The following is a 72,089-nucleotide window of genomic DNA, read 5'->3' as shown; positions in this document are numbered from 1 at the left end:
AAACTTTTAATGTCCCTTTCACCAAAAGCAAATGCCAAATATAGCAGTGTTCCTCTAAGGATCACAAAAATATTTTTGACCTTAAGTTGTATAAGGCTACAAAGCAATTATGATATCTAATAAAATAGATGACGTTGTTGACTACTGTGTTTTAATTTCTACTGTTCTCTATCTTATTCATTATAATAATTGTCAATAAGCTAATTAACACAGTTTTTTACTGTTCTATGTTTAGTTTCTGCTCTTGCTCTTTTTTCTTTCATTTTTCTACAAAATCTTTAATATAAGAAAAGATTAATAAAAACAACTTGAACCATATTTGACGTTATATCTTTCACATACCGACATAGTTGCCTAAATAAAATTTAATTTCACTTGTGAGGGTGTAATTTCTTATGGGGCAAGTTGTTAATGTTCAAACAACTTTCGCGGGATTCAAGAGTCTCACTTCTGTTCATACATGTTGGCTCTAAGGCATACAGTTGATGTCAACATTTTCAATGTGAATTGTAAACGATATTAGATGGGGTATGCTCAATTGTTTAAAACTTGATAATTAGTCCACTCTTCTGTCCCATCAGAGATAGAAATTTGATTTAAAAAATAGAAATCGATTGCAGCCTAGGGTCAAGTAATCTACCTAAAGATGTGTTAATAGAGTTTGGTGTGAAAGATTAAACCTTAAACCTTAAACATGTATATAATAGTTGAGTAAACATTGAGGCTACGATCGATCAATCTTGTGGGATATAACACAAGTAAAATAACATATAGGACAAGTAGCTGAGAAAGAACCATATTTGTGATTGAGTTATGTGTGGCTAACACTTCTGTTCAATGGATCCTCTGGTTTAGTCTGGAGCTCACATGGTTTGAGATGTGGAGATTTGTTAGATGGGTGTGTCACGCACGCATGTGTTACTGTTACCTCATTCGTGCATGGGAAAAATATTTCGAATATCTAATGTAATTCCAACATGTGCCTTTGGAATACTAGTTGTTATGGACTCATATACGAGGCCCACTGAGTGACAAGTCCAATAAGAAACAATTCAGAATGCTAATCAAATATATAACTAGAAAGATATTCATCAAAGATACCAATCTTAATACGACAGTATGACATTTGGGTTTGAGCCGTCATCAGAGGCACTAAAGACCCAAAATCCACTATCCACATGTAAACTCCATAAATAGGAGGTAAAACCTACAGGTACGTTACGCTTTCTCTCTTACTGTTATGCTCTTTCTGTGCACACACACACTCCCTTTGTCAAAGCCAATATAGTTCTTCTATGCACAGTGATCTGTTTGACTCAAGGGTATCTCATTTATAGATACTTTGGAGAAGACACTAGATCCAAGAGTAACATACTAGTCCATCTGTCTTTAAAACAGAGCACTAGTCTTATTCCAATTTGCAGTTTATTCTTTTTTTGGTTGTGTATGCTAATTGTGTGGTTAACAAAAATTAATACTTTTTATCAAATGCTTCAACTGTTTTACAAATTAAACAAAACATAATTTTTTCATGCGCTGATATCAGAACTAGTTGTGAATTTTAGCCAGTAACACTCCAAAATTTACTACCAAGTACTAATATGTGACACTGGATTTTTAAAACCCAAGAAGAAGAAAAAAATCTTGTTTATCATGAATAGCATAATGCAATACCATTTTGATTTTATTCTTTAGTAGTAGTAATACCCATTAACTTTTAACACTCCACAAGTAGTAATGACTCAGTAAGACCAAAAACAGAAGGTTTGATCTTCAATTGGAAACCGAAAACTGCAACAATTTTCAGGTGGTTCATCATAACAGCCATCTTCGTCCTTTGGTAAGGATGGCACGGTGAAGAGGTTTTCCCTTTGAATGTCTTGTTCATCTTGTGAGAAATCAGACTGGTCTTGTTCCGAATCATGCACATCACTTTTAGCTGAATTGGCATCTTCAAGTTTGCACATGACCATAACAGGAAGTGGCACTTTGAACCCATTTTCAGAAGCTGCATTTAAGATTAAATCCATATCCTCTTTATGCTTTGACTTGACAGCACCACAACAGGACTTAACATCTAAATTCTGTTCCTTTTTCTCTCTTGCAATCATTCTGTTCTTGAGAGAATTAACCTGCAGCAAGGAAGTTGTACCCTTTAACCCATTAATGGGACATTTAAGTACTTGATAACAAGTCAAGAACCTTAAAGATGTTAGATCAATGATTTTATTATATCTTTAACAATTATTACCTCTTCTTTTAACTTCTCCCTTTCTTGAAAAATATTGTCATAGTCACCTTTGAGTATGTCATAACTAGCTTTCAATGTGGCATAGTCTTTTTCTAGTTGTTTGGTTTTGAACCTTGCCCTCCGGTTTTGGAACCATATGGCCACTTGCCTAGGCTGCAAGCCAAGCTCCTTTGCAAGTTGGACCTTCCTTTCGGGTTCAAGCTTGTTTTCTACCTCAAAGTTTCTTTCAAGGAACTGAACTTGTTCGCTTGTTAGCCTCCTTTTCTTACCGGGTTGATGGAAGCATGCCTCGTAGTCCTCATCATCACCCTTCTCTTCTTTCTCAACCGCTTTGAAGAAGGACCTATCTGTGACTCTGCTCCCACTAACATTCACAACATTAACCAGGGATTCTGAACCTGAATCCAAGGCACCAAACATTAACTTAGTGTTAGAATTCAAACAAGCATGAGTTTCAATGAAAAAAATAATGACTTTTTTCCTTTGCTTCTTCATGGAAAAGCTTCATCATCAGAAGGAAACCAAAGTCCATAAGAAACCCACTTCTGATTTTGTTCAAAAGAACTTGTTGGCTCTTTCTTTTCTCTTTTCTCTTTTCTCTTTCTCTATTCTTAAAAAAATAAAAATAAAAATAAAAAATGAAAACGGAAACATCAAGTAGATCATGAAAGCATTAAAAAGAGTGACAAGAATCTAGAAGCTATAAACAAGATGGTAGCAAATCACCTTGAAAGAAAGGTTCAGAACTTTGAACCAAGAAAGACTCAACTAGCTCCGAGGAGCATGGATGCCTTTCGTTTTGGATTAGAACTGTCATGTTTGAACCCGCCATAGCCCTATGGAAACTTGGTGGTGTTTAGTGCTATATGTGATAAAAAAGTGTAGATTGCTGAAATAATTTAAACTAAAGGATCATATTCATACCCTATAAGAAGTAACAAAGGGTTGAGACTATTTGGTTTGGTCCAAAATTAATGGTGAAAGAAGCAGGTGGTGAGGAATAATGCAATGTGGAAATTGTGAGAGTGAGGAGTGATCACCACACCCATCATTGACAGAGGAATTAAGATTATGTCAGTCGTGAATAAATTGCACTGCAGAGGGTGGTGCATTCTTCCATGTTTGGAATGAGACAGAGGGTATGGTCAGAGAGAGTAAGAGTTTTCTTTCTTTTGTTGGGATAAACAAGAGAGGAGAGAGGTTGTTGAGAGTTTCTGTGAGTTGGAAAGATTGCTTGTTGATGGTGGTGGCCTGGTGGGGAACTTTGATGGGGCTATATAGAGAGTCTTGGTATGCTCAAGTGACAGCAGAAGTATACACTTATTAAGTTTCTTTTCACTATGTTTTTTGTTTTTGTCTTGTTTTTTGTTTTTTTTTTAAAAGCAATCTTATAAAAAAAGGGGATGCTTAGATAGAAAATGATATTTTCACATGAACTCTATATGGATTTTAAATCATTAAATTTGATGAAGAGAACAATGAAGAAAATATTGTGTGATAATTTTTTGTAAAATGAACAAATGTTGATTACAGTCAGAGAATTTCTCTTATGTAGACTCTGATATAAAGAGTGTCTAAAAGCAGACTAAATAATCCCAACAAGTTATGAAAAAATAACATTAACCAATTTTAGACTAAGGTTTGAAGGAATACAAATTTATGTGGCATTATACAATAACGCGTTTCAATTCTGCGTTAAATTTACAAATTCGTGTCCTCAGAAATTAAAATTTATTATCTTATATATTGAAAATTACAACCAGAGAATGAAAACGACAATTTCTTATTACAAAATTGCTCAAAAAGCCATAAAGTCGACTTTCCTAAAGATCACTTTTTTTTTTTTTGGTAAACTAAAGTCACTTTACCCGGATTACCTGGTTAAAGTTAATTCGATAAATTTTTTCAAATTAATATAGTCGTCACCGGTAATAATGGGATTGATGTCATGTAAACTCAGGTAAGCAGTTCTATTGTCATAAAATTTCGAAATATCATAATTTTTGATTTGGGTATTTAAATCAAGTGATTTTTTTTAATTTTACATAAACTTTCGAGATCTACACAATGACACCTCATTTTGCATATTTTATATCTCACAAACATAGTTTGAATTTGCTATTTCCGAGTTTAAGCCCAAAAACTACCGAGTTCTTTTCGAACCAACACCATGAGCTGCAGCCTATGTTGCACCGACACTGATACGGGACACGAGATACGACACGACACGACATACCAACACGTTAATTCTAAAAAATGTTCAATTTTGACATATTAGGACACATTTTGATATTAAATAATATTTTTAATATATATAATATAGTTTACATTTAATACATATAGCAGCTCATAATAAGTCATATAATCAATCAAATATTCAAATTCTATAACATAAATATAATGAAAAAATAAATTTTCAGGTAAATTTTCATAACAGAAAATATTTAATTTATAAATTACTTTTTCATTTTTAGTTAAAAAGATAAAAATAAATAAAATATGGATCTAAAAAAAATGTGTCGAAAAACGTTGACCGTATAATAACCCTAATTACATGACTTTTTTTTTTTTTTTATAACAATTACATGACTTTTTTAATTAGAGGGTTATGATGAGGACCTTATGGTCATAAATAGAATGAGGATGAAATTCTAAGAATTTTGACATTCATATTTAGGGTATTTTGCACAGATCAATTTTCATATGTTAATTTTGACTGTTGACGTATTAACAGTCAGTAGAATAGCTCCAAGTTAGTAAATTATAGTTAGAGAACTAATCTAATGATATAAACATCATGAATGAGGTTAGGATATGATTTGATGAAGTTTGATACCCATATTGGGGTATTTTGGAAAAGTCACTTCTGCCAGTTATTTTGCACTACTGTAAAAGCAGCCGGTAGAATCCCGGAACAGGAAAAAGATGAGAAAATAGAAATAAAGACCAATATATGCCTAACAAGTTATAATTAGACCAATAATGTTAAAGTTAAGAAGATTATGAAATCTAGATACAGTTAAGAACATCGGTAAAGACTACAGTGCAATTAAACAATTGTTAGTGGATCTGTGATCTACTAATGTTAAGTACTTAAAGTTAGAGTCTCAGGGGTTTTCGGGTAAAAATTTGACGACAGTTCAGATAAAAATTGCACCGAATCTGACTAAAGGATAAAGTGTCACTAAAGTGACATGGCACCCCTAATTAGGGCACCATCCCTTCCTTCTTCCTTCAGATTCCTGAGCCTCCAACCTCTCTCTCTCTCAAATTTGAAATTCAAACCTTGCTCTCGCTTCTCTCTAAGATTTCTCCTCTAAAATCTCTCCAAATCACTAAACCTCCTTCACAAAGATTGTTCCCCTCACTCTCCTCTTCACAACCATACCATTTTCATGGTGTGAATCAAATTTTCGTGGTCATTTCCTTCATGTACATCCATGGTTTTTGAAGCTCCAAGGGCCATGGAGTTGTGTTCTTGAGTTCTCTTGAAGAACGACACTTGTGTGTTTGGTTCTCTTGATTTTTAGTGTAAGTTTCCTAAACTTTTCTTGAAAAATCTCATCTTTTTGTCTTGTGTTCATGAGCTCTAACTCTTGAACATGTTCTTGAAGGTATGTTCTTGTTTAGAGGAGCATTCTTGGTGGTAAACGGTGGAGCTTGGAGCCAAATGTGTGAACTTGAAAATGTAAGCTTCACTTGGAAAAAGATGATCCAAAAGCCTTCCTTTCTCCTTTTGATGCCACGATTTTTGTCTTGTGGGTGGGGAAATATTGCTGAAAAATTTGTAAAGTAATGGTTTTGAAGATTGTTCTTGAGGGTGTGTGAGTTTTAAACCATGAAATGGGTGGTTTGATGAGTAAAGGTGCAACCTTTGGATCCTTGAGTGGATTTCATGGAAAAGAATGAACTTGAACCCTAAAGGAGGCACATGATGGTTCAGCCATCTCATGATGAACAAGGGTTTGATGACTAAAAAATATTAACAAGTGGTTAAGTGTGAAAATATTTCAAGAGAAACTAAGAAACACTAATTAAGTTGATTAGCTTTACGTGAAACCTATTAATTTTGATTAAGAATGGCTAAAAACTCTAATGAACATTAATAATCAAATTTTCCCTCTTTGATATAATGTGGATTAGTTGTGTTAAAAATAAGGAAATCATGAATTAGTAGATTAATTAAGTGTAGGTATTAATTAACTAAAGAAATGACTAAGAAATAAGCTTAAAAATACTTATTTAAACACTTATGCAATTGGGCCATGAAGGTTTAATTTAGGTTCACTATGTTAAAATTAATATTAATACCTAATTAGGGCATTAATCTAGTGGTTAAGTAAGGTGGACTATGCATAATACACTAATTAAATCTTAAACCCTAAAATTGGACTTAATTAGGGTTTAGGAGCACTAATCAAGCAATTAGTGAACTTGAGGTATCATGACATAATGTGACTAAGTGGGATTTCATAATGTCACCTAATAATAGAAAAATCCAAGAATTAAGCTGACTTAGAGTTGCTAACCAAAGGTAATTAAGGTTTGATAATTAAACACACTTAGGGTTAAATGACCAGTTTTTAGGCTAATTTGGGGAGAACATATCTCCCTCCACAGAGATCCTATAGGAATGTTCTTTATATCACTTTGAAGCTTGAGATGTTAGCTACATGGTGTCAAAATTTAGTACCATTTGAGGATGTACAGAATTCTGTAGATTCAATTGAGTAGAGACTGTCTTGGGAGGCCATGTGCAGGGGCTGTACATGGCTACAACTTCCACGAATTGTTTCTCCCTCATTTCCGACTCAAATTAGAATCATATATGTTGAATTAAAGCTAAAGGTGTCTAGTTGTCTGCATAAAAATTTGGGAAAAATTGGTTTAGTATATTTTCCAGAATCTCAGAAATGGTAAAGAATGTTTAGGGTTCAGTTCAGAGTTGGGAAGCAGCTTTGCTTGTCCAACTTCAAATGGTGATAACTGGAGCTAGAAAACTTCAAATGAGGCATATGATACCTTGTTGGAAAGTTAATTGAGTCTAAATTAACATACTAAAAGATGAAAATTTTATAGCAATTGAGTTGCGCACAGTGACTAGAAAACAGAAGCATGTACAGTTATGGGGAAACCGTAAAAATTATTTTTGGCTAAGTGAACTTATGAGAACCCTTAGTAACTTAGAATAAGTATATATATGGCTTGGATGAGTTGAAAATAAGCTAAATTACCTAAGTGAGCCTTCCATGTGATTCTAAGTTATATAAGTAATTGAAGATTGAGGTTTCTTGTAATAATGCACTAAAATACGTAATTATGTAATAATTGGTCTAGACTTGTAATGGGCATATTATTGGCATGTAAGAATGAAATATGGAATCATTAAGTGATTGAGTATTAATGATGTAAATGATTCCTGCTCAAGGTTTGCCTAGAGGATTTGACACTTGAGAGTTGATTGGAGCATACGTATTTTACTGTTGGAGTTAGGCTTAAGATAAGCGCAGTGAGGTAAGCTCCTAGTTCTGGTTGCACCCTCTCTCTTGTGGCCCCACCATGATGGTGGGCATTATGGTTGTATTGTATGAAAGTATGTGGTATGACGTATATATGCATTCATTCACATTCATATAGATGTTATATGATTCTTGATGTTATGATGATGCACTGATGATATATGTTATGAGAATCCTGGCCAATGATTATGGTATGTAGGTTGTCTATGGCTTAACTCTAGGAGCTATTTCATACAAAGGTTGTGTTGACTGTCTATGGCTTGACCCTGGAGTCACACATGTGTAATCGTCTATGGCTTTGACCCTAGGGTTACACAAGGATGATATGATGATGCTATGTTTATGTTGTATGCCTGTATTATATGTTTTTTATCTGACTTGTCATGCAGGAAGTGGGCTCAGGGGATTAGAGGACCATTTATAAACCTTGAGCTTACTAAAATGTTGTTATCTCACCCCGTTTGGGGACATCATTTAAGGTACCCAGAGTAGTGGTGATGCTTCTAGGGGCAAGGCCCCCCGCATTGGAGTAGTGGATGACGCAGCTAATTATTTTATATTCTCTTTAGACTTTGTGATGGCATGTATGATTATTAACATGCCTAATTATTCTATGTTGAGATTACGTTATGTATTTATTTAGGCTCATGATTGTATTCTTAGAGCCATGGATTATTTACTGATGCTTTTATATTTTAGAATTAATATAGACTTGACGTATGCATTCAGTTATTTTGGGCATGGAGCCTTATTGTTTGTATTGACCGAGAGGGGATTGCAGTCCGTGTGAGACTTGTGAGCTGTCTGTTTAAATTATTGTATCTATCATGTTATGGTATGTGTGGGACCCAAGTTTTCCCATTATCCAAAATACAGTTGTTATGTTGTTCGTGAGATTCTGGCAGGAATGACACTTGTTGTCATATCCGGTTAGTCAACGACTACTAATACTGGCTAATGAGATTAATTAGTAGTTGTATGTTTAGATTTACGCTTAGCAGTATTTCATGTGAACGTTTTTTAAAAATATTTTCAGAAATGTTTTGGAAAGCGTTTACTCGTACTTTTATAAGACACTTTATTATTCTTTTAAAACAAATTCTTCCGCTGTGTACTCTAAATATCATGTATGTTAACAACTGGAGTACTACGGGGTGTTACAGACCGCGTGTTGGAAACGTGTCGGAGCGTTGACCGAGTGTCAGAATGTGTCGATGTCCGACACATTTTTTTTTTTCTAAAGTGTATGTATGTGTGTCGCAGCCTGCAGCACGTGCCATCCATTTATTGGCTTAGTTTTCCCATGGTTAGCTCGCCTTTGATCAAGGATTTTTTCACAAACAAGATCAGTACTTTAGGATTTTCCATAAGAAGAAATTTTGTTATCCATTGTTGCATGTGCGTGTTGATGTAGAGGAAACCACTGTCGTTATTTGTTATTGTTGGATAGTTGAAAAATAAGAAAAGGAATTAAATAACATCATTCACATCGATAAACGTGTCAATCAATAGCATGTGCTACAATTTATGGTGTTGGTTTGGAAAGAATTCGGGAGCATTTGGATTTAAACATTCTTGTGGTACCATTGTTACAAAATATGACTATATTTATAGGAGATAAAATATGTTAAATGAAGTGTCATTGCATAGATATAGAAAAGTTATAGGAAATAAAAAAATCATTTGATTTAAATACCGAATAAAAAGTTATTATCTTCTGAAATTTTATGATAATGGGATTGCCTACGTGGCGTTGACATGACATCAGTCTCGTCATTACTAGTAACGGGACTAATCTTGTCAGTATCAATGACGTGTTTAATTGCATTAGTTTTAAAAAAATTATGCAATCAATTTTAACCTCACAATTCTTTTAGCCAAAGGTCTTATAATGTTGTTTTGCCAACGTTGGCAACTCTCACTTTGGGAATGTATATATCTAACTTTCATAGCACTTGGAAACTATATCAACAAAGGATGATGCCTTGATGAATATGTATTTTAGTGCAATTTACATATTTATAATTTTGGATTTTATTAATATCATACTAAAGGAAATAAGTTATTTCATATCATTGAGATAAATTTGTGGGCTACACCACCTGGAAAAAAAATGACACGGTTATCGAAAGATGTGTAGGAAGGAAAACTTATCTCATGTAGAATGAATAGTTTTTTCCTATAATCTATATATATATATATATATATATATATATATATATATATATACTAAAGAAAAACCATTCTTTGACAAATTTGCTGACGTGTCACTTTGTCATGCATTCTCCACTTTGTATTCACACTGCATTAACTTAAAAATTTTCAATTATAAAAACAATTTGAATTTGAATTATTATTAATTCATTGGTAGAAAAATAGTTCACCATTCATTGTAGTTCAAATTTGAATTTTGAATACAATAAAATCTCCCTATTTTCTGCATTGGAAAGTGTAACGTTTTTAATTTTGTTGTGTTCAATGAAAGTCATAATAAAAATACAATAAAATCCCACTACTTTCTGCATTGAAAATGGTTCAGCATTTAATGTTTTCCATTATTTTTCAAATTTAAATTTTTAATTTGATAGGTGGAAAAAGAGTTTAGCATCAATATTTCTCACTTTTTTTTTTGCTTAGGTAATTGTTAACTCTATTTATAAAAAAATTTATTTCATTAATAACAAAAAAATGAATTAAAAAAACAAAATCATTCTGTAAAAAAATGCAAATATTTTGTATATAAGTAAGGGGGAAAGATATTGTGACAACCAAGTTGTGTTACTACCAAGTGACTACCAATCAATCTTACCGTTAGATCGATTATATTGATCCAACGGTTATATTTATTTCCATCTTTGTATGGTCATGATTCCCCAAATTTAATACTTTATATTTATTTTCACTTTTGTATGGTTATGATTTCTCATATTTAATGCTTTCACTTTAAATATGGGGAATCATGACCATACAAAGATGGAAATAAATATAACCGTTGGATCAACATAATCGATCTAACTGTGAGATTGATTAGTAGTCACTTGGTAGTAACACAACTTGGTTGCCACAATATCCTTCCTCATAAATAAGATATGTGTTGGGTCTTTTTATTTGGTAATTAGCTTTTGAGTTAGTATGTTTAATATTCTAAGAAACACTTCATAGTTGAAATTAAATATGGTAATTCAGTTTACCAAAAAAAAAATGTGATAATTCAAAAGGCCATTAATTATCTTAATTGCATAAAATGCAGCGATATACTTTTACGATTTGCGTTAATTTTTACGAGACAGACAAATTGATTTCTTTTTTTCTCATGCATCGCACGGGTAATAAACTAATATATGGTAAAATCATTTCTACAGTCGCTTTATGTACAGCAACAACAGATGTATGGTTATGATTTTCCATATTTAATGTTTTCATCTTTTGTATGGTTATAATTCCCCACATTTAATGCTTTCAAGCATATATATGGCAAGTATTTAATTGCTGCACGTACAACAGCTGCAGAAATGTAAACAACTAATATATATATATATATATATATATATATATATACACATGGGGTAGGATCTTTTGACACCAATATCAAATTTGATATTTGACACCTCATCTGAGAGTTGTTAGATCAAAAAAGATCATTGATTATGATTGGTAAGCATGTGACACTATTGATCTTTTTTTATTTAACGACTTTCAGATAAAGGTATCAAACTTCAAATTTAACACTGTTATTAAAGGATTCTACATACACACACACATATATATATATAGGGGAAATATATTGTGACAACCAAGTTGTGTTACAACCAAGTGACTACCAATCAATCTCACCGTTAGATCGATTATGTTGATCCAACGGTTATATTTATTTCTATCTTTGTATGGTCATGATTCCCCATATTTAAAGTGAAAGCATTAAATATGGAAAATCATAACCATACAAAGGTGAAAATAAATATAAAGTATTAAATTTGAGGAATCATGACCATACAAAAATGGAAATAAATATAACCGTTGGATCAATATAATCGATCTAACGGTAAGATTGATTGGTAATCACTTGGTAGTAACACAACTTAGTTCACAATATATTTCCCTATATATATATATATATATATATATATATATATATAGTGCATCGCATAATGCACTAGTTTTATATAATATTTGAACTTATTCATGTGTTGCAAGTTGCAACTGCTGTTGAATATAAGTTATGCATGTTTTCTGTTTTCAGCTTTTCAATGCCACATCGCATTTCATGTAATGCAGCTAATAACATGAACTCGTGGACAAGCATTGCAAAGCACCCAACCATTTCACTGCTAAAATCATGCACCACACGCAGAGAGCTGAAGCAAATACATGCCCAGTTGCTTGTTAAGGGGATTCTCAACAACCCTCATTTCCATGGCCAATTCGTTGCCACTGTAGCCCTTCAAAACCCAGCAAATCTTGACTATGCCAACCATGTCCTTCTTCACCAATGTGACAACCCCAACCTCTTTACCCTCAACTCCTTCATCAGGGCCTACTCCAAAAGCTCCACCCCCAACAAAAGCTTCCATTTTTACACCAAGATTCTCCATTCTTCCAACAATCTCTCCCCTGATAACTACACATTCAACTTCCTCGTTCGCACGTGTGCGCAGCTTCACGTGCACGAGACTGGTTTCTCTGTTCATGGTGCTCTCATAAAGTACGGGTTTGAGCATGACCCACATGTGCAAACCGGGTTGATTTTCATGTATGCTGAATTGGGTTGTCTTAGTTCATGCCATGTAGTGTTTGAAGGGATTGATGAGCCAGATTTGGTTTGCCAAACTGCTATGTTGCATGCTTGTGCCAAATGTGGTGATATCGACTTTGCAAGGAAGATGTTCGACGTAATGCCTCAAAGAGATCCTATTGCATGGAATGCAATGATTTCAGGGTATGCACAATGTGGAAGGTCAAGGGAGGCGTTAAATTTGTTCCATTTGATGCAAATAGAGGGTGTCAAACTTAATGAGGTGTCCATGGTTTTGGTCTTGTCTGCGTGCACTCACTTGGGGGCATTGGATCAGGGAAGATGGACTCATGGATATGTGGAGAGGAACAAGCTCAGAATGACGGTAACGCTGGGAACTGCACTTATTGACATGTATGCAAAATGTGGGAACATTGATAAGGCCATGGAAGTTTTTTGGGGATTGAAGGAAAAGAATGTTTACACTTGGAGTAGTGCCATTGGTGGATTGGCCATGAATGGTCTTGGTGAGGAGAGTCTGGATCTTTTTTCCTCTATGAAACAAGATGGATTTCAGCCAAACGAAGTAACCTTCATTTCTGTCTTAAGAGGGTGCAGTGTGGTTGGACTGGTGGAGGAAGGTCGAAAGCATTTTGACTCAATGAGGAATTTGTATGGGATTGACCCTCAACTTGAGCATTATGGCTTAATGGTTGATTTGTATGGTCGAGCAGGGCGTCTTGAAGAAGCTTTAAACTTCATCAGTAGCATGCCTATGAAACCTCATGCTGGTGCATGGAGCGCTTTGCTTCATGCTTGTAGAATGTATAAAAACAAGGAAATGGGCGAGCTTGCACAAAGAAAGATAGTGGAACTAGATGCCAAGAATGATGGTGCTTATGTCCTTTTATCAAACATATATGCTGATTATAAGAATTGGGAAAAAGTTAGTAGTTTGCGGCAGACCATGAAGGCTAAAGGTGTGAAGAAGCTCCCTGGTTGTAGTGTCATAGAAGTTGATGGTGAAGTTCATGAGTTCATTATTGGGGACAAGTCTCACCCAAGATTTGATGAGATTGAATTAAAGCTAGAAGAGATCTCTAGGCGTCTTAGATTAGCAGGTTATGTGGCTAACACTAACCCTGTGCTTTTTGATATAGAAGAAGAGGAAAAGGAGGATACTTTGGGTAAACATAGTGAGAAGGTAGCCATTGCTTTTGGGTTAATTAGTTTGAAAGGTGTTCCCATTAGGGTTGTTATGAACCTGAGGATTTGCTGGGATTGCCATGATGTAGCAAAAATGATATCCAAAATTTTTAACAGAGAAATTATTGTCAGAGACAGAAACCGGTTTCATCATTTTAAGGATGGTGAATGCTCTTGTAAGGGTTATTGGTAAATCAATCAATATCAACTATGATTTTTTTATTTTTATTTTTAAAAATATCCTACAATTTTTTTAAATATTGGTAGAAGAATTAATAAGTCCATTTATTATCTGATGTTATAATTGATTGATTAATTTTTATGCCTAGATCATAGACGTTGATTGACTTAATTCATAAGGTGAAAGAGTTAATATCGTGAGCTTATAGCTTAGGAGTAATAAAAAAAGAACTAGTTAGCTTTTCCCCATTGATAATGTAAGAAAATCTTGCTAATCAATGACGTGCAGTACTGTTTATTCTTATAGATGTAAGTTGTATATAGCTTATGCATTACTCATGTACAAAAAATTAGTTAATATTTATGTGCAAAAATATTAGGTGTCAAACTTAGGTTAAAATTTATGGGGTAAAATACCCCCCTCATGTGTCACCGACGTAATAATGAATTGGTATTGATGCGGCATAGATTTTGCCCAAATCTAATAATAACTGGCTCCCAACAATGAGTTCTAATGAAATCCGAATTAAAATATAGTTTTTAATAAAAATCGAGATACTGTTTTGATGGGGCATTAGGTTGGGCCTAAGCCCCAAAGCAAATAAGTCAAGAATGTTATGATAATAAACTATGTCATTTTTAAGAGAATACGCTCTGTTTTAATATATAGGGGTAAATAGTTTGGGAGGGGGATATTGTGACTACCAAAAGTGTCCACTATCATCTTACTACCTATCAAATCATCATTGGATCAAAGAGAAAGAATGTTAAAAAAAATTTGAAGAGAGAGAAAATGTTAATCCAATGGTGATTAGATAGGTAATAAGGTGGCAGTGGAAACTTTTAGTAGTCAATATATCCTCCCTCACATGCTGTCCGAAAAGAAACAATAAATTCGAAATGTAATGAGGAATGGCAACAAAAAAAAAAACCCCATTCACCATTCTTCCTTATATTATTGATTTTCATCTGCATGAAGTTGTGCATTGCAATATATTTAAGTTGTCAAATAAAAATAATGCTTTTGAGAGCAATCACATGTAATTTGCTAAAGGTGAGTTATCCATGTGAATATAGTATAAAATGGATTACAATTTTTTTGGTGGAGTGGTTGTATAAAAATAATATTAGTATAAACATTTTTCTATTATCAAATATTAGATTTATCAATATTTGAATACATCTTGCATATATGGACTAATCGACCCTCGTGTTGCAAGAGAGTCTTTATCCGCTGTTGAAGAGATAACATGTGATGGAGTCCACCACATGTAAGAAAAAATGACAGTATGATTTTGGATGGATCTGTAAGAGAAAAAGAAAATTCTCCTCCTGCATACAAACACTGAAATGATGGTATCCCAAATCCACTTTTAATAAAATAGAAAACATGGATGAATCTAACTGAAATTTCTGGATTGTTCCTATTTTGTGGAGAGTAATGACCAGAGGAGAAAGGGAGCAGGGGATAAATATACTGATAAGCAAGGCTGCTAAAGATATTATTAGATTCCGGTCTTTAAAGATGCCATTTTCTTGGCTTGCCACAGAGTAAGAATTGTGTGTGGTAGTTGCAATTTTTGGGTTTTGGACACTTTAAGTACTTGTGTTTTCACTGACAGATTTGCTTGCATTTGTATTGGTTAAACTTTATAAGCCGCATACTGAGAATATATGATATATTCCTTAACTGGGATTTGTATCTGTCTATTTATCTTTACAGCATTAGTGGGTCTGTGTTTCCTCTTTATCTTTGTTCACTAGGTACTTAGTGTTCACGTGACTCATGAGGTATGTAGCACCTATATCACACGCGATACGTGACACGATACTCCGACACGTCAATCTTAAAAAATTATGAATTTCGACACGTTGAAACACGTTTTAATATTAAATAATACTTTTAATTTATATAGTATATATTTCATTTAATATTTAATAATTTAACAAAAAAAAGAAACTAAATTAATAATACCCATCAACACATTATAAAGATGGAAGCTTTAATAAAAAAAAATAAGAACTGGAATGAGAGATATATAATATCAGATAGAGAGATCAAATCATATTATAGAGTGAGAGATCAGAGACAAGGAGATACAACAAGAGCGTGATAGGAATTGACAACAATAATGCTGAGATGATCTCTTATCTACTTAAGGGGAAAAAAGACAAAAAAATAAAATTAATATGATCAAGTGGAAGCTTTATTAATATATTTTAATTTTTTAAAAAAAAATTAAAAAAAAATTAAAAAAAATTACGAAAATGTCATTTGACCGTGTCGGACACGGTCAAATTCGCGTGTCGGAATAGTCAACGTGTCGGAAAAAGTTGACCGCGTGTCCGACATCCTGTCGGAGCGTGTCGAACACGACTCTCTCTATTTTTAGAAGTGTCCGTACTTTCATACGTGGGATGGGTAAGGTAAACTCTCTGGTCCGTGCAGTGTGGTGCTATACATGACTTGACAAAGGAAGAAAATAGGACAGAAAACAGAGGAAAAACCATACAGTAGTACTTGGTTTAATAGTTAATTTTCTTTATTTAGCAACTAGTTTTCTATGCAGTACTATTTGAATGTTTTCTATACTGTGCAAGGGCATTGTGACCCGAATGGCACGACACCATGCTGATTAATTATGCGGTTGAAATATGACGCTAAGCATCGATTCTTAGCGTTGATAAACGCAAACAAAACATTTCGTGCTTAATTGACGAGCTAACTTATAAAGTAAGAGAGCTTAAATCTCATAGTTTGCAACCTAACATTATAATAATATCTATTAATACAGATCTTGAGAGAGCCTTATTTCAAAAGCTAACTTGTTAGATGTGAGAGGCTAAAGTTAATATAAATTTCATATCGGAATCTTATGTTTCCAACTTATGTCTCATACCTTAAAACTGTATTATAACATTTTTCATCTATCTAATTGGAAGATTTTCATGTTTCTATTAATTCGTTTTTCAATTATGTAGATATCATAGGAGTACAAGCAATGTAATGCAGTCATTTTTACTGTCAAAGATATCATTAATTGTGAAATAGACACATTGTAGTGTAGGGTTCCAATATATATCTCTGATATCATTTTAAGTCAATGCTCAAGATAATTGAAGTAAGACACGTGGAGGCAAAGAGAAGAGAAAGGACAAATAGATAAAAACAAAATCGTGTTCAATGTGGATGAATGTACACAAAAACTGTAAATTCATTGAAAACGAAAAAGAAAACAAATCCATGTCTAACGTGGATGCAGGGTACATAGAAACTCTAAATTCATTGAAAACAAAGAGTCTTCATCCATTACTCAACTACCTAACTAATTCGGTATATATGTAGCTTATTAAATGGGTAATAGTTTTTTCATTTAGTAAGAGATAATTATTATCTCTTACAAATTTATTTATGTAGGTAGATCCACTTCCATAAAGGGAGAGAAAAAAAAAAGTCAGACCTATTTTAAATTTATATGTGTAGGAGATAAATTATTTCTTATGTAACATAAAAATAATAAATCCTTAGTAAATTCGCAGAATTCATAATTTGCTGGACTTTGTTTCAAATGTTACGTCCAGCAAATTTTTTTCATTGATTTTATTATTTTAGAAACAGAAAACAGAAAGAGAGAGTGAAAATTCATATTGTTATTCATTGCATCAGAGCTTTACATGTGAGTGTTGTTATATACACATTCCTACTGAAGGTGGAAAGAAAGAAATGAGAGATAAGTTTGTTACAACTGAATCCAACGTGGCACCTTATACAAGGTTCTAGAATAAAAAATGAAAATATATGGTAATACTCCCCCTCAAGATGGAGAGTAGATATTGAAAACTCCCATCTTGGAAAGAAGTGAATGAAAAGGAGTAGGAGGTAAAGCCTTAGTGAGCAAGTCTGCAAGCTGGCTGGAAGAAGGGACATGAAATGTGCGTAGAGTTCCTTTATGAATGTGCTCCCGTACAAGATGACAATCAATATCAATATGCTTTGTGCGCTCATGAAACACAGAATTTGCAGCAATATGAAGGGCAGCCTTACTGTCACAGAACAGATGTGCAGGACCAGTATGAGCAACATGTAAATCACGTAATAAGGAGAGAAGCCACAACAATTCACAAGTAGTAACAGCCATGGATCTGTATTCCGCCTCAGCCGAAGACCGGGAAATAGTATTTTGCTTCTTGGACTTCCAAGAGATTAAAGAATTACCAAGAAAAACACAAAAACCGGATGTAGACTTGCGGCTATCAGGGCAAGAAGCCCAATCAGAATCACAAAAAGCATTTAATTGCAAAGAAGATGAAGATGAGAAAAAAACACCTTGCCCAACAGTGGATTTGAGATAAGCTAAAACACGATAAACAGCATGTAAATGAGGAATCCTTGGTGATGACATGAATTGACTTAGGTGATTCACCACATAGCAGAGGTCAGGCCGAGATACAGTAAGATAGAGCAGTTGACCAATCAGTCTACGGTATTGCTTTGGATCAGGCAGCAGGTCACCTTCATGCAGGGATAGTTTAAGATTAATATCCATAGGTGTGGTATGCGGTTTGCAGCCGAGTTGCCCTGAATCCTGTAAAATTTGTAAGGCATATTTGCGTTGACAAAGAGAAATGCCCTTTGGAGAACGAGCTATCTCCAATCCAAGAAAATACTTGAGAGCTCCAAGATTTTTGAGTTTAAATTTGCTGTCCAAAACAGAAGTTAACTGCTGCAACTCAGAGGAATCATTAGAAACAACAAGGATATCATCAACATAAACCAACAGGGCAACAAAGAGAGTATCATTCTTCTTGACAAATAAAGAATTTTCAGACTGAGATTGTGTAAAACCAAGAGAAAGAACAGTGTTGGAAAATTTGGCAAACCATTGCCTAGAAGCTTGCTTCAAACCATAAAGAGACTTAGTGAGACGGCAAACAGCATTAGGAGGCAACTCCCCCTTACTAGAATATCCAGGAGGAATTGTCATATATACCTCCTCAAGTAAATCCCCATGCAAAAAAGCATTGTTGACATCCAATTGGAGGAGATGCCAATTATTTATAGCAGCAAGAGCAAGGAGTAATCTGACAGTAGTAATCTTGGCCACAGGAGAAAATGTATCAAAGAAATCAATACCTTCTTGTTGCTTAAAACCTTGAGCAACAAGTCTAGCCTTGAAACGTTCAAGAGAGCCATCTGAATGGTATTTGACACGATAGACCCATTTACAACCTACAACAGGTTTACCAGGAGGCAGTGAAGTAATATGCCAAGTGTTATTAACCTCAAGAGCATGGATTTCAGCACGCATAGCAGCAGTCCACTCGGGTAATTGGGAGGCTTCAGTGTATGTGGTAGGTTCAAAATGTTGAGAAATGGCATTAACAAAGGCTAGGTGTGGTGGGGTTAAGTGATCATAAGAAAGATGATTGGAAATAGGATGAGCTGTGGAGGAAGAGCAAACATAATCCTGAAGGTAGGGAGGTGGTTTAGGCATACGAGTTGGTTTGGATGGTAAAGGGGCAGGTTGTATAGTAGAAGAATAATGGGGAAAAGCAGGGAAAAAAGGTTCTGTTTGTTTGGAAGAGGCAAAAGGAAAAATTGTTTCTGAAAATTGGACATCCCTGGAGATAATGATACGGTTGGAATGAAGATCCAAAAGTTTGTAACCTTTATAGCCAGTAGGATAGCCAATGAACACAGCAGGTAAGGATCTTGGGGAAAATTTATGACGGGTTCTGGACAAGGTGGAGTAATGGCAAAGACACCCAAAAACTCTAAGGTGATCATATTTAGGAGACTTGTGACAAAGAAGTTCAAAAGGGGTTTTATTGTGTAAAAGTGGAGATGGGGTTCGGTTAATGAGATAGATGGATGTGAGGACACACTCAGGCCAATATATCAAAGGTATGTTGGATTGAAAATGCAAGGCTCTTGCTACATTGAGGATATGCTGGTGTTTCCTTTCCACAACTGAATTCTGTTGTGGTTTATCAACACAGGAATGAAAAATTTGGAGACCTTTGGATGAGAAGAAATCAGATAAGTGAAATTCTGGGGCATTGTCACAACGGATTGATTTAATTGGAAGGTTGTACTGTGTGAGCATGAGTGTATAAAACTGAGGAAAAACAGTATGAAAATCAGACTTTTGTTTCAAAAAATAACACCAAGTAAATCGGGTAGCATCATCTACCAAGGTCAAAAAATATTTATAACCATCAACTGAATGAACATGAAAAGGACCCCAGATATCACAATGGATCAAATCAAAAGAAAACTTAGACATTTTGGGATTCAGTATAAAAGGCAATCTTCTTTGTTTAGCAATTGGACAAATCAAGCAAGGAGAAGAGACACAATTGTTATCAGTAAAATGTAAATCTTGTTTCATTGAATGCAAAATGGGATGAGACAAATGACCAAGTCGAAAATGCCAAACAACAGAAGAAGGCATACCAACAGTGGAACAAAGGGATGGGGGGACATTAAAATGGGAAAAAGATAAAGCATCTAAAACATAAAGACCACCAAGTCTCTTAGCAGTCCCAATCACTTTGGCCGATGAAAGGTCCTGAAGAGAACAAGAGGAAGAAAAAAAATTAGCAACAATGGAAGAGTCTCGAGTGAGTGCACTGATGGATAGAAGATTAAATGAAAAAGAAGGTACATATAAGACATTATGTAGTATAATGGAAGGGGAAAGTTTGATGCTACCAATAGATTGAACAAAAACAGAAGTATTGTTGGGTAAAGAAACAACCGAATCAGATGTGTGAGGTGGTGAAATGAAAAATTGAGGTGTGCATGTGACATGATGTGTAGCACCCGTGTCCAGAACCCAAGAGGTCAAAGGAAACGAAGGAGAACACCTACCGCTGAAGCTGGCAACAGAAGGAGAAGCTTCGGTGGCAGGTGGCAGTGGCGTGAAGGATGGGGATGAGGATGACAGAACGGTAGGTGGGAGAAGACTTAGGAGATGGTTGTATTGAGAGGGAGTCAACGTGGGATTAGGTAACTCAGCTATAGTGGGATTAGGGGAGTTAAAAATAGCATGGGCTGATGGAGTTAGTGGATTGGGCCGCACAAACTTGGGCTTGTACCCAGGGGGAAATCCATGAAGCTTAAAACACTTCTCCCTTGTGTGACCAGAATTGTGACAGTAAGTGCACTGAGGGCGAGATCTGCGAAACGGAGCAGAAGATATGGCAGCCATTGGAGCAGAACCAGGAATCGGGGATGAAGCCACAGCAGATGCAGAGTTAAGCAAAGGGGAATCAGGTAACACCGGCAGAGGGCACGTAATTTGACGTTGCCTTTCCTCCTGAAGCACGAGAGAGAAGATCCTTGATAATTGTGGAAGGGGCTCCATGAGCAAAATTTGAGCCCGAACAGAGGAGAAAGAATCGTTCAGTCCCATCAAAAATTGGAGAGCATGATCCTGTTGGTGAGAAGCTGAAATCAGGCGTGAAGCACCACAAGTACAGGCAGGAATGGGAGAGTAATCCTGGAATTCGTCCCAAAGAATCTTAAGACGTGTGTAATATCCATTAACATCAAGACTACCCTGAGTAAGAGACGCTATCTGTTGCTTCAACTGAAATATTTTTGGACCATTGGCTTGAAGAAAACGATTACGAAGATCCGTCCATATTTCGGATGCAGATGAAAAATAGAGAAGACTGTCAGAAATATCCTTCGAGACAGAGTTCAAGATCCAAGATGTTACCATGGAGTTACAACGATTCCATGACTGAAATAAGAGATCATCAGAAACAGGGCGCGGAAGGGAACCATCAACGAAAAACAATTTGTTTTTCGCTGATAATGCAATCATCATAGCACGGCTCCATGAATGAAAATTAGATCCAAGAAGAACATGAGAAACGAGAGTGAGACCAGGATGATCACCACTGCTCAAAAAATAAGGACTACTTGAATCCTCCATGGATACAGAGGAAGAAGAAGCAGAAGATGTAGTAGCTGGACGAGAACCAGCAGCAGTATTGTTAGTATTAGAGCCACGAGCCATGGAGAAGGCAAGGGCGAAACGTCTACTGATACCATATTATTTTAGAAACAGAAAACAGAAAGAGAGAGTGAAAATTCATATTGTTATTCATTGCATCAGAGCTTTACATGTGAGTGTTGTTATATACACATTCCTACTGAAGGTGGAAAGAAAGAAATGAGAGATAAGTTTGTTACAACTGAATCCAACGTGGCACCTTATACAAGGTTCTAGAATAAAAAATGAAAATATATGGTAATAGATTTCATTATCTCTTTTCTTTATCAAATAAGGGTCGTACGTGCATTTAATTAAATTTGGTAGGTATGCTTGTATCTTTATACATACAATTTAACTGGATGAACATTAAATAATCCAAAAGTTGAACTTTGCTTGATATTCTATGTATAATAAGTTGATTTTTATTGTCATACAACCCAAAGAAATTATATATATATATATATATATATATATAGATAGGTTTACATTTTTGCAGCTGCTGTATGTAAAACGGCTGTAGAAATAATCTTATCATATATATATATATATATATATATATATATATATATATATATATATATCTAGGCAAAATGAATTCTGCAGCTGCTGTACCTACAGCAGGCAAGGATACACGTCTGAATCCTAGGATACGGCAACGGATCCTGGTTTTTTTTTTTTTTTTTTTTAAGAAGCCGTGTGGCTCACTTTTCTGTGTCAGCTGTAGATAACACTATCTACGGCTGCTGCAGAAATGTTAAGCCCATATATATATGGGTTCACTTTTTCTGCAGTTACTGCAGATAACTTATCTGCAGTAAGCCCAATACGATGTCATTTTGGGGCGGAAATCATAGCATTTTTGCAATTTTAATTTATTTCAGGGTTATTATAGTCTTTATAATTATAATTTTTTAATGTTTCAATCCCAAAACGACGTCGCTTTGGGAGTAAATGCAGATAACTTATCTGCAGTAACTGCAGAAATATTTTTCTATATATATATATATATATATATATATATATATGGGGTAAACATTTCTGCAGCCACTTTAGATAAGTTTATTTACAGCTACCCTTTATAACTATGTTCTCCCTAGAGAACATAGCTATAAATGAGTAGTTGTAGATAATCTTATCTAAAGTGGCTGCAGAAATATTTTTTTCTATATATATATATGTATATGTGTGTGTGTGTATATATAGGGGTAAATATTTCTGCAGCCACTTTAGATAAGCTTATCTATAACTACCCTTTATAATTATGTTCTTCCGGGAGAACATAGTTATAACATTAAAAGTTACTTTTTTTATTTCTCCTCATTTACTTTTCAGAACCTGTCTGCTGACGTAGAGAGAGAAAAAAAAAGTAACTTTAATGTTATAACTATGTTCTCCCGGGAGAACATAGTTATAAATAGGTAGCAGTAGATAAACTTATCTAAAGTGGCTGTAGAAATATTTTTTTCATATATATATATATATATATATATATCATATTGATGAGAACTTGAGGTACTCAGACAGTGTATATATCAAGTTCACTGATTAATAGAATTTAATCAACACCGGCCAATCCTAATTATTGGTGTCGTACTTGATTTTATTTTATTTATTTTGAATGTCACATTCAGCTCTATGCAATTTTTTATTTAAAAAAATTACATGCAGTATTTGTTGCATGGTCATACTTGACTGCTTGTTCACCCAAATTATTCGACAAGGAACAACTACTAGAAAGTGAGGGGTTAGTGTGGGCGATCTCTTTCCTCCCAAGATTATACAGATGATAGATCTCATTCAACTAACGTAAGTTCGCCCCTTTTTCATACTCGGCCTTTTAACTTTGATCCTTATTATTCCTTATATATGAAAAAAACTTATAAGGAATTTTTCAAATGTGACTACGTACATATTAACCTATTGTGCTGTTAGCTACCGAGTTGTATGAATTCTACTTCTTTCATCCTCTCTCACAAAAATTCTTTGACTCTACCATTAACGTTAGTTTAGAATATCATATTCCTGTTTAGCATAGGGTAAAAGCTTTCCCAATAATTTGACATTAATTAGAAGGACATTGTACTTGTCTATGAAAATATCTATCGCGTTTCATCAATCCCCTTCATGTTAGTTTATATCAAATTCTGATTGGTTGAGTAAAGCACCCAGATAAATTGAAAAAAAGTTTCTTGATATAAATATATAATTGGACCACAAACTTGACCAAATATTTTCAAGTAAAGCGTGGGTGTGAGTTCTTTGAATTATATGCATTTCGGTCTTTTTCAGCTTTCGAAGATAACATAGAGGAAATTACTAAAGCATCAATGCCGGGCTCCTTATCCAATATAAGATTGTAGGCAAAGAAGCAAGTTACTTTGAACATAGAATATAGAGGCGCAAGGAGTAAAAAGCAAGTAATTGTTTCATTGACAATTTATGAAAGCCAAAAGGAGCGTCTCAGTTCCGTTACAAAGGGAAACTCCTCTATTAGTAACTATCTATAATCAAAGACATAGCTGATGAACTTGCTCTCATCGGTCAGCCAATAGATAATCGATCTTGATTGTTGATCATGTTATTAATTTCCTCAATGGTCTAGCGTCAGGTTTTAAGAATTTTATTTATTGCTTTGGTCCAAGCCTAGGGCTTTCTATTGGAGTATTGAACAAATCAACTTAATCACTACAATTTGTACAATTATTTTTAAATTATTTTTCATCTAATATGTTTGAGATGGAAAGATAATAAGGTGGGGTGGATGATGAACTTAATGATCTATTTGCGATTCTGGATTAGATTGGATGGATGATGACCTGTGTTGAGGAATCTAAATGTGAATGTGTGAAGTTCCACATTGATTAAAAACAAACTGGGTGAACATCATATAAGTAGAAGGATCCATGTGTAACACCCTATATTATTTTGGTATGTTATCATTATATATAACATTAAGCGCAGTTTCAATCAATAACAGTTCAATTAAAAATACGGCTAAATTTTTTCTTTTTAAACATTGCGCGTTCCATTTAAAATGGTTATTGTATTCACAATAAACCGAAATTGTAATTGTAACACATTGACTTTGTGGAATAATTAAATCTAGCTTAGACATATCATACTAGTCTTATTGGACGCTACTATGGGTTTCTCATTGCCTTACTTCACATTTTCAGCAAATTGTGTAGCTCGCTGAAGCGAGCTCCTCGGCGAGCAATTCGAATCATCTCACTGAACTGCTCGCTCAAGCGAGTATTGCAGCAAGCAATTTAATTCCCCAGGAAGTAGCTACTGCAGGTGCTCTGTTTTCTCGTAGTCTCGCTCGCTGAAGCGAGCAGTCCTCTACTTCGAATCAGCTTATGTTTCCATTTTAATTAGCTCGCTGACCTCTTTGCTAAAGCGAGTGTGCCAGTGAGCAGAGCCTGAACACTTCATGGTTCATTTGAATCCAAAGCTCATTTCCATCCACTTTGACACCATCTTAGGTACCTAATTTATCATGGAAAGGCAAACCCATAGCCCAACAAACTAGGGTGCTCTTACATCCTCAACAATTTACATCAATTCATGACACTTTCTTATCTTTACTTGGTTTACAAGTTATGTATCCTTAACTTAACCTATATGACTCCTTGACAATCATGCATATCTCACATACATTAATAAGGTGAAAGTAAGGTACATATGTAATAGACCTCAAAATATGCAAAACAGGCATCCATGCCCTTCCATCACATATGCATGTAGTCTATGATTACATAATGTCCAAATGTATCAATACATAACATCAATATCTAAAATATACACATTGGAACTTAGCTACACAAAATAAATATGATCAAATTCCTTTGCTTACTTTATCCTCAGCACTGTCTTTGCGAGAGATTTAAAATCTTAATACCGGGACCCACCCCAAATCGAACTAGTCGCAAAGCGATGAACCGATTGATATATCTCCAAAAAAAGTCCTTTTCTCCATCCAACAACATGAAGATACCAAAGGAGAATGATCATAGGCTAAGTCCACCAAATACATCATGATATATCAAATGAGCTACAAAATGTAAATCTTATACATGTTCATCTAACATATTCATAGGATGCTCCAAAATATATCAAAACATATCATCATCAAGCAATCTATTGTGGCCTCATACCAATAGATGCTCCAACATCATCAATACCTGAAAGGGGATCCCCAAAATACGGGGTAAGATAAACATCTTAGTAAACTAAGGGTCCTTGGAGGACTCCACCAGCCTAAAGTTCACTTCAGGCAATAAGCAATAAGCAATACAATCATGTATCTATGTATATATGCATGCAGACTGTGCAAAATAACTGTATAATATTCATGTTAATGCCTCGCACCGTCCTCATAATACAATTACAGCATCCTAGCAATCCCTCCTGGTAAACATTCCGTCGACAGGACGTTCCAGACAAATAATCCTAAGGTCAAAGAATAATGTATGAATTATGGAATCGTGCAACATATCATATTAATTACGCAAGGAACCACCTTGTCATATACCCGTGTAAGAATTCCTCTTACAACGCACAACAAGCATTACATATCATGTATTACATTCAATTCATTGCACAACCACATAAACCAAAACCAACCCGGGCTTGGTGGAACAATCAAGGGATAAATCCCAAAGTCCGAAAGCTTACCTGTGAAATCCCTCTACCAATATGTTTCCTTCACCACCAAGGAAATCTCACCAAACAAGCTTTATTCCAAAGCAATACCAAAAGTTTGATGACCAAAACACCTATTCATAAGGTGAACTTTCAATCAATCAAATTGTAACACTTGAATATAAATCTATATTCATGACAAGATAGGCAATTCACAACCAATCACAAAAGTCATGAACTTACCTACACTTGAAGTAATTCAAGTAACCAAATCAAGCTCCATTGGCTCCTCCAATGCTTGATCAATCAAGTGTCCACTAGTTTCCAACCTAGAAACATACATGAACACTATTATCATCTATACCACATTAGGCATTACTTGACACACAAGAAAACTCAATACATTGGCATTAATTTTTGAAAATGAGGAAGATTATCCCAATGATTTTTCAATCGCATTTTCATCGATTAAATCACTTCATAAGCATTTTCTCCAACATGCACTAAGCTTGAATCATGCTCCAACATACCCCAATCAACCAACATTCACATAAAACCCTAGAAATTTCAATATCATGAAAGCATGAAAAGAAAAGAGTTTCTTACCATCAATCACACCACAATGGCCCAAGGAATGACTTTCAAACCTTCAATGAGCCAATGCACTTCTCCTAGTCCCTCAACCAACAAAGAGGTGCCACTTTAATGGAGGAAAATCTCTCCACACAATTGTTTTCAAGGGATTTCTTTGGTGGGTTGAGTTCTCCTTGTGATTCTACATACTTTTGAAGTTGGAACTAAGTTATTTCACTCACTCTAGTTCTCTTAGGATTTTTCAAGCTCACACTCCTCTCCAACAATGGCAGTCTCGGTCTCTGTAAAATGACATATCTTATTTCATCCAATTTTAACAAAACACATATATGCTCCCTATGCTCCTCACTTCTGCGAGCTACACCAGCGAGCAATTACAACCCTCATTGAATAGCTCGCTTCAGCGAACACATCAGCGAGGAGTGGCTGATCACAAAGACTTTTATCATATTTCCCTACTTTTTCACTTACCAATACTTAAATATTTTAAATGATTATTTCCTTCACAAACCTCACTTAACTTTTAGTCGATTTAATTAAGTCTCTCACTTAATTAATCTTCATTGTGCATGATTAAATAATTAATCCAATGCAATTTCACATTTTATAAATTAGGGTTATTATACCATGCACGGAATGCCTTAAGATTTTGGGTTTGATTATGGTGTCAAAACCCACTTAATATTGTTGCTCATATAACCCATGGATGGTGATCTCTCCTCGCCATCATTTTGCTAAGCCCAACAAGTGGTATCAGAGCCAATAGTGGATTGGCCTGTGGTGAACAAAGTATTTAAAGAAGTGGGAAGCTAGAGTTTTGATGAGTGTAGCAAAGCTTTGATGGAAAAGCCAATGTTTGATGAGAAGCCGAGCATTGATGAACCCTATGAATACTCGAGGAAGCTTCTCCTTGAGGGGGAAAGAATGTGGGTCTAGGATTCACACTCAAGGAAGAGATGTTGAGGAATCCAAGTGTGAGTGGGTAAAGTCTCATATTGATTAAGAATGAATTGAGTGAGCATCATATAAGTGGAAGGACCCATGCACTTAATACCTTAAGGTTGGCAGGCCCAACCACCTAGTCTCCTTATGTAGTTCCATATTTTATATCCTTCCTAAGAATATATTGTTTGTATATGTAGAGATGTTGATAGCTTCTTTTAGAGTATCATGATTAGTTGGTGCCCAAATTAATTAAAGATCTCTATAAATTATCTCTTAGATATGTCCGGATAATTACAGGAGATGGTCCTCATAGATCTTGTTTAAGATAAGCCTAATTATTTTGGAGATAAATCCTTCAAGATTAGAAGCAAGATATGCGTTGTGATGGAGCGAAAAATCAAGGGTATGTGGATATTTTGAGATTTCCGCACAAGGCAAGTACTTCCTTTGGGTCTTGAGTATCCTATTGGACCTAACCCAGGTCTAGTTCAAAATAGGTGTCTTCGCGACTTGGTACACATGCTCTAGCTCTCACCTCCATCTAACTGGCTTAGTACATTAGATCATTGCTTTTGGCCAAGAAGTTCCCCTCAAACCTATTTAATTTTGTTTGTAAATATGACAAAAATTTGTGCTATTTTACTTCACTCTCAACATTATGGTTCGACACTCGTGGCCACTAATTTGATTTGCTTATTCCTCTATAAGCTGATTATGGCACAAAAGGGCATCCATCACGTCACGGTTGGAGGGTTCTAAGGTCTCTTGTTTCTTGTTTTGTTGGGATAGGACTAGATGACTTTTGAGGGTCATTGGAGCTTCTTCTACATCTCAAGGCTATCTTGAGCTTGGTTTCAATGTGCAATTGTTTTGTTGGTTTCAACCAAGTTAAATATGGGAATAAAGAGTTCATGTTTTCTAACAAATGGCGCCAATGATTTGTCCAGAATTTAATACTAGGTTAGATGAATGATGGCATGGTTTCTTATGTGGCGTCAAGGATATTTGATAAATGATTTCAAAATATTTTTTAACAAATTTTGAACATGTTTTAACCTTATAAACATATTTTCAAGAGTCAATTATACATTTTTATAATAATAGGAACCATTTGATAGTGAGAGGTATAAAAATGTATTTTTGTCATTTTTCACTTGCTGTCAAGGAAGTATTCGAATACTTTTAGGAGGAGTAAATATTCTAATACTAGTCAAAAAGTATTCGAATAGCTTGCATCCAAATCGCATATAATGACTATTTTTTTAGTGAAATCACTATTATATACACTTTCAATGGCTCTTAAAAATATGGGGCATCGTTTGTACACATTCTAAGAGTGTTTTGAGAGAAAAAAGAACTCCATAAGCATTCATTGAGATAACTATACACAAATCCATTATTCTTGAGTTTATTCTTGCAAATCCATCATACCCATTTAGAGCTTCAATTTGTATACTTGCTCTATGAGAGAATTATCATTTGATCAGTATTCTCTTATTGCAAAATCGTATTGTCAGGTTGTCAAGCACTCAAGAAATTTGGCGGTTGAATGATTGCTAAGCACCTATGAAACTTTAGAGGTAAAGGTGGTAAAACTGGTCAGCATGCCCCGTCCCGCCCGACTCGCCAAAAATAGGTTGGCCGGCCTCACCCCGCCTCTTGAATGTGGGTTGAAAAGCCCAACCCGTCCCAATTTATAGTGGGTTGGCGGGTCAACCCGTCCAATAAATAAAATAAAAAATAAATATATTATATTTTATGATTTTATAATATTACTTATTTTCATTTCACACTTCCCTTAGATTTTTTTAAACTCAAGCTTAAATGTATGCTAATATTCAGTCAGATATTCTTTAGAATTTTTTTTTTTGCCTCCATATATGGATAACCTTTGTCATAAATAAAGTTTTTTTTTCTACTTTATTTTTTCTAGGGGAGTACTAAAATTAAAAAAATTGGATATCACAAAAGATTAATGACAAATAAAATAATATCTAATAGTAAAAACAAATGACCCGACAGACCAATCTGTTTTGACCCGTGACCTGGCGGGGCGGATTGGTGGGTTGAGATGTGTAATCGAACCCCCCCCCCCCCCCCGGCTTTGGCGGGTTGACCTTCGCGTTCGACCCATATTACCACCTCTACAATTAGAGGTAATAAGGTTGTTAAGTTACCTGTGAAACTTAGTGGATTGTAAGATTTTTAAGCACCCAGAAACTTGAAAGTTGTAACGATCGATTTGTCAAACACCTATGAAGTTTGATTTATATTGGAAGAATCATCTGAGTGGCTTGCAATTTGGATGTAGCTCACAAGTGCTAGTGATCGGATCAAGATAAATTTTATTTGCAATCTTCCTAACCCTTAACTATTTCTAGTACTTTAATTGCTTTTTTGATATCTAATATGTGCTAGTATATATTGTATCATTGAAATAGATTGTGTACTATATATGGGTTGTTTGAATATTTTGATAAACTTAATTTGTATATATCAAAGTTTGCTTGGAATGGTAATTTAGAAACAAGTACGGGATTTTAAAAAAATGTTGTTATACTCAATTCATTCTCTTATAAGTATGGAAGCCACGTTCTTAACAAAAATTAATGAAAAGAATTTACAAAATATGTAAAAGAATAATATTTATAATTAGTGCATTTTCATCATTTACATTTTGATAATAAAGCGTGTGTGTCTATGTATTTAAATATATAAATATATATATATATACATATATATAGTTTGATTATTATTTAAAAAATAAAAAGTAAAAGTAAAAAAATGAAAATTCAAAAAATATAAAAACAAGAAATAAAAAATAGAAAAATAAAGTAAAATAATCTTGTAATAGAAAAAAAATTAAAAGTTTAAAAATTGTCGTGTACGTAAGAGCAATAGTGGAATAACTTTTATATTATATGTAGATAATAGGGAGGGCTCCTTCCTAGAATGTAAGTGATATAATTAATACATCCTAATACCCAAAAAATAGAAGGACAAAAAAATAAAAATAAAAAGACTCCTCTTTCTCCTCTAGACTAAAACCTCTGGATTGGATTTGATTAATACAATTAATTCTTTTGAACTATTGTTGAAAATATATATGAGTAATGTATAGTTTAGGGAGAAAGATGCATTTATAAATTTTTTTTACAAATTATACTATATATATTGGGAGAAAATCCACGTCAGCATATTCAAGTTGCAGCTAACTCAGCTCAACGGCACACTCAACTAAATGCAGTTCCACCAATTACGTGATTAGTTACATGATTAGTTAGACCTCTGTTAGTTAACGTCTGTTAGTCAGTTGTATCACTTATTAGTTGGTTGTATCACTAGCTTAAGCATGAGTTTTAACTGGTTGTATAAATATAGGGATCACGTGTATTATTCCTCAGTTTTTCAATAATGAAGTTTATCATCAGTTTTTAGATGTATCAGAGCTTGAGTGACTCAAGGTCACAAGTTCGATCCTCATCGCCTCCCACTTTAAAGTGGAATTAAAATAAAAGCACAAAAGGTAAACAAAAAAAAATTGGGCATGTGCAATTTCCACGCTTCTATAGCCTAAAAGGCTCTTGTGTGAGGGGGCGTGTTGAGATATATAGTCCCACATTGGTTGTATGAGCAACTAATGTGGAGTTTATAAGGACTTGGTAGGTGTAGGGGTTGAAATGTCAAAAGAAGGATCAAGATGGTTTTGAAATGGAAATATGTTTTCATAAAATACCACATTTCATGATAAAAATACTTCACGAGAATTGGTATCATGAAGTAAGTAACCTTTTACACCAGCTTTAAAACCAAGGAATGCAGCTTTACGTGCTCGAGGATCAAACTTTTTACGATGCACTTGGAGTGTGGATGCATAACACAAGCACCCAAACACTCTTAAGTCAGTCAATGAAGGAGGGACTTCATGTAAGGCTTCATAAGGTGTCTTATTCAGAAGAAGTGGGGAAGAGGTTTTGTTTATAAGGTGTATGGCATGGGCGATTGCAAAGGACCATAGCTTGATGGGTATTTTGGATTGGAACAACAGTGCTCGTGCAACATTGAGCACATGCTGATGCTTGCGTTCTACAGATCCATTCTGTTGAGGACACTCAACACAAGTCCGTTGATGAACAATTCCTCTTTGCAGATAAAAATTGATCATTAGGAACTCAGCACCGTTATCACTTCTAAGAGCTTTCAATGAAGTTTGGAATTGGTTTTCAATGAACACCAAGAAATTCTGGATGTGCTGTCGGGTTTCAAACTTATTTCTCATTAATATTATCCAAGTAAAACGTGAATAATCGTCTACCAAGGTGAGGAAATATCTATGCCCTTCTATGGATGCCTCTGAATAGGGACCCCAGATGTCCGCATGTACAAGTTGAAAGACCTTCTCTCTAGACTTTGATAGTTTCTTTCACCTTACACCAGCAGCCTTCTCAGACAACTCAACGCCTCAAGAAAATATATCACATCAACAGTCTTCTCCTAGCCTCACAGAAACCATGCCTTCTATTACTCCCAGGACCATAGCTAACACTGATCATGAACCGGTGGTACACTTGCAGAATCCTTGTCCTCCTCTTCGACGGACTGCACGCGTACGTACATCTCCCAAGTATCTTGCCGATTATCACTATAGTCCATCTATTGTTCATCGTACGAATCTTTGTCAAGGTATGCTTTCTTCTTCTTATAAATATCCTATTCATAATGTCTTGTCTTACCATAATTGTTCACCCACATATCGTAATTTCTGTTTGAGTGTCTCCACAGATGTTGAACCACAAACCTATAACCAAGCTGCCAAATCTGATAACTGGTGTAAAGCAATGGCCTCTGAGTTGCAAGCTTTGGCCCAAAACAACACTTGGGACCTAGTGGATCTGCCTCCACATAAACAACTCATTGGTTGCAAATGGGTATACAAAATCAAGTACAAATCTGATGGTCTATAGAACGCTTCAAGGCTCGCTTAGTGGCGAAAGGATTCACCCAAATGGAAGGAATCGATTTCTTTGATACCTTCAGTCCCAGTGGCCAAGCTTAGTTCCATCAGAATCTTACTCATGATTGTTGCTGCTAGAGGATGGTTTTTACACCAACTCGACGTCAACAATGCATTTCTTCATGGAGATTTACATGAAGAGGTTTTCATGGAACCTCCTCCAGGTCTACTAAACTTTAAGCCAGGACAGGTCTGTCAACTGAAGAAATCTTTATATGGTCTTCGACAGGCCAGTCGACAATGGCATGCGAAGCTCACTGCTTTTCTCGTTTCTATAGGATATCAGCAAGCAAATGCTGACCATTCTATATTCACTCGACAGTAGCACTCCTCTTTCACTGTTCTACTTATATATGTTGATGAGATTGTATTGTCTGGTACTGATCTTTCCGAAATCAGTCGTGTAAAGAAGCTGTTGGACGCACAGTTTCGAATTAAGGATCTTGGAGAGTTACGATTCTTCCTTGGTTTAGAGGTTTCTCGTTCCTCCAAGGGCATCATCCTCAGCCAACGAAAATATGCATTGGACATTATTGCCGATTCTGGACTCCTTGGCAGCAAACCGGCCAGGACTCCAATGGATGGTACTCTTAAGCTTACTGCTACGCAAGGGTGTCTTCTTTCTGACCCATCTCCTTATCGGCGTTTAATTGGGAGGTTGCTCTACCTCACGACGGCACGACCTGACATCAGCCATGCAGTTAATCATCTTAGTCAGTATGTGGCTAAGCCTACTGATGTTCATTTTATTGCTGCAAAGCGTGTTGTTTGATACTTGAAATCTGCCCCGGGAAATGGCATGTATTTTCCTTCTAACAATGATCTTCAAGTCAAGGCTTTTGCTGATTCTAACTGGGCCAATTGCCCAGATACTAGAAAATCCACGTCAGGTCTTTGCATATTCCTTGGTCCAGCCCTGGTCATGTGGAGGTCCAAGAAACAATCTACTGTTAGTCGTTATTCCTCGGAAGCAGAATATCGGGCCCTTGCCAGCCTCTCTTGTGAGCTCCAGTGGGTTCAATACTTGTTCCATGATTTACATGTGCCATGGTTAAAACCTGCTTCAATGTATTGTGATAGTAGATCGGCTATCTACCTTGCTCATAATGCTGCCTTCCACGAGCGCTCGAAACATATCGAGATAGACTGTCACGTTACTCGCACTAAGATCAAATCTGGTTTGCTGCATTTACTTCCTATTGATACCTCTGCCCAGGTTGCTGACTTCCTTACAAAGCCACTTTCGTTTTCGCTATTTTCTTCAGCTATCTCCAAGTTGGGCATGCATGATATTTACCGCCCAACTTGTGGGGGGGTATTGGAAGAAAATCCACGTCAGCATATTCAAGTTGCAGCTAACTCAGCTCAACGGCACACTCAACTAAATGTAATTCCACCAATTACGTGATTAGTTACATGATTAGTTAGACCTCTGTTAGTTAACGTCTATTAGTCAGTTGTATCACTTATTAGTTGGTTGTATCACTAGCTTAAGCATGAGTTTTAACTGGTTGTATAAATATAGGGATCACGTGTATTATTCCTCAGTTTTTCAATAATGAAGTTTACCATCAGTTTTTAGAATATACTCCTCGAAATACATAGTGTAATCTAGTGTACTTCCGGGAGTACATAGTGTAGTTTGTAAAAGTTTGTAAATATAACCATTCCCATAATTTGGTCCTCTCTAAAATATGGTTTTTTTTTCTAGTCCTTTCTATTAGCATAATTTTTTTCTACTCCCAGTTTATAAATCTTTGCTCCGCCTTTGTAACTATGATTGTTAACTTAGTTTATATAAGGGGTTTACATTTGTCATTTAACATGACACAACAAACTTTCCTACACACACAACATTTTATGGAGCCCACACTTTTTGAAAAAAAAAAATAAAAAATCATGGCATGCAAAACGAATCTCTATAACATTACACAATCACTTTTCCTACAGCATAACTCTTATAAAATCATTTATATAATTACACGGGGGAAGTGAAGGGAATAGCTATTTGTTACATTGCCACTTTGTAAATTGAAAGGAAAAGCATCATCACCGGTACATTTTAATATTTGGGTCTATGCTCAAACAATGAATCTATGGCATGCCAATCAAATGATCAATCATATGTTGAAATCTTTTCCTCCTTTTTTTTTTTTTTATAACCTGAACGGTATACTCATTCATCTTGTTCTCGGAGTACGGTCTGAAGGCTACCCCTCATTAGAAGAGCGAGTACATTGAGCTTCGCTATCATAGGAAGGATGAGACTAATCCCCCTTCAAAAAGAGAGGTACATCCTCTAACCCCTAAAATTTTTCTAAGAATTTACTTAAAACAGAGTTTGAAACCTAAACCAATCAAATTCAAGAATTTGCCAAGTGAGCTATTTTGACGCTCCTACTTTAGATTCTATTGGGAATTGGATGCTCCTGCTTTACCCATCACTCCTTTTTTTTTCTTTTACCAGTTTCTTTAAGAAAAAAAAGGAAAAAACAACGTAAGGATCTGCTTCTTGCTCTAATTTTGTATAATCATTTTGGTTGAGTACCTAAGCAAATCTCAGAAGTAGAAATTAATTGATATCTTAAAAAAAAATTCTTTAAGTCTAAGAGATTTTTTACATAAAATAAACTTTGGTAATTAGCTATGATATTGGCAACAATAGGAAAAAATTTACAACTTTTCCTAAGGTTAGGAATATATATTTCAAAATAGAAAATACATATAAACAATTCTTATACAGGATTTGTGATTCTTTCCATTGAAACAGATAAACTTCTCACAATAAAAAATCGTTTTTGTTTGCTGAAATAAAAGTGTTATGGTGACTATATATTAAATTAAAACAATAATGTTATTTTTATGTCATTTTTATCATAGCATAATTATTTAAGTATAAACAGGAAAAAAAAAACATTTAATATATTTTAATTTTTTCTCAAACGAAAAGACTTAAGGAATAATATGAAAAAAAAAATATGCAACATTTTCCAAAGAAGATTATGCGACTTTATAGTATGTACATGATATGTAACTCGGTTAATATACATGGATAATTTCTGGACAAAGACCAAAAAGCTAATTGATTTAATTAATATATTAAATATATTTCTTATGATGATCGATAATGCAATGAAAACTTTTAGTAATTACACTTTTCTATAGACACTTGTAGTTATACTTTAGTTGGTTTAGCTCTAAATTTATGTTTTTTTTTTTTATATTATATGCTTTAAATATATGCTTTATTGTGAGCCTCAAACATATTTTCATTCTTAGATGAGTAATACTAAATATTGTGAATAGAATCCTGAGAGTGTATAGAAAGAGAAAAGGGTGTAATTAATAATGAATTTCATATGTATAATTGATTATCAAACTCTTATAAGTACTATTTTATTAATTGCTAAAAAAAATTGAAGGAAAAAAATATTGCATTATAGTAAAGTTTTACATGTAATTAAGTATGTAACAATAAGATTTTATAGCAGTGTATAAAATTCTACACGAATTGAATTTAATCCTGATATATAATTTGTCTCCATCCTTGCAAACTGAATCAATCCCCATTGACTCCCTAGGGTTATATATTTGTAACTCTTATCAAAGGGTAAGTATAATAAAATTAATTATACATTTGTAACTCTTATCAAAGGGTAAGTAATAAAATTAATTATACATCTGTAACACACTGCGTAAAAAAATTTCATGATAAATGATATCATGTTGTTAAAATTATTCTCTGGACATGCACATGTACTTAATTTTATCATAGCTTACCAAATTGTTTACATCATAATTTATTGGTTGATTAGAATAATTAACAATAAATTTAAAATCGATTGATATCATGTGTATATATACACACACATTATGTAGCATCGATACCGACACGGGATATGAGACACGACACTACACCTGACACGATAATTTTTAAAAAAATATTAGATTTCGACACGTTTTGATATTAAATAATATTTTTAATTTATGTTGTGTATATTATATTTAATATTCAATAACTTAACAAAAAAATGAAGTTAAACTTATAATAGTCATCAATTTTGCAAAGAAACATAAGATAATTCAAATATTTATATTAAACTCAATAAAATAATAATCGTAATCCAACAAACTAATAGTTTGAGCTAAAAACGCAACGCAACGCTTCCTTTGAACTTTTTTTGAATCTCTACAACACGTATTGAAGTGTCGGACATGACACGTCAGGGTTTTTGAAGTGTCGGTGCTTCATAGTGCACACACGAATTGAAGAACAATTTAAAATTTAAATCGATTAGTTGTATAGCAGGCAATAGCAAGCTAGATGTTATATTAATTATAAAATTAACACACTTCTTTCTTTAGTATTTCCTTTTGATCACGTAATATTACACTCTAGGTTATATGTGTTTCAAATAATTTTTTAAAAGCAATGACCGACAAATCACACGAAGGGTTTCTGAAACGAAACACGCATCATCACTTTCACTTGATAAAGCAATTCTATTTTATTCTATTTTTTGGTTTTAATTATATGATTCGCGGCAATCTAATTATAATCTTCGTAATGTGTTTTGTACATTAAAAATTTATTTCCAAATTGCACCCCCTCAATTTTTAATAACACATAAGCCAATTGGTCTCAATATCTGATTTGAGGGGCAGTTAGTTTATTCATATTTAATTTCAGATATGTTTCAAAAAAAATATTTAAAATATTTTTTTTATTAATTAAATAATATAAAAGAGGAAAAATACCAATTTCACTGAAAAATCACGGTGCAGTTATCTAGTCACCAATCAGTTACTGATTTTAGTCGTGAATTTACATGGACCTTATGATAATATTACGAAAAGAAAAAAAATTAAGAAAATGAAAAAATAGTAATTGTAAATCTTTTATTTTATATATTTTTACAGTACCCTGTAACTATAAGGAAAATTATGTGGAAAATTGAAATGGGCATTTTTTATTTTACTAATTAAATAATATAAAACAGGAAAAATCATTAATTTCACTGAAAAATCACGGTGCAATTATCTAATTACCAATTACATGGACCTTATGATAATATTACTAAAAGAAAAAAAATTAAGAAATGAAAAAATATTAATTGTAAATCTTTTATTTAATATATTTTTACATATACCCTGTAACTATAAGGAAAAATAAGTTGAAAATTGAAATGCGCATTTTTTTTATTAATTAAATAATATAAAAGGAAAAAAAATTTATCCTAACACAGGAATAAAGTTATTTCAGACAACTCTAAAATTATGTCGTTTTGGAGATTAACATAAGGGAAAAGTATTTTTCCAGTCACCGGAGATAAAGTTATTTTCAGTGAGCTCAAAACGACGTCGTTTTGGGTTATAAGATTGAAAAATCATAAGGATAAAGACTAATATAACCCTGCAATATATTAAAATTATAAAAACACCTTGATTTTTGGCCTAAAACGACGTCATTTTTAACTCACTGGAGATAACTTATTCAATTGATTGAAGAAATCCTTTACCCTTAGCATAATTAAAAATGATATTTTAAAAAAATTATTTATTTTTATGTTATATGAATTTCTCCAAAATATCATTCTTAAAGAGAAAATGATTTGTCATTTTAAATGATGTAACTTATGTTCTTTTAGAAATTTTATAACTATGTAATAAAGGTAGTACATAGTAATAATATTAAAGTTGTACTTTTTTCTCTCTTTATACATTGTTTACTGATGTGAAAAAAGTACAACTTTAATATTATAACTATGTACTACCATTACTACATAGTTATAAATTGCTAAAAATAAATAAGTTACCTCTTTTAAAATGACAAACTTTTAACCCATCATTAAATCTAAAAAAAAGGCCTCAAAATGACGTAATTTTGTGATTATTGGAGATAACTTCATCTCTAGTGGCGGTAGAAAGTATAAACCCATAAAAAAAAGTTTAATATTTCTCTTATTATAGGAGATACAATTTTATTTTTATACACACATGAAAATATACAGAATTCATATTTTCTCATTCTCTCTTTTTTCCTCACATTGGTCTACATGGGCTCCATATATCTTTATACGTGCATAGGAGGAGATAAATTTATCTCATATAATATGAGAAATATTAATAAAAAAATATAAATATAGTTTTTTAAAAGCAAAAGCGTGTGAAAAAGAAGATTAAAGTCAATTTAATAATGGTGCAGTGTGTGTAGACCATTTTGGCCAAGTTGGACCTTTCTTCCCCTCTCCCCCACACTCTTTAAATCTCCCACCAGTTATCACATTATTTCACCCCTAACTCTCTCTCACATGTCCAAACTCAAAAAGTAGAGAGAGTGAGAAAGAAAGAGAGAGGCATGGTGAGTTATATCCTAACTCTCTCTTTTTATTTTCCTTTATTATGAAAATATATTGTGGTGCTTTAATATATACATATATAATTTAATTTACACTTTATATAACCAATCCTGCAGGAATTAGAACAAAACCAGGTGGTTAGATGGGAAGGTTATGTGGATTGGAGGAACATGCCTGCTCTCAGAGGCCGTCATGGTGGCATGCTTGCAGCTTCCTTCGTTCTTGGTCTCTCCCATTATTTCTTTATCACTAACACTTTAATTCATTTCATCATATTATGGCCTATTGCTAGTGGTTGTTTAATTACATTTATAAGTATTTGATGAACTTTATGATACATATATAAATCATATTAATTTGGCAATTTTTGGTGTTTGTGCTGCAGTGGTGGAGATATTGGAGAATTTGGCATATCTGGCCAATGCAAGCAACTTGGTGTTGTATCTAAGACAGTACATGCACTTGTCCCCTTCCAAATCGGCCATTAATGTAACCAATTTCATGGGAACTTCCTTCCTCCTTGCCCTCCTGGGTGGTTTCTTATCTGATGCCTTTTTCACCACTTATCACATCTACCTCATAAGCGCAGTTATTGAGTTCCTGGTATGCACTTGTTATTGTTAGCTTAATTTTACATTTATTGGTTCCCTTTTCATTGGTATTGTTGTTCTATGATTAATAATTAAGAAAGGTGTGTGTGTGTGTGTGTGTGTGTGTGTGTGTGTTTAAGAGAGAGTGGGGAGAGGCTTTAATTTAGTTTAATATTGGGTTTCTTAAAGGACAAGTATCTTTGAAAATCATGATGTCTTTCTTAACTAGAATCAGAGTCAATTGCAAGTTGCATTTGCAACTTGCAAGGTGGGGTTGCATCAATTGGTGCAACCAAATCCCTCTAATTGAAAAGACGTCAATGATATTGAAAAATAAATATAAACTATCCTATCCATCCCTTTGATTCTCTTTTCTTTTCGCTGCATTCTTTCCCCCCACTTGGTCTTAGAAACCCTCATGAATTGCATGACGAACGCCCATTAAGATACCAATCAAAGTCAAGAATCGTTTTTTGTTTTTTTTGGGAACCAAATGGGAAAGGAAAAGTGAAAAAAAGAAAAGAAAAGAAAAAGAAAAGCATATAAGTAGCTTTATATCTTCTGACTGTAGCATAATGTTTAACGTTGAACTCCCAAATGTGTACGGAAACTATTACTAGTGGTGCCTAAAGAAAGACAAACAGTTATTATCAAAAAAAAAAAAAAGAAAGACAAACAGTTTGCTCCAAAAATAAGAAAGACAAACAGTGGCAGAGAGAACAAAAAAAAAAAGTGGCGTGTTAGACAAAAGAGTAGATGAGACAAAATAACAATAATGTTATGGCCGAGTTTTTTATTTTCTTAATATTTTTCTTTCTGTTCTATATTTATTCTTGGTATCATTGAGAAATGAATTTAAAAGATAGAGGGACCCATCTATTTATATTTAATATTCTCATGGTTCCAAAAAATATATATATTTTATTTTCTCGAGAGTGCCGAGGATAAGAGCACCTTGGGTATTATAATGGTACTGAGCATCGAGTATCATGGTAGTTTAAAATAAAATTATAAATTATATATTTAAAAAATATATAATTATAATTATAATATTAAAATTATTTAGAAAAATATATCAGCTATGTGTTATATATATATTGTCACCGAGGACCCTTATGTTTTTGTGCCACTGCTATAAAGGGCGTTTGATATAAGGTATTTTTAGAATTTTCAGGAAATTAAAATTTTTTAAATTTTAAATTTTTAGATATTATCGTAAACTGAATGTTTTCATTATATTTCTGAAAATCGAGATTCTCATGTAAAAAAAAATTTCTTTTTTACCAAACGCTCCGTGAATGAGCTCTCAGAAACTTCAGTCTTGTTTGAGTATTGCTTCTAAAAATAATTTTTTAGTTTTTAAAAGAAAATAAAAATAAAAACCCATTTGACAAGATATATTTTGCAAAAAAAAATTATAAAATTATAATTATTTTTTTATTTTTAGAATCAAATTTACAGAATATATCTGAATTATTTTATCTTATGTTTTGACTTTTAATTTTTAAAATACAAATCAAATTTGAACTTGGAAAGCCTATACAGTAACCCAAGATGCCACTTTCTCAACAATTATTTTTCTCTTATCGGTATTATTTAATAATCTATAAATAATCACATTAATTTTTCTTTTTCACAAATTTCTATAATTTAACAGGAATTATGCTCATCTGCAAAATTATACTCATTTAAATTTGATATATGAAGGGAAAATAACACGTACATTAATAATAAATTTGTGAAACGAAAGTAGTTGAAAGCTGCTTGATACCAAAAATAAATTATACTCAAACAACTATGTATATGATCTCGAATATTTTTTGTGACAAATTATTTAAATGGATATTATTCTTAGTAATTTATTATATAGTTTATTATTGGTATACGGTATACCAAGATGTAAGGCTTCGAGCACCCCTAGTTTTTTTTTTTGGAGATAAGCACCCCTAGTTTTTTTTTTTTTTTTGATAACAAGCACCCCTAGTTTTTGTAAAGGAGTTTCATGAAACCAGGTGCTGGGATGCCTGTTTTGATAGTACATTATTTATTGTAAGAAGCTACCCTATGTTGACACCACGCTGGGACTGTTGGTGTGAGATATATATACCTTGCTTAAAATAAGTTGATAGGGAAATATAATTTGTTGTTTGTACTATACATGGCCAACATTATAGTGAGGTGGGGATCAACACATGGCTAAGGCCCACTTTCGTGGACACATTTCTATCCATAGAACTTTACCTTCCTTTTATTTATTTGATCACATTTTAGGAATGGTACTAGACACATTATATACTCTTAATATTTCAGAATCTCGATTTTCAGAAATATGATTCTTACATTCAGTTTATGATAATATCTAAAAATTAAAAATTAAAAAAAAATTAATTTTCTAAAAATTCTAGAGAATATCACATACCAAACGCTCCTTTACAATCTAAATATGTGATGTGATAGGTTTACCTTTTTTTTCGAAGAAAAAACAATAAGTGTTGGGAACTAAGTATAAATAATGGGTTTTGTGTTCTGATTTTTTTTTTAAATCACTTTATAAAATAGTTATGAAAATAATTATTTTCTATATTTTTTTTTTAAAGTTAATAGCCAAAACACAAAATAAAAATAACTCAGATATTTATAAAATTTGATTCTAAAAAAAAAATAGTTATAATTTTTAAAAATATTTTTTTACAAAACAAGTTTTATCAAAAGGATTTTTTTTTTTAATGAAAAAACCATGTTTAGAAATAGTATTCAAATTGGGCCAAAATTTTACAAAATGGACTTATGATGGACTATATAATAGAATGATTTCTAAATATAGAGGTTAAGATTTTAGATTCACATTTCAGATTGAAATGTGAGTAAAAGCTATCCTACTTTTTATTTGAGTTCATCTCTCACCTATCTTAACTTAGGATAAATATGTTGTTGATAATCAATTCGGTTCTTCAAGAAATCCACTTCGGGTCGACTTAACTCATTGAGTTACCCACTTAATATTCTTTTGCAATTTTTAATTCTTCTTCAGATTTGGACCTCCATGGCTTAGTACGTAAGAAATTAAAATAACAAACTGATTATTCTGCTTGATTATATGCACTAGTGTACATGGCTGTTCAATGTGGTACTTGTGCAGGGATTGATTGTACTCACTATACAAGCTCGTGTGGCTTCACTGAAGCCACCAGAATGTGACTCAGCCACCCCATGCCGTGAAGTTAATGGTGGAAAAGCAGCAATGCTGTTTGGTGGACTCTATCTGGTGGCTCTTGGAGTTGGAGGAATTAAGGGGTCATTGCCAGCACATGGTGCTGAGCAATTTGATGAGACTACCGTATCTGGAAGGAAGCAACGATCAACCTTCTTCAACTACTTTGTCTTTTGCTTATCATGTGGTGCCCTTATTGCAGTTACTTTTGTAGTGTGGGTTGAAGACAACAAAGGGTGGGAATGGGGTTTTGCAATCTCTACCATTAGCATATTTGTGTCTATCCCAGTGTTCTTAGCAGGCTCTGCCACTTATAGGAACAAGATCCCTTCTGGAAGTCCACTTACAACCATTTTGAAGGTAATAACTAAGGGAAAAAGAAGTCTTGTCTCTTTTTAGGTGATTTATACAAAGTCTGACCGGTTAGACTTTGTGTAAATCTAAAAAGTTGCTTTTTTTTCTCTCTCTCAGTCACGTTGCTGACATGTAAAGTAAAAAAAAAGTAACTTTTTAGATTTAAATAAAGTATGACCGATCAGACTTTGTGTAAGTCGTTAAAAAGACATATCTTACATCCGCACACTAAAGTACTAAACCCAATAACTAATAAGAGAACTTTATGTGCTTGGTTCTAAGATAACTTTCTTTTACCCCCACTTTATGCTCCATATTTAATTATCTTTACCCTTTGACTAATACTGTTTTTGACTAAGCAGGTTTTGGTTGCAGCTTCACTTAATAGATGCATCTACAGAAATTCTAACATTGCTGTGGTGAATATGGCTTCAAGCCCTTCTAATCCACACTCAGGTAGAAAAGAAGCAGTGGAAGAAACTGAAAAATCAAGCAAGGAAACTGAAGCCCCAACAAATACACTAAAATTTCTCAATAGTGCAGTTGAAAACAAGCCAATTCATCCATCAATAGAATGCAGTGTAGAGCAAGTAGAAGATGTCAAGATAGTATTGAAAGTTCTACCCATATTTGGTTGCACCATTATGCTAAACTGCTGCCTGGCTCAGCTGTCCACATTCTCTGTTGAACAAGCTGCAACTATGAACACCAAGTTTGGTTCCTTAAAGGTGCCACCAGCCTCTTTACCGATTTTTCCAGTGCTCTTTATCATGATCCTAGCACCAATTTATGACCACATAATCATCCCATTTGCAAGGAAAGTAACCAAAACAGAGATGGGGATAACTCATCTCCAAAGAATTGGAATTGGACTAGTCCTCTCTATAGTTGCCATGGCAGTGGCGGCTGTTGTTGAAATGAAAAGGAAAAATGTGGCCACTCATTCAGGCCTACTAGATGATGCAACAAAACCATTACCTATCACATTCTTTTGGATTGCTTTTCAGTACTTATTCCTTGGATCAGCTGATCTTTTCACCTTGGCTGGTTTGTTGGAATTTTTCTTCACAGAAGCACCAATTAGGATGAGATCTTTGGCCACATCACTTTCATGGGCCTCTTTGGCTATGGGGTACTACCTAAGTTCGGTTATTGTATCAATAGTGAATAGTGTCACTGGGAACTCCTCCCACAAACCATGGCTATCTGGTGCCAACCTTAACCACTATCACCTAGAGAGGTTCTACTGGCTTATGTGTGTGCTAAGTGGGTTGAACTTCCTACATTACCTGTTTTGGGCCATGAGGTACAAATATAGAGGAACAGGAACTACAACTGTATGAAGAAAAGGCCTAAGAGCACTTTACAAGGCCATTGATCAAAATCTTGTCATGCCATTCTTAGGCTGTAATTGTACATACTTGCACTTGCCTGCAACCGAGTGGACCAGCAATTCCCAGCAACAGAAATGCAAATAGAAAGAGAGATATCCTACATTAGAAAAGGAAGAATAGAGGGATATATATATATATATATATATATATATATATATATATATGGAGAAAATATTTCTACAGCCACTTTAGATAAGGTTGTCTACAGCTATCCTTTTTAACTAAGTATGACCGGTCATATTTTAAAATTGCATTTTCTCTATCTGCCACGTCAGCCGATAGTGTCTGAGGAGAGAGAAAAAAAACAGTTTTATTGTTATAACTAAGTATGACCGGTCATACTTAATGAAAAAGGATAGTTGTAGAAATACTTTTTCATATATATATATATATATATATATATATATATATGAGTTTAATATCTTTCATGTTATAGGAGATAAAATTATCTCTTACATACATATAAAAGTAGGTGGAGTCTACTTTTTTCTTTTTCTCTCTCTTCACTTCGCATGGGCACTACATAATTTTATTTATGTGTAGGAGATAATTTAATTTTATTATATATATATATATATATATATATATATATATATATATTTAATTATATATAGGTTCGTTTTTTCTGCGGTGAATGCAAAAAACTTATTATCTACAGCGAGCCTAAAACGACGTCGTTTTGAGGCAGAAATCAACGTGTATTTATAATCTTAATTTATTCAAGAGTTATAATAGTTTTATCATTCTAATTTTTTAATCTTTTAACTCAAAATGATATTGTTTTGGGAATGAATGCAAATAACATATTTATAATCACTGTAGAAACATTATATATATATATATATATATATATATAGGGTTCGCTTTTTCTACAGTCAATGTAGATAACTTATCTACATTGAGCCCAAAACGACGTCGTTTTGAGGCGGAAATCAAGGTATTTTTGTAATTATAATTTATTTCAAGGTTATAATAGTCTTTTTCATTATTTTTTTAAATTTTCAACTCAAAACGACGTCATTTTGAGAGCGAATGTAGATAACTTATCTACATTCACTTTAGAAATATTAAAGCCATATATATAGGGGAAGGATATTGTGACAACCAAGTTGTGTTACTACCAAGTGACTACCAATCAATCTCACCGTTAGATCGATTATGTTAATCCAACGGTTATATTTTTATTTTCATCTTTGTATGGTCATGATTTCCCATATTTAAAGTGAAAGCATTTAATATGGGAAATCATAACAATACAAATGTGAAAATAAATATAAAGTATTAAATTTGGGGAATCATGACCATACAAAGATGAAAATAAATATAATCGTTGGATCAATATAATCGATCTAACGGTAAGATTGATTGGTAGTCACTTGGTAGTAACACAACTTGGTTGTTACAATATTTTCCCCATATATATATATATTATGAAAAGGGTGGATCATGTTTAATCCATATGCCTCTTCTTCTTTTTTGGTAAAAATCTATATGCCTCTTTCATTAATTTATTTTGTGGGATCATAGATTAATTTATTTTGTTCCATAGTACGTGAGAGCAAGTGATTTACATGCAGATAGATGCTCCCACTGAACTTATTAATTTATTTTGTGGGATCATAGATTATTATAGTGAAGCTTGGCCCCTCTGCTTATTACTCAATTAGTTACCGTATTGGAGCGAATAGAAGTTCTAGACTTGCTTTTGACTCCGAAATTTGTGTATTAAAAAAAAATACTGTTGAAAAAAGTCTTCGCCTCGACATGTGATTATTTCTAGGGATGTTTATGGATCGAACCGAACCAAACCGAATTTTTTGAAAAATTGAATCGAATTGATTTAAATGGTTTGGTTCGGTTCAGAAGTAGTTCGGTTCGGAACCGGTTCGTGTCGACACTATTTTGAAAAGAAAAAAATTAAAAAAAATAAAGTTATAAAAATTAATTTGATTCGCTTTGGAAACGGTTCGGTTCGGAAAATGTTCAGTTCGGTTCGGTTCAAAACGGTTCGGTTCTTAAACTGGTTCTAAAAACTGGATCGGTTCTTGAACCGGTTCAGTTCATGAACTGATTTTAAAAAATCGATTATTTTAAAGGCGATTCGATTCATGATTCGATTCAATTTTTTGATTATTTTACACACTTCTAATTATCTCAGAGATTAATTTCTCACTTACCGGGTGAGATACTGTGAGAAATTGAAGAAATGAAAAATTAAAAGAAAGAAAAAAATTGTTGGTATTTATTTGATTTTATTTTTTGGTGTAAAATTGTTGGTATTTATTATCTGTGAAGCCATTGTTTTTATATGGGAAAAACTATTCTTATGTCATATGATATAAATTTTCTCTCCTACACACCCTTCGATAATTGTGCCACCTTTTTATTTTATTTTATTTTTTCAGGTGATGGAGCCCACTAGTTTGTCTCTATGACATGAGATAACTATCTCCTTTAACATGAGATTAATAAAACTCTTTCTTTATCTATATATTTTTTGCAAAATAGAAGTTTAATGTTAAAAAAATTTAAAAAATTCTTCCCGTTCTCATATCAGGATAATTTAACTGCTAACTTCAAAACAAACAAAAAAAAGAAAAAAAAAATTGGAGTAAAGTAACATACAATCCCTGATCGAGGAGGAGAGTAAAAAAAATATTATTCTTTTTGTTTCTTTTATTAAGATAGGCCACAAACTAGGGCCTTAATTCTTGTCCCATCTTAAAGTCCAATATCAAAATATATATTTTCACTTTTATTCTTTTCTTTCGCTATTAAACTACTATGATTGGTCTAGTAGTGATAGATTTAGGGTATATATATATATAAAAGATGAAACATATAAAAAGAAGAAAATAATATAAAGATAAAATAAAACTAAATATGTGGAAGAGTCCAAAAAGGGTAAAAGTTCATATGTGGATTACCATGCTTACTAAACTAATGATTATAAAAAAAAAATTGAAACGTGTTGGGCCTATTCTGGCATCTGATATAAGGATATAAACCATTTCAGTTCATGTCTTTAATTACTCTGTTTCTTGGATAGGTTATGCAAGGGTTTAAGAACATTGATCAAAGTGCTACTGTTTTCAGTCTTATTTTCCTGAATGTCACGTCAACAGTATTATTTTCCAATCTTCCACGGGAGCAAGTTCGCTGGTCAGTGTAGCGAACTTGGTGCACTGATGTTCACGTTTCTGGTGGATCCCAAGATCGCTGGTGTCAATAGCGAACTCTGTAGCAATTAATGTTGACAAGTTCGCTGCCACATGCAACGAACTAAGTGTGAGATACACATAGATCGCTGATGGACATGGCAAACTATGTGCCTTCCAGTTAATTTCCTTCTTCCTTTTTGTTGCACGGTTTTTGAGGGAAAACAATTTGCTTGTTTCTTTTTGTTCCTTCCACGTAATATCCTTTTTGTTCGCTAATGGGCATGATTCAAGGTACTAGACTACTAGTAAAAAATTGACTAATACATTGAGTAATAATATATATCCCTCGAAAACAATTATATTTCTCATTGTTTTCCCTCGAAATCTTTCCACATAATATCCTTTTTGTTCGCTGATGGGCATGATTCGACGTACTAGTAAAAAACTGACTAGTACATTGAGTAATAATTTCCCTCGAAATTCGTGCAACAAAATGGAAGAAGCAAATTATCTGGAAGGCACATAGTTCGTCATGCTGATCAGCGAACTTGTCAGCATTAATTGCTCTAGAGTTCGCTACTAACACTAACGACCTTGGTGTCCACTCAGAAACGTGACACATCAGCACATCGAATTCGCTATACTGCCCAGCAAACTTGCTCCCGTAACAGCTTAAAAAATAACACTGTTAACGTGACATTTAAGAAAATAAGATAGGAAACAGTGACACTTTAGTCACTGTTCCCGAGGGTTTAAGTGTTCGAGCGCAACTGTAGTTGCGCTTTAAAAAATCTGCAGTTCCATTTATAATCATGAACTGAAATGGCTTTATATCCTTACATCAGATGCCAGAATAGGCCCAACACGGTTCAATTTTTATTTTATAATCATTATTATGCTGGATTAGATCAAGCTCAAAGATGGAAGCCCGATGTTGATAATGTTTATTTATTTTATTTATTTTTATCAAACTTAAGGATAATTTTGTTTTCAAAATGGAAGGTATTAATATAATTTATAATTGTAATCAGAGTTGCTTTAGGTAAATTATAATTTCATTTAGTTGGTTAATGGTTAGTTAGTTGTTCAGGCGCTCCATTGTATAATTAGGCCTTAGATGATTAGGGTATGCACGATAACTATTTTGGTTTTATAAAAAAAATAATTCTTTTATATTTCTGTGCCTTGGAATAGTTTTTGGGAAAAAAAATTATTTGATAACATATTTATTTTTTATTCTGAAAATGGGAATGCATTTGATAATACAACAAATAATAGAATAAAAAATTATTTCTATTAAACATAATTCTTTTTTGAATCATCACTTTTCTTTTCATATAGTGTGGTGGCAATCGCGACGGCGGTAGTGGTAATGATAGTGATGGCGTAATGGTGGTGGCGACGGAGGAAGAGAGGAGTTGTCTATCCTTAACTTGAAAAAATATTAGAGTGTGTTTAATTATGTTCTGACTTTTTTTGTCTTTAAAACTGTTTTGTAGAATAGTTAATGAAATACATGTTGTCTATGTTTTTTTTTTTTTGAAAGTTAAAAATCAAAACATAAAATAAAAGCAACTCAGATATGATTTTAAAAAAAATAGTTATAATTTATTTTATTTTTTCTAACAAAACAAATCTTATCAAACATATTTTTTTATTTTAAAAATCAAAAAATTGTTTTTTAAAACAAATTTCAAACGGCACCTATAATTCTATCATCGGTGATATTGTGCTGTAAAGCAGACGCAATTTCTATTAACATATCATAGTTGGTCAGTTCTGTTTAGTGTTGCTTTCTTTAATTTTATTCAAACCTATGGAGCGCTAAGACCTGGTCTTGTTTATAATTTTTGTTTTGTTTTTCTTGTTCAGAAATTTTATTTTATTTTTTGAAATATTTCAATCGGTTCATTGCTTCGCAACTAATTCGATTCGGGGCGGGTCCAAGATTAAGGCTTTAAACCCTTCCCAAATGTGGTACTGGGGAGATTCGAACACATGCTCTCACCCCCACCTGCTTAGCTCCCATACGCCAACTGAGCTACCACCATTTGGTAGAAATTTTTTAAAAAAATATATATAATTTAATTAAGACAAGCAACTTAAAGGATCGTTGAATGCCCTTCTTCCAAAAACCTCTTTTATTACCCAAGCTATCAAAATCAGTCAAAAAAAAATTAACCCAACCCAATTCAAGGGTTTGCTCAAATTTTTATTATTTTTTAGGGGAAAGAGTTTGTAATGTTGTAGGAAAATTTTGAAATATCCTACTGATATATACAAAGTTGTACCAACCATTTTTGTTTTTTTATTTTATTTTTAAAAGGTGGGCCCCACGTCAGTTTGTGTTCATAACATGATGATAATTCTTTTCTACAACATAATATCTATAAATCCCTATTTTTTAACCTTATAAACTGTGATAAGAACACTTTGCCATTTTTTTATTCAAAGAATTGAGCTCGTTGGGTAGATAAGATGGGATAGGAGCGCTCGATAAGAGTAGAATAAGATATGAGCTTGATAAGCTTATATCCATCCAACTCATATTCTATCATGTGTTTTATGTGCACTAAATAAGCAGTATGTTAAAATAATATTATCATATCTAGTGTTTGAGGCGAACCATATAACATGATATAAATAAACAGAAATATCCTTTTAATAGAATTTCATATAATATTTTAAAAATGATTTTAAACTACTTTATTTTTACTTATTTACACATTATTTCTTATTCTAAATTATCAAAAAAATAAAAAGTCATTATTTTAAATAAAATGTATTAAAGTACATAATTAACTTTCATTTTTTCTTAAAATATTAAAAATTATATCTTCACCAAATATATTTTTAAAAAGTAAGTTTTAAATTAATTGTCAATATTTGTGGCTGGTGACTAGTGACAGAGGTGGGCGGTGACGGCGGCAGCAGCTAGTGCGATGGGTGATCGATTGAATTGGTAGTGGTATAAGTTGTGGGGGCAAGTAATAATGGGCGGTGGTGATAGTACCGATAATAATCAGTGACAATTGTGGTGATTAATTGATGGATTTGATGGTTGGTGTCGACAACTAATGGCAACGGAGACGATGGTGGTAGTTATTGGTGCAATAGTAACATGTGAGAGTGGTTGGTGGAAGTGGTAGTGGCGGCGCCGATACTGACAAGTGGCAATTATGGTGGCTGGTCGGTGATAAGGCGAACCCTCGTGTGCCCAATAATATTTGGAATGAGAGGAGGTAACATTTGCTATTATATTGTATTTATTTTTAACCCGAGTTTCCTTAGTATAATTTATCCTATTATTAACATGATAAAATAAGCTAATAAGATAAAATTAAGATTATCTTATCATGTTGATTCACTAAATAATAAATAAGGGGACAAAATATCTAATGTTACTTTAGACAATTTTGTCTAATGTTCACTGAAACGACGTCATTTGAAGGTTAAAAGATTAAAATAATTAAAATAATAAAGACTATTATAATATTAAAATAAATTAAAATTATAAATATACCATAATTTTTACCCAAAATTACATCATTTTGATGAATATTAGACAAAATTATCTAAAGTAACTTTAAGAAAACAAACGGAATAATTAAAGGCAATATATGATAACATATCCTGTCTAATGCTCTTTATCCTATCCATTAAACTTGCTAAAGAATAAAGTTTTTTTTTATCTCTAACAAAAAATGTGATCCCTATTTTTGTCTCTTACAATAAAAAAATAGTCGTATTAGTCATTTTTTTAGAGACTAAAATAGATCTTCGTTGAATTTTTTAGGGATCATATTTTCAAAAAACTGAAATTGTAAAAGGGGGAAAAATTGAACTTTTTTTATAAAAGGTAAAAATTGAGATCGTATTTTTTTTTTTTTGTTAGGGAACCGCGAGGAGATTTATTATTGAAATCAGACGGACACCAGCACAAAACGGTGCGTTTCGGTTCGTCAGTAAAGAAAAATTAAATTGTGCGTGCAGTGGGTGGTAGTGTTGAGCATAATCAGATCGAGATTGAAGTGGGAAGTGGGGGTTAGTCGCAACTACAATTCTCGAAATCCTCTTGTGCTTGATCCTTCATCACATCAGGTATTCTTCATATCCCACACTATAGATCCCTATTTTATCATTCACTTTTCCATTTGCATCATTATCTTAGTTTTGGATTCGGATTATCATTTACCATTTTCGAATTTTTGCAGGTCGAGAGAGAAAACACGATGAATTTCTTGATGCGGTCTACCACACATGTTTATTCAGATAGAGAAAAGTCTTCAACGACTCCAGAACCTCGCGCAGATGCACCTCACGTGACTTCATCTTTGGAGAGTCTTATCTCCGATGAGGACCCTTACTCGACAGTTGAACAGCTTGACGGAGACGTTGACACCGAAAACGACACTGCTCAGAACTCTAAAAACGACACTCCAGTTCTCGCTAAGCACTTGGATGTTTCTGAACATGAAGGATGTGTTACCATTCCATATAGTATGTCTTCAACACTAACCCAAACCAACTTGTTAGCATTCAGTTCAAACTAATATAGTTTTTTATTTTTATTATTATTATTATGTAATGTGATAAATCTAATTCTCAAATTTATTTATTTTATATTCTCATAGAGGAACTTCCCGAAAACTTGGATCATGCGTCAGATATTCAGTCCCTGCACTCTCTGGATCGTTCTTTTCTCTTTCCTGGTGAGATTCTTTCCTTTAGGGATAGATTTTTCAGTACTCATGTGATACAAACTCCACTCACTAAAATCAGAAACACATGACTCACTTTATTAATATGTTAGCTGTTGATTAGTTATCCCTGCAGTTATTCTGTTATGTTTTGTTATGCCTGCGTGGTAACAGTTGTAACAAAGCATATCAGAATCAACATCTAACATCTTGTACATGTATTTACTCTAATGCACTTAAATGCATTTACAACACCCGAATCAACATTTTTAATTCCGTGGAAATCCATGTGTTTGTAATTTTAGTGGTGGAGTATGTGGGGGAGTACTGAAAATTTAATCCTTCTTTAGATGCATGAATCTCGGTGTTGGAATGCATGGTTTGGTTTGCCAGCTTGCTCGGAAAGTTGATTGGACCTAATTTATACATGTAATTCAGGGGAACAGGTTCATATCCTGGCGTGCTTGTCAGCGTGTAAGCAGGATACGGAGATTATTACTCCATTTAAAGTTGCTGCCGTGATGAGTAAGAATGGAATAGGTCACGGCTCTGAGAAAGAAAATGGAAATGTTGAAAACGGAAATAGTTCAGTGTCTGGAGAAGGGCATCTGAGTTCCTCTGGCCAAGGGCAGGATGAGGAAAACCCGGCGAAAGCAAAGAGTGATCACTCGGCAGATGTTTCTACCGGTGAATCACTTCTGAGGATGGAGGTTCACAAAAGAAAAACTGCATTGTTGTTGCAAAAATTCAAGAATTCTCACTTCTTTGTGAGGATTTCCGAATCTGATGAGCCACTTTGGTCCAAACGAGGTTCTTCGGAAAAGTTTAACTCATCTGAAACAAATGACCAAAAGATCTCAACAGATGGAATTACAGAGACTGAAAAAAATGTGCCTTCTATTAGTGCAGTTATTGATAGAGCAAATTTTGATGCAACTATTTCTGGTGGGGTGGCTAGGAATTCTGTCAAGTGTTGTGCCCTACCTAATGGAGACATAGTGGTATGTGACATAAAACTTCGGTTACTATGATCTTTGCATTTTCTTGATGTAAAATTTTGGTATGGATCCCAAAGTTCCACTGTCCGATGGAGCACTGTGTTTTGGTTAAAATTGGGACTTTTATAAGCTCTCCTCTTCTTCCCATTTGATCACTTAAATCTCCCATTTCCCATTCATGCGCACACACAAGCTGCTTGGCCATCTTTTACCTACAATGTACAATCATTTGTAATTTTAAGATGCAATCTGTTCAGATGCATAGTTTTTCCTTGCTTATATTCAGCTACAAATAGCTTTTAGAGAACCAAGACATGGAATCAAATTCATTTGTTCCTCCTGTTTTTAAAACTCATCGAGAATTATTTAGTAAAAATGTATAAATTCTTACCGCATCTGGATGAGGTTGGGCTATGAGTTTATTGCTTGCTCGGCTTTGATTCATCTTGTAACTGCATTATCAATGTTTACAATCTTTTTTATTTCTCTAGGGCATTTGGAGCAATATATGGTAACTGGGCTGTTTTGTAGTATTTTGACTTATGTTATTAGCATCACTATTGAGGTTTCTAGAACATATCTTTTATGATGGGAAGTTGTTGCTTAAGTCTAGTCTTTCACGGGCTGGAACCTTGGTCTCTTCTCTTGATTGAACTTAAGCATTTGTTAAATTTTAGATTATTTTAATGGCATTTGCCTGGCCTCTTTAATATCTTAGAAAATCTTTATGAAATTCTAGTGGATCTTGAAGTGCTTTTTATATAACTTGATCTCGAGGCATTTGTTGTCTTCAATATGCAAAAATCCAAAATCCTCCTGTTTATGCCTTGGTAATCTCATTTACTCAGATTACTGATCTGATTCTATTTTCCTATTTGGAAGGATCCAGGTTCTTTTACAGGTGAATGTTGGTGTTAATTTTCTTAGAGACCCTTGTATAGAAATTCTCCAATATGAAAAGTATCAGGAGAAAATATTGTCTTCTGGCAACCAAGACAATTCAGTATATACAAATCCGGATCCATGTGGAGAACTATTGAAATGGATACTTCCTTTAGATAACAACCTTCCACCTGCTTCCCGCCCGTTATCCCCTCCTCTTTTATCTTCAAATTCAGGAATTGGTAGCACCCCTCAGAGATCCAATTCATCATCATCTGGCTCCCAATTATTTTCCTTTGGCAGCCATTTTAGAAGTTACTCCATGTCATCGTTACCCCAAAGTACAAATGCACCTACTGCTCCTTTAAAAGCAGCTAGTTCTAAGCCAAGCTTTGACATTGATGATTGGGATCCAATCTCATCTCAGAAGTTTTTAAGGAAAAAAAATGGGGTTGAAGAACTTTTATCTTTTCGAGGTATCTCATTGGAGCGAGAACGATTTTCTGTTTGTTGTGGATTAGAAGGTATCCATACACCTGGAAGAAGGTGGAGAAGGAAAATTGAAATAATACAACCTGTAGAGATTCATTCCTTTTCTGCTGACTGCAATTCAGAGGATCTTCTGTGTGTTCAGATAAAGGTTTGAACTGTGATGTCATTGAACCAAATTATCTGGCACATTTTCCTTTTTTCTATTGAATATTCTAGTGTCATACTTTTTGGGGGGCATTTATACTGTTAATTGTCTTTGGCTTCTGTTTTCTATTAATATTTCTTAAGTTGTTCTCCAGAATGTTGCTCCTGCACATGCTCCAGATATTGTGATATTTATAGATGCCATAACAATTGTTTTCGAAGAGGCTACAAAAAGTGGGCCACCATCATCATTACCAATTGCGTGTATTGAAGCTGGAAATGACCATTCTTTACCAAATTTAGCCCTCAGGTTGTTATTCTTAGTAAATATCTTAATGTTGTTTGTATTGTTACTTATATGATATCATGCTCCATACCCCATTTTATTCAGTTACATATGATTGTGCTGAGGGACCCCTAACCTGCAAAAGAAAGAGGGGGGGGGGGGGGGGTTTGCGAATTGTTTCATGATGCGATGTTGACTATCCATGTGTGGGGTTTCAATATGCAGTTAAGAGGACCAAAGTTATTGATTTTGAAAATGCCTTAAATTTTCTTTAGTACCATATAGGTTTAGGAAAGGGAGGGGAATATTGCTTTTCATAGTAAGAGGAAAAGAAGAGTATAAGGGTAAAATTTCATTGTAACCTTATAATTTTTAAAAAAAATTATAATAAACCGGTGATATGTGTGTTTTATATGTTAAGACTAAGAATGTGTAATGCACTAGTATAATTCAATTCATATACTTCTTTTTCTTATTTGATCAACTGATTGGTGAATAGTTGGAGGACATAGAATTGGCGTATAAAGTAAAGGCAACGATGGGGATAATATTGTGAAATCTTAAAATGTTAATTAATAGAAAAAAATTGTGCTCCCCTGCCCTCCTGCACTTTTAAGATATTAAACAACCATCTTCACTTAAAAGCTCAAGCTATTAAGTGAAGGCAATCTTAATGATTTTATATTAGATTTCTCTAGCACACCCCTCATACAAGAGTTCTTTGGGCTTGAAGGATGGATAATGCACAGGCCTGCTTACCTATGCTAAGAAATTCCATAATTAAATATTTATTAGAAAAACAGGGGCTATAAGGATCGAACTTGTGACCACTTGGTCACAGGTTCTGATACCATATTAAACAACCATCTTACATAAAAGCTCAAGCTATTAAATGAAGGTTATTTCAATGGTTTTATACTAGACTTCTCTCATATAGGGAGTTTATTATTTAACTTTTAGACGAGTAAGGGAAGGGATTGGATCCCCATCAATTCATTTCTTCTCTTCTTTCAATTAAGGGTGTTATTGTTACTTCCCCTTGCTTCCTTCTATATTCCCCCAGTCCAACCTAACTAAGAGTGCTTGTGCTACTTCACTCTGTTGTTAATATGGCAGGGTTTTGGGATGATAGATATAGGTTTAGGGTTATCGGTTGCAAGGGGAATGTACATAGTAAATTTAGATCAACTGTGGTTTGAAATGGTTAAGATCATTTGTTTAAAGATTGAAGGACATCAGATAATGTAATTGAGGATTTTTCTGGCTAGTAACAAGTATCTGGCTTTGAGGCTGAAATTGAGGTGTGTTTAGAGCCAAATGTTGTGGAAACCTAAAGGAGGGGTATATTTTTTTTATTAGTAAAAGAGGAAAGATGTCGATATGATTTTGAAATTGAATGGTTATTTTTGAATGATACCAGGGGCAAACAGTTTAATTTTGTATTTTTTATTTCTTTTTTTGATAAAAAAATGATATCAGTGACAAAGAGGAGGGTACGAAATGATTGACCAAATAAAACAAAATTAAGAATAAATAATTATCCGGTATGAATTTGAGTACTTCATGCTTCTTATTGGCCATTAGGACTGATTGACTTGAAATGAAACTAGAGAAGCTGGACAGGTTAACTTCAACCTATAGTATTAAATCAAACTCACTGAACAACTAGGCAAAGTGATGGTGTACATAATAGGTCATGAATCTTATTAGAATGTGTTTTCCCATTATTCTAATCTGATAGGCTTGTGCTATACAAAACAGCTAGGGTACTCTCTATCATAAGAGTTGTAGCATCTAGCCATCATGTTCAGTTGGTATTCCTGCTGTAGCATATGTTATAAGCTTTTATATGAACAAGCAGATAAGCATGATTAAGATTTAAATGAAGTAGGGTCAACCAGATCTGAATAACTTCCAAGTATGTATACCGCTGATTTAGGCAAGAATGATACTTTGTTAGTACTGCACTGCAGCCTTTATTGTACATGAAAATATCTGTATAACGTTTACGTAATTTTTTTTTCTTTATGTTACATGTTGCATTTGTGAATTACTTGTTAATAATAAAGTCTATAATAGGGCATGAAATAATCCAAAAAAAGACCTTCGAAAATGCCTTAATTATCTTTCTTTGTGGACCTATAAAATGTTATCAGCTCATAGGTGGTGAGGAAATTGTGTTTTGTGGAATACATGAGTTTGTATCTTTTTTTGTATTTAAATCAATCTGATTAGCTGTAGGAAATAACAGAAGAGACTAAATACGTTTGGTGAAATTCAGAATTTTGTTTATTCAGTTAGCTCTAATTTTCTTCATCTTATTAGAAGTTTCTAATTACAGGAGAGGTGAAGAGCATTCTTTTATCCTTAAACCTGCAACTTCTATGTGGAAGAATCTTAAGGTTCAGGACGAAAGAAGTTCCCAATTTTCAAAGTTACAATCTTTGGACTCAGCATCAAAATTAAGTCTTTCCTCCACAAGTCTTGACAGAAAGAAGATTGCTTTAATTGACGATCAGTATGCAATTATGGTGTCATGTCGATGCAATTATACTGGTTAGCTTTTTATCCCCTTGGTTTGTAGTTTGTGTTACTAATAAATGTTTAGGTGTTAATTAGTTGTTTATCCCTTGGTTTTGTGCTTAATATAGCATCAAGATTGTTCTTTAAGCAACCAACCAGTTGGAAACCACGTACATCGAGGGATATTATGATCTCTGTTGCATCTGAGATGTCAGGAGAGTCTCCTGGACCTTATGAAAGAAATTCCCAACTTCCCGTGCAGGTCAATATATGTTTTACCTATTGACTATCTCGAGTTGGGGCTATGCATTGGAGCTCATATTTAGTTTGCTTTGATTATTTTCCTGCCGAAGTTACAATTTGGTTAACCTAATTGCTTCTACTTTATCAGGTTTTAACTCTTCAAGCTTCAAATTTGACATCTGAAGATCTAACTTTGACAGTTCTTGCTCCAGCCTCTTTTACTGCACCCCCTTCAGTGGTCTCTCTGAATTCACCTGCCACTCCAATGAGTCCTTTTATTGGTTTTGCAGAGTTTTTGGGAAGGAGAAACAGTGAAAGACATATAAGTGCCACCCAGGGGCAGAGTTTCACTTCTCTAATTAAAGAAAATGGGAAACAAAGTGATGATGGGCGACCTCAGACAGTTTCTATGAGTGATGATGTTATTCCTAGTTCTGGCGTGAGCTGTACACATTTGTGGCTGCAGAGTATAGTTCCACTTGGGTAATATATTAACCTTCATTTTTATTTCTGGGACCTTGTTTAAACTGACACTGAGTAGTTTAAAACCATGTATTGGCCACATCAGGTGTATCCCATCTCAATCCACAGCCACCATTAAGCTTGAACTATTTCCATTGACTGATGGCATAATTACACTTGACTCTTTGCAAATTGATGTCAAAGAAAAAGGTATGGATCACCATACTTTTGGATGATACTTTGTCTTCTTAACTAACATGCTTGATTGTGCTTCTATCTCAATAATATTTGGTCAATACTTAGCAATGGGATGATGGGAGGATGAACTGCTGCCTAAGATCTGTTAATTCTGTGATTGTCATGATTATTGTGAAGAATCACTCATGGGCGCAACAATAAAGTTTCATCTTAAATATAGCAATTTTTAGTCATGAATTTACAAGGTCTTGTATTGGCTTCCACTAGCTGTGACATTTCTGTGCCAAGTGCTAATTTGGGTCCATATTGTTAGTTGTTCTGCCTGGGACTAGTAATATATTTCCAGTTTTCCGGTTATATTTTTATGTGCAAAGCATATTTCTTACATATGTATCACTCAAGCATTTTTACTAAGAAGTTTGGTTTATTTTGTGCATTCTATTTCATTCTTCATTAGATACAGTTTTCCTGCTCTACAAATGAAAAAGTTTCTCTGGAGTCAGGTTTTCTCTAAAGTGAGCAAGTAAAGAGTGTATCTACCCTTGATTTAATTTTTAGTGTATCGTGATCCTAACTCAATAAAATTTAAGGATGGATACACTCTTCTTGCTTACGACAACTTTACTTTGGAGGAGCCTTATCCTCTGTAAAATGTGGCAATCATGATGCAAAATGCCTATTATCATATATTGCTCAGGTTCTCATGGGTTTACATTCCGATCTTAACAGGTGTTACCTACATTCCTGAACGCTCATTAAAGATAAATGCAACTTCAAGCATTTCCAAGGGGATTATTTAGAAACGAGTTGGGCTGGTTGCATTTCGTCAAACATGTTATCCGGTGCAGTAGAAGCAAATATGGGTGATTTGTTTACCTGGATTTCAGAATTGCTCTTGCGACTTACTCTCAGTGGCACAAAGGTATTTTCCATTATTTGTAGCATTGTGATGGAGTTGACGTGTCAATTTTTTTAGAAATAAAGCTTCACCTTTGTATTGTAAACGACGAGATTAAAATTCATGATTGTTACATACCCCTTAAAGGGGGAAAATGTAATCTTTATAGATAAATCTATTTTTTGTGAAGATGTACGTATATGACTCTTCTGAGTGAAAGCAATGAATTGCCTCTCGAATCATAGCATTGGACAGCTGCAATTTAGTGCCTTTCAAATTGGTCATCAGATGAAGCCTTGTATTCATGAAATCCTACTTCCGTACTTTATATATATTTTATTTTATTTTTGATAAATTAATAAACATGGTTGATGTGACTGCATCTAACTTTAAGTTATTTTACCTTTATTTATTTTATTTTTATTGTGAAAGTCATGCAGTCACATATGTTAGCAATATTACTCTATGTTCAAGTCTCTAGACCCTCCAACCTGCCTTTTAATGGAAGGCATAGTATACCTCCTAACAAACTCTAGCTATGCTATTCTCTTAATTGCGTATAAAGACAAATAAAACTTCCTTTTTTTCTCATTGTCTGACGAGAATTAAGGAGTGGCTCTTTTAATTTAATTTAAAGTGCATTGTCATTTTCTCCCTAAATGATTTAAGAATACATACATCTCTTTATTTGTTTATCTTAGGGATAAGTTATTTGTAAATGATCCTTTTCAGACAAAAATTACTGGATTAATCTGTACCCGATAAAAAGCATTGGAAATTTCCCGCGAGTCAGTTTTGCAGGTATCCCATCTCTAAAATAAATCCCCCAATTGATAAATGTGTGCTACTGCAGAAAAGTTTGATTTTGAAGTTTTTTTTTATTTTTATTAAGATTTGGGAAAATGAATTTTGCAATCTTTGGATTTGGATTTGTGAACGTGCTGAAGTTAATAGATTAAGCAGGTAAGGCTAATTGATTAATAACTCTCTGGAGTCTGAAAATTTTCAGGTCAGAATCGAGTTAATAAATTAACACATAACGGTTAATCGATTGAAATGCTACGTATAAACTTCCCAGAAAGGATTAATGACGTTAACAAATTAATGGATTAAGTGGAAACAAAGGACTCTATAATCAGGTAACACATAAGCTAGTCGATAAAGACATCAACCCAGGTGAATTAATAGGTTACTAGGGCATGGTAATCAATTACCTTCTATAATATATAACCAGGAAGCGTCATTTAGATGAACAAGTTGCTACTGGAAAACGTGACATGTGGAGCTGTCACTGCACGTTTTGACCACATGGATGGCGAGATTGGATGATTCATAGCTCAACTTCGAAAATGACATTACTGTACTGACATAGAAGATGACGCTGCTTAGTCACCTCTGTTACACCCCAATTTGAAGGTGACATGATACACAATAATCCGAAGGAAACAAAAGACGTCCTTCAAATAAGAGTACGAGTCTCTAGCACAAAGCAATTCAACATCCTTGAAATTCAAATACATGAGATTTTTCAAGTACAAGTAAACAACAACAAAAAATTACACTAACCCCATCTTGGTGCTCAAAACATCAAAACATGAAGAATTAAGGACTGCATTATCCACAAAAGAAAAGTAACATACTTATGTGCTACCGGGTCCACTGTCCTTGGACTTTGAAGTACCTGTAATGCAATCAGTTTGCAACACATTTATAATTTCTTGGTAACATAACTGACATGGACAACACCTCTAAATATCATCAACATAACTGTATGGTCTTACGACCCCAAAATTAGCTACTGTATGTCCTAGTTAACCTGTATGTAGTTTGAGCTCAAAGTACAATGAGATGTCCCTCACAAGTGTCAACTAAACTACTCTATATCAGGAGGTACAATTAATAACAAGGGAAGATAAAAGTACCAACTGTTCCATCTCACAAGCATGTATGCATACATAAAACTGTTTAATCTCTCAGCGAATCATATACTGTCAATAATAGAATCATAATGCATGTAACATTACAAGAATTAAATGGAAAAATTGGGTTTTTATAGAAGGATATCCGGATATCTGAAATTTGATATTCAGATATCTCACCCCAGGTGTCCGGATACTTGAACATATTCGGATATCTAGCAACAGAATAATTACCATAAATCAAATATTTCTTGCCAAAGGATGATTCTAACCTATTCATATGGGTTCTAGTGTCTACAAAAAATAAGTTTTCGGCATATAACAAAAGCTTTTTACTATTTGATTCTTGGGGTAGTGGTTCCACATGCAAGGAGTTTTCTTTGAGTTCCTCATCGCAGTACTTCATACCACAGAATTACTAATACAGTAGGGTAAATTACACTCAATGTATGTCAGGATTTCGAATTTTTTACAGGCAGAAGAGGAAGGGTCTCAATCTGAACACTTACTTGAGATGTGCAACTTGAACAATTTGAAACTTTGTTGCTTTCAGTGTCCCTCAATTTTAGTTGAATTTAGTCAGCAAGTTTTATCCTATTTCCCTCGGTCCCTTTCAAGTTTCTGGACAGAACGAGCAGTGTGTATGATCTGACTTCAAAATACGGAAAGGCAGTGTTGTTACCACTGAGTTGATGCTCCAAATTAAAAGAGATAATGGAGAAGAAGGCACATGCATGAAGAATTCTTCTAATTATAATTTATTCCAGGGTTATAATAATCTTTCTCGTTATAATTTTTTAATCTTTCAACCCAAAACAATATCATTTTGGGAGTGAATGTAGTATGTAGAAAACTTATTTACATTTACTGTAGAAACATTAAAGCCTATATATATATATATATATATATATATATATATATATATATATATATATATAATTCACTTTTTCTGCCGTCAATGTAAATAAATTATCTACGTTGAGCCCAAAAAGACGTCATTTTAATGTGAAAATCAAATTTTTTTTGTAATTATAATTTATTTCAGGCTTATAATAGTATTTCTCGTTATAAGTTTTTTAATTTTTAATCCAAAATAACGTCATTTTGAAAGTGAATGTAGATAACTTATCTACATTCACTATAGAAACATTAAAGTCATATATATATATATATATATATATATATATATATATATATATATTGGGGCAGGATCTTCTTACACCGGTGTAAGAGTTATTACTCTTACACTCAATCTTAACCATTGATTTTCGCATATCTAACGGTTATAATTAATAATTAATTAATGAGAATAATATAATTAATTACAGTCGTTTGATGGATGGAAATCAACGATTAAGATTGAGTGTAAGAGTTATTAATCTTACATTGGTGTAAGTTGATCCTGTCTCATATATATTTCATTTTTTCTGCAGTTAATGTAGATAACTTATCTACATTGAGCCCAAAACGACGTCGTTTTGAGGCGAAAATCAAGTATTTTTGTAATTATAATTTATTTCAGGGTTATAATAGTCTTTCTCATTATAATTTTTTATCCCAAAACGATGTAGTGAATGTAGATAAACTGTAGAAATATTAAAGTCATATATATATATATATATATATATATATATTATTAAACTGTGGTTATTATGAAAATGGATCTTCTCATGATAAAATTTTACTGACCTGGTTATGTGAAAATTTTGTATCTATCTCTCTCTTCATTAATAATAATTGAATCTCACCTATTTAATACACGTGGAGAGAGAAATAGATAAATTTTTTTACATAAATAGATTATATGAAATTTTAACATTAAAGATCCACTCTCGAATATTGGGCATTAATGTTGTTAATTTACTGCACTAACATGATAGTCTTTTTTTGACATGCTTACTGATTTTAGAATGAGATGATGGGATGCATAGTATAATAATCTTGCTGATCTATACAATAGATCATAGTTTTGGATGATGAAATTTATATTATGCTCCTGTGTGTTGGTTGTATCCTGAACCTGTATGCTAGACAAAGTTGCATGATTGTGTTCTGCATATATTGAATAGCTGATTTTAGGTAATATCCAATTTACAGTCTATCGGAATTTCACACAAAAATCTAATGCTTATTTCTCTGCAAACTGAATTTTTTTTTTTTTACAATGCTAAAAAGGAGAGAAATAGGAACATAAAGGAAGGAATGGATTTGCATGAGTGAATGCCAGAAAAAGGTAATTTAATCAAGCAAATTTACCTCCAAATTGCGCCTTGACTCTAAATTCTTTACTTTTTAAATTCCCACCTATATGAGTGTTTCTCATCATTAAAAAAAGAGAGAATGTGAATGCTTACATTAACTACTTGTATCTATTTGGATGATAAGAAACAAGTGAAGGATTCAAGTCCAAGGAAAGCTTCAAAGTGTATTTCACACGGGGCTTAAGATTCTAAATTTTATAAAAGGTACTTATTAATTGAGATATGAGCTCAAAAATGATTTTCCAAAGTCCATACAGGAGAACAAATTGGTTGATGCTTGAAAATTGTTTTTATTGGTTGTATTAATTGATTAAATTTTATGGGAAATCAATTACATAGCTTGTTTGTTTATGATCAGTGTACGAATCAATTACAGTGACATTCTAATCGATTAACACATTTATGCCAAGTAATCGTTTTGAAAATTGGGGGGGGGGGGGGGGGGGTATTCCATTATAGCATCCCTGTAATTGATTAACTCTTTTGAAAAATATTATTCGATCGATTAATGTGTTCCTTAATCGATTAGAATGTTCTTAAAATGCTCATAAATACATTTTGTAAAAGCCTCTAATCGATATAAGCAGGGGTATATATAAATCAATTACAGAGTAAGGACAATAACTGTTTGTTTTCAGTGTTTTACATTATCTAATGCTTCACCAATCAAAACCAACAATTCTAAAATTTCCATTTTGTATAAATACACATTTTGGGCATTTATTGAATAGTTACTACACCCTAATATTGATCATCTATCATTAAAACGTGCATTAAATCACTTTTCATTTCATACTCTTTTATTAATTTGCACTTCTTATCCATGAGTGGTTATAGAATTTTAATTTGTATTATTCACCCGAATGTTATATCCTCTTTCATTTCTATATTCTAATAAGAGGGTAAGGTATCCATCAAATTTATAAAGTTGAGTTATCCCTTAAGAAATTCAGACACAAATATTTGGGTGAGTTATCCTAATGTAAGGAATGCTCCAAATTGTAAAGGTAACAAACACATTTTTAAAACTTAAATTTAGAACTCTCTCTGATTTTGCTTGAAAACTAAACATAGATTACAAGGAAAGGTTGAACCAATATAATTTTGAGTTTGTACTTCTTTCTCCTCACTCTTTTACTTTCTAGCATTACTATTCTGTTTTATTGATTTATTGACTATGCTATTCTTATTTGTGTTGAAAAATTGTGTAATAAATATTATCTTCATCATTCATTCAGCTTTAAAAAACAAAACAGTTTCAATAAAAATTCTCAAGTACCAAAGTTTTGCAAAAAAATTGCCAACTAGTTTTAGAAACTCATCCTCTCGAGTTTGAACCCAATTAGTAACAAAACAAGATCTAATATTTGCTTTCAAAAATAATAGGAAAATCTAATATCGACCTCTAAGGTACCCAAATATAGAATAAGGAATGGATTTATCTTTATAACTAAGGCTGTGTTTGGTATGGGGTATTTATGAAGATTACTGGTATTGCTAAATTGGTAATCATCAATTGTCATGTTTGGTTTAAATCAACAAATTCAAATATCCAGTAATCTTCGTTTACTAGTAAACTCATTTACAAAGAAAAGGAGGATTTCAGATTACCACAAATTATATGGTATTCACGATTCCAATTGAAAGGGAAAGCAGGAAAAAAATGTGAGACAAAAATACCCTTTGCATCTTGCATCTTGCATCTTGCATCTTGCATCTTGCGCCGCTGCCTTCGTTGGTTCTCTGTAAGCTTCGTGCTCTGTTCTCGACTTCGATTTGATTTGCGTTGTTCACCAAGAAATCGTTTTCCTTTGTGGTTGTCCACTGTCAGTTGTCTTCTTTAGCTGGGTGACTTGTATAAATTATTTTTTTAATGAGTGCAGACCACTTCGCATATACATTGTTTTCAAAAGCACAGTACGTCGTTCTTCGTTTTTCTACAAGTTTTCAAACCAAATTCAAATACCCAGTTGTCTCAGATCTGTATTCTCACCTTTGCATGAGTTCCTTCAAATAAATATCGTGCTTGTACAAAATGCCTTCAAGAATCATGTTTTGAAAAGTTAAGGTTAGTTTTGTAAAATCATCATATATTACCAATAATATTTTACTATCAACCAAACATATACTCAGTAAAATTATTAAGAGTAAATACTCTTTTTCGTCCCTGACAATTTTTACGAGGCACAATTTAGTCCTCAACAATAAAAAAGGCACAAATTAGTCCTTATTTTTGGAAAAAAAGAGCCATGTTTGTCCTTCTGTTAGATAGAATGTGACAGCCCACTTGACGGAGCCCAGCTGGAACGTTAAGTGGCTGAGTCACTAACGTCATAAGCCACGTGGACATAATACGACGTCTTTGTGATACATGCCTTGTGTCTAGTTGGATTTTTGGACAGGTGACCCTTGCATGAAAGGGTTAGTGACCCAATATAGTCCTTGTGAAATTAGGAACCCTAAATCAGCCTAAACCATGAACAAAAAAACCCCCAAAAGCTCCCCACGATGAATACTGAAAATTGAGGAGAGTAGAAGGTGTTTACTGGCTATTTTCTGGTGCGTAGAAGAAGATGAGTATGTCATCTGGTATGGGGGGATCAAGTGGGAGTACGTCTTTTGGGCGTAGAACAACCTCTCAGACTAGCGGTCGAAGGTGCAAATGTGGGAGGCAAACAATCGTCTATACCTCCAAAACAGAGAGAAACCCAAATAGGGCATTCTTTGGGTGCCCTAATTTCAATGTATACATTTGTAAATTGAAGTTAATTAACTTGGAATATTTGCTTACCGTGGTTTGCAATTTTGGCAAGATAAGAAGCCCTTTTGTAATTTTTTGAGATGGGTAGATGACGTATGTAATGAAAGGCTGGAGCTTGAAGATGGAAGAATCAACAAGGTGGAGTTGGATGTTGCTGAAATGGATTTCAAGTTGAAGTATGTGAACATGATGATGAGTGAGCAATTGCAAGCTAAGTTGAATGACCAAGGTGCGAAGATTAGTGAGCAAGAACTGAAGCTTAATGAGCAGGAAAGAAAGCTGAATGAGCTATAACTGAAGATGGTGGAGGAGTTAGATAGGATGGACAAGGAAATTAGGCATGTTGGTAGGGCAGCTAGGGTCTTAGTTGCTGCTTGTGTATGGTTTGATGATTGCTTTTTTGATTGCAATTGTTATGACAATGAAATGTAGTGTACGAAATGTAGTTTTTCTTCAATGAAATGTAATGACTTGTTCACAACTGTGATGATTAAAGTTCACAAGATGCTATGATTATATGGCAATGTAGTTCTGTATTTTGGTTGGAAAATGTGTATTTTTGCGTGTACTGCTAACTTCATGGTATAATACAGTATATGTCAATAGCAAATGAACAAGGTTATGGAGTAATACAACCCATCTGTTTGCATCATATGAAGTTTATTCCTGTTATGATTCCACTGTCATGATGGAGCATAACCATTTTTATCTGCATAATGAGGGTGGACTGATGTTATGTGGTGGTAAAACTGAATTACAGATATATGACAGTTGGATGTAGTGAAATATGTAGTCAAATTTGTTGTTGCAAATGAGAATTTAAGAACTGGATATTGGTACCTAATCATGAAAACTAAACCCCAACTTTGTCCCTGACAATATGTATCGGGGGCCAATTTGGTCCTTGACAAATGCTATCGGGGCCCTATTTGGTCCCTGACAGTTAAAAAATGGACATGAGCTGTTTAGAGAAAAGAGGTATTGTCAGTAACACAAACAGATTGCAGCAATAGGATGAACATATTGTTGCAAAATGTATGGACATATTCATCACCTCAAACCAGCAAAATGTATAACCCCTAACATTTAAAAGCTGCATTGTAACCCATGACACATTGGATCACCACCTTTTTCCAAAAACATGTACAAAGACATATTGCATTCAAAAAATTTGTTCAGTTAAAATTATCAAACATGACCTAAAGAAATGAATTCACAAAGAAACTTGTAGTCATTTACAATTCGAAACCCTTCCTTCATAATTACAGGCCTACCAATTTGAGAACTTGTAGTCCACATAAACCATTCTAAATCATCCTTCAAACTGTTTTCACAAATGTTTTTTTATTCAAAATACACTCATACAGAGACATATTGTGATTAAAAAAAAAACAAGTACTTCACCTAAAGGCCTTAAATACAAAAAAAAATATGGGGGTACAGCTGACAGTTCATACAATTCAAAAAAATGGGTACTAAGGACCATTGTTGCCTATACAACAAAAACTGAACCCCTATACAAAAAATACTGGACCTACAACTGATCATCTTCATTCAAGCTGGCCTTGGTGGCCTAAACCCAAGTGTGGTCATGAATGCCATAAGCCTGCTCCTTGTGCCACTGCTTGTTGCATTGACAGTTTGAGTTGACAATTGTTCTGCTGGTGGTCGAGCAGTAGGTGATGGGCAGTTGCCCCTAATGGATTCCTCAGCTTCTTGGGACTGTCTTGAAGGTCCTCCTTGACTCAAAGGGAGCTCCTCTTCATGTCTTGCTGGTATGTTGACATTAACTGCATGTGAAGGTGGTGTTGCTCTCTTCCCTCTCTTGCTTGCAGCTGGTCCCTTACAGGTCTTTGCATAGTGACCAGACTGCCCACATGTAGCACACTTTATAGCATATGTCATTTTTAATTTTTTGGTTTTGCTATCATGCTCTTCACTTTAATCCTTCTTCCTATGTTTTTTGGGACGACCAATTGGCCTTTTGAGTGGTGCAGGAATGAGTTTAGGCTCAGTTGATGCAGGCCAATACTGATCAGGATTGACAGGGTTCAAGGTATGTGCATAAGTTGCATGCAAAGCATCCACTGTCAGCCATTGATGAACATAAAGCTCTGCTGGTTCATTCTTGTGACATATTGCAACAATTGCATGCTCACATGGAAATCCAGTGAGCTGCCATACATTACATGCACAAGTCTTATAGGTTAGATTGACTCCAACCCTTTCACCTTTTCCAGTCACTTCGTATAGATCTTGCTCCAAATTCCCTGTCCAAGTTGGGGTCCAGGAGTTGCTTAACACCTTCAATTGATCCAACTTCTTCTGTTGTGCTGGGGCAATTTTACCCCTAATTGTTCCAAGAATTTTTTTGATGGGCAGCCATCCTCCTCATGATATAGCATCTAAGTTCTTCACATAGGCTGACAATGAGCTTGGACCTGTACCCTACAATTTTTGCATTCCACACCTCAGCCATGTTGTTGGTTATATTGTCACACTTGGGCCAGTGACTAAAATAGGCCTTCACCCAGCATAAGGGGTCAATCTTGTTAAGGTATGCCCAAGCATCTTCATTCAACTCCTTCAATTTCTGCATTGTTCTTTGGAATTGGGGCACAGTAGTGCATCGTGCAGCCTGCCATACTATTCCCCTAATGGCTTTGTCCTTCTATTGTTTAATGAAATTCTTCCACACGTGCTGCACACAAAACCTATGATGGCCACCTGGCATGACCTCCTGTAATGCTAGTATCAATCCCTGCATTAATATATCAAGCAACAACAAAAGTCATTACACATGGCCAGCAATGCACAGGTTTTATAAAAGCTCAATAAATTTGAAATAGGCAAACCTTTTGCTGATCAGAAATGAAGTTCCATCCATGTACTACATGGCTGCCAATGTCCTCTTGTAACAAGTTCAGAAACCACTTCCAATTTTCTTTAATCTCACTATCAACAACTGCAAAAGCAATGACATAAAAGCTCTTGTTTGCATCCTCTCCCACTGCACTCAAGAGTTGTCCCCCATAATAGCCTTTTAAGAAACATCTATCCAGGCCAATCAATGGCCTACACCTATCTTTGAATCCTTTCTTACAGGCATCAAGGCATATATATAGTTTAGAAAAAATAGGTGGGCTATTAGGGACTGGTTGTGGTATTACTTGCATCTGGCAAGTGGAGCCAGGGTTGCTCCTCAATAGCTCAGCCAGGTAGTCCCTTAGCTTGTCATACTGTTCCTTCTCATGTCCTTCTATTCTTCTCTTGGCTTTGTGTAGTGCCTTTGTGACTTTCTTCAGATGAACATAGACCTTGTACTCTTCCTTTAAATGCTCATAAGCTTCTGCCCTTGTCATATTGGGCTGTGTGACCAGCCTTTTCTCCAACTTTGCAGCAACCCAATCCCCGGTGGCCCTTTTATTTTTGAGAATTCTGCAGCAGGAATGGTTATCATTGAATGTCTTGACTTGGAAACAATTGAATTTGTTACTCCGGGAACAATATATCATCCACTCACAGTCTTCATTTGAGCATTTGGCCCTTGCTCTTACCTTGTCATTCTTAACCCATATAAATTGCCTCCCAAGACTTATATTGTAGTCTTTGACACCATGTTTAAAGTGCTCCAAACTGACAAACTCCATTCCAAGCGCAAGCTATACATGACCAAAGGTATTCTCCTCATTAAACTTCGGAAACACTTCCCTCTCAACCTCCTCATCCCCACTTGAAGGATGAGTCTTCAATTCTTCAGAATTGTAACCATAGCCCTGATCTTCAAATGACATATTATGCTCATCCTCTTCCAAGTTTTCTTTCCTGTCACTCTTGTTAACTGCCTTTTTTTCCTTCTTTCCTTTCACCTTTTTTCTCAAAGCAATTATTGGCTCGTCTTCTTCATCCAATTCATCCTCTGTTTCGTCATCAACACCCGGTGGCGGAGGCTTATAAGGCTCATCTTCTACACTGTCATATGAATCACTTGACAATCCATTGCCCTCTCCCTCTTCGTATTCATCAGCAGAAAAAGAATTGAACTCACATGAACTTCCAACTGAATCACCTAAGACCCCCTCCTCATCAGCACTTTCAGGAGGAGACCCTTCTGCAGGACCAGCCAATATGTCCGGAAGCGCAATGCAATCTTCAAAATATATAGATATTTTGTTCCCATTACTTAAGGCAGCCTTCACCATTTCCAAAACATTTGAATCCTTTTCAAGAAGACATAACCCAACCTCTAAATCACTCTCAGTAGGCTTGAGCCACCACATATGTTTACATTTTTCATACCCAAACCCCTTGAATAGAGTATCAAGGTCACGCAGGTTGACATAGTCTGCATCCATCTTAGGTAAATCATCCACTCTCCCATTTACATAAGTCAGCTTTCCTTTGTCATTCTTAACCAACACACCCCCATGATGATATCTTATGACTATATATTCATCCATCTGCATAGAAAACAAAACATAATCATTTTTTACACTACCTTAATATTATTTTACAGTATCATACAACCAATTAATTATTATCAATATTACTATAATATTGTAACAGTCATGGATATTTTAAATGGCTGCATTGCTAAAAAATTAGGTCCACTAATCACTACACATAGCAACTTAAAATAACAACAGGGGGACCACATGCAACAAGTTCCAAAAATAAAATACCAAAGGGGACCAGATAAAAAAAACCCTAACCATCTCTTGCCCTAAACCGCACATGGGGGGACCACATTAAACAAAAACACAATGACCAAAAAAGATAGATGGACCACACATACTAAAGAAAGGGTTTCTCTCACGTACCTTGCACGAATGTCACCACACTCACAACCGTTTTAAGGATCTTCACCCTAAACCACACTACTTCCAAATGCTTGCAACTGCAGAAGACACGTACACCAACAAAGCACCGTAGGTCACCAACCTTCACCGAAAACGAAGCTCACGAGCAGAGGAAATGGCGAGTATGGACAAGTTACTTGTTGTCTGACTGTGTTAACTGAGTCAACAATAAGGTTGAAGAAGTCTCTCTTCATCAAACGACGTCGTCCCCTTCTACTCACCTGATACAACCTTCCAATATAAGACGTCGTTCCTTTCTCCTCCACGTGGCTGTCACGTTAGTGACTCAACTAACTAACG

General features: G+C 34.1%; 6 protein-coding genes across 7 annotated transcripts; 4 read left to right on the top strand and 2 right to left on the bottom strand.

Annotated features, from left to right (window-relative positions):
• Positions 1–1,703: 1,703 nt before the first annotated feature.
• On the bottom strand, positions 1,704–3,482 carry LOC133288666 (homeobox-leucine zipper protein HAT5-like). Its single transcript, XM_061486484.1, has 3 exons — positions 2,978–3,482; positions 2,252–2,649; positions 1,704–2,132 (listed from the first exon to the last, which is right to left on the bottom strand). Exons 1-3 carry the CDS (start codon positions 3,081–3,083, stop codon positions 1,743–1,745), a joined length of 894 nt encoding a protein of 297 aa, XP_061342468.1. The 5' UTR covers positions 3,084–3,482; the 3' UTR covers positions 1,704–1,742.
• A 4,476-nt stretch (positions 3,483–7,958) lies between these two features.
• LOC133288670 (putative pentatricopeptide repeat-containing protein At5g40405) lies at positions 7,959–13,901 on the top strand. 2 transcript variants are annotated; one of them, XM_061486487.1, is made up of 2 exons: positions 7,959–7,972; positions 12,071–13,901. In XM_061486487.1, exons 1-2 carry the CDS (start codon positions 7,959–7,961, stop codon positions 13,899–13,901), a joined length of 1,845 nt encoding a protein of 614 aa, XP_061342471.1. The 2 variants fall into 2 exon arrangements, with proteins under 2 accessions (XP_061342471.1, XP_061342470.1); XM_061486486.1 differs by lacking the exon at positions 7,959–7,972 and having other exon boundaries at positions 12,054–13,901.
• Positions 13,902–39,350: 25,449 nt separating this feature from the next.
• On the top strand, positions 39,351–45,181 carry LOC133288652 (protein NRT1/ PTR FAMILY 4.6-like). Its single transcript, XM_061486462.1, has 5 exons — positions 39,351–39,455; positions 39,570–39,678; positions 39,839–40,056; positions 43,183–43,614; positions 43,971–45,181. The coding sequence occupies exons 1-5, from the start codon at positions 39,453–39,455 to the stop codon at positions 44,949–44,951; spliced, it is 1,743 nt and encodes a 580-aa protein (XP_061342446.1). The 5' UTR covers positions 39,351–39,452; the 3' UTR covers positions 44,952–45,181.
• Positions 45,182–52,147: 6,966 nt separating this feature from the next.
• Positions 52,148–60,278, top strand: LOC133288627 (uncharacterized). Its single transcript, XM_061486432.1, has 11 exons — positions 52,148–52,264; positions 52,378–52,663; positions 52,798–52,875; positions 53,302–53,864; positions 54,751–55,383; positions 55,535–55,689; positions 58,007–58,221; positions 58,317–58,450; positions 58,580–58,914; positions 59,000–59,103; positions 59,821–60,278. The coding sequence occupies exons 2-11, from the start codon at positions 52,396–52,398 to the stop codon at positions 59,889–59,891; spliced, it is 2,556 nt and encodes an 851-aa protein (XP_061342416.1). The 5' UTR covers positions 52,148–52,264; positions 52,378–52,395; the 3' UTR covers positions 59,892–60,278.
• A 6,464-nt stretch (positions 60,279–66,742) lies between these two features.
• On the top strand, positions 66,743–67,224 carry LOC133288635 (uncharacterized protein At4g04775-like). The gene is made up of 2 exons (XM_061486447.1): positions 66,743–66,923; positions 66,983–67,224. The coding sequence occupies exons 1-2, from the start codon at positions 66,743–66,745 to the stop codon at positions 67,222–67,224; spliced, it is 423 nt and encodes a 140-aa protein (XP_061342431.1).
• Positions 67,225–69,601: 2,377 nt separating this feature from the next.
• LOC133288634 (uncharacterized) lies at positions 69,602–70,580 on the bottom strand. The gene is made up of 2 exons (XM_061486446.1): positions 69,786–70,580; positions 69,602–69,691 (listed from the first exon to the last, which is right to left on the bottom strand). Exons 1-2 carry the CDS (start codon positions 70,578–70,580, stop codon positions 69,602–69,604), a joined length of 885 nt encoding a protein of 294 aa, XP_061342430.1.
• Positions 70,581–72,089: the final 1,509 nt, after the last annotated feature.

Source organism: Gastrolobium bilobum, unplaced genomic scaffold (genome assembly GCF_033153095.1).
Source record: "Gastrolobium bilobum isolate Gb01-03AN ecotype WA unplaced genomic scaffold, APGP_CSIRO_Gbil_v1 utg12205, whole genome shotgun sequence".
In the NCBI taxonomy this organism is placed as follows: domain Eukaryota; kingdom Viridiplantae; phylum Streptophyta; class Magnoliopsida; order Fabales; family Fabaceae; genus Gastrolobium; species Gastrolobium bilobum.
Note: the sequence above shows the minus strand (reverse complement) of the source record. Positions and strands in the feature narration are given on the sequence as shown.

Coding starts and splice junctions, on each gene's coding strand:
- LOC133288666 (XM_061486484.1), bottom strand. CDS start 3,083: ATGGCGGGTTCAAACATGACAGTTCTAATCCAAAACGAAAGGCATCCA. Junction 2,650..2,977: donor TTCTGAACCTTTCTTTCAAG/GTGATTTGCTAC, acceptor CCTTGGATTCAG/GTTCAGAATCCCTGGTTAAT. Junction 2,133..2,251: donor GGGAGAAGTTAAAAGAAGAG/GTAATAATTGTT, acceptor TCCTTGCTGCAG/GTTAATTCTCTCAAGAACAG.
- LOC133288670 (XM_061486486.1), top strand. CDS start 12,054: ATGAACTCGTGGACAAGCATTGCAAAGCACCCAACCATTTCACTGCTA.
- LOC133288652 (XM_061486462.1), top strand. Junction 40,057..43,182: donor GCGCAGTTATTGAGTTCCTG/GTATGCACTTGT, acceptor GTACTTGTGCAG/GGATTGATTGTACTCACTAT. Junction 43,615..43,970: donor CACTTACAACCATTTTGAAG/GTAATAACTAAG, acceptor TTGACTAAGCAG/GTTTTGGTTGCAGCTTCACT.
- LOC133288627 (XM_061486432.1), top strand. CDS start 52,396: ATGAATTTCTTGATGCGGTCTACCACACATGTTTATTCAGATAGAGAA. Junction 53,865..54,750: donor TACCTAATGGAGACATAGTG/GTATGTGACATA, acceptor GGAAGGATCCAG/GTTCTTTTACAGGTGAATGT. Junction 58,915..58,999: donor CAGAGTATAGTTCCACTTGG/GTAATATATTAA, acceptor TGGCCACATCAG/GTGTATCCCATCTCAATCCA.
- LOC133288635 (XM_061486447.1), top strand. CDS start 66,743: ATGAGTATGTCATCTGGTATGGGGGGATCAAGTGGGAGTACGTCTTTT. Junction 66,924..66,982: donor TAATTTCAATGTATACATTT/GTAAATTGAAGT, acceptor AATTTTGGCAAG/ATAAGAAGCCCTTTTGTAAT.
- LOC133288634 (XM_061486446.1), bottom strand. CDS start 70,580: ATGGAGTTTGTCAGTTTGGAGCACTTTAAACATGGTGTCAAAGACTAC. Junction 69,692..69,785: donor TCATTTCTGATCAGCAAAAG/GTTTGCCTATTT, acceptor ATATTAATGCAG/GGATTGATACTAGCATTACA.